Source organism: Equus przewalskii, chromosome 6 (assembly GCF_037783145.1).
Source record: "Equus przewalskii isolate Varuska chromosome 6, EquPr2, whole genome shotgun sequence".
NCBI lineage: Eukaryota > Metazoa > Chordata > Mammalia > Perissodactyla > Equidae > Equus > Equus przewalskii.
Genome location: NC_091836.1, coordinates 46973754 through 47034701, shown reverse-complemented (window position 1 = coordinate 47034701; position 60948 = coordinate 46973754). Strand labels below are relative to the sequence as shown.

Sequence of the window (60948 nt, the reverse complement as noted above, 5' to 3'; positions counted from 1 at the left end):
TACTGCTGCCAGGGGGAGAGGGAGTGTGAGGTGGGACCTGGGATTCCAGGCACCTCCACCTCATCTGGGGCTGTCAGGTTTGTAGGCACCTCAGCCATGGGTTGGGGGCTGGGCTCACAGGCCCACCCCTGCCACTGTACAATTCTCTGTGGCCCTGGGTGCCACGGCAGCCAGGGATTGAAGTCATATATGTAATCTCCATTGCTGCTATCAGGTTCCCTTGGGGTATGGATACCACCTTGGGGGGCCATGATCATGGGTGCTGCCTCTGCCACTACTAACAGGTTTGCTGGTGCTGTGGGCTCAACTGCTGTGCCCAGGGGACTGGGGTTGTGGGTACTGCCTCTGCTGTTACCCCATTTCTGCCTCCTCTGTGTGTTCCAATTGACTCACCTTCAAATGTACAGATGTGTGGATCTCTCCAGCATCCTGGTATGTTAAGCAGAGGAACCTCTGTTGAGTTATGAATGTCTTAGTAGGTATAGATTGAAAAGGAGAGACAAAAGAAGCATCTCACATTGCCATAATGCTGACATTACTTTTTTTTTTTTTAAGAATGTGGCTCATGTGGTTATAGAGATTGGGTAAATTAAAAATCTGCAATCTAGATAGGCAGGTTGGAAATCCCAGGAAAGAAGTGTAGTCTAAGTCAAAAGACAATCTAGTGGCAGAATCCTTCTTGTTCAGGGAAGGTCAGTTTTTGTTCTATAAAGAACTACAATTGATTGGATGAGGCACAACCACATTATAGAGGGTAATCTCATTTACTTAAACTCCACCCATTGAAATGGTAATCTCATGAGAAAAAGCCTGAACAGAAATATCCAGTGGAATGTTTGACTAAATATTTGGGCACTATGGCCAAGTCAAGATAAAACAGAGATATTGGCTTGCAGTTTTCTTTTCTTGCAATGCCTTTGTCTGGCTTTGGTATCAGGTAGATGCTGGACTCAAAAAATGAGTTTGGAAGTATTCCTTATAGTTTTGGGGAGAGTTTAAGAAGGTATAAATTCTTTGAATTTGTTGTTGGTCTGTTTGGCTTTCTACTTCTTAATTCTTCCTTGGTACGTTGTATGTTTCTAGGAATTTATCCATTTCTTCTGGGTTATCCAATTTGTTCACATAAGTGTTCATAATAGTCCCTTTTGATTCTTTTTAGTTTTGATGCTAAGCATCAAAATATGTCCTCTTTCACTTATGATTACATATACTTCATTCTTCTCTGTTCTCTTCATAGTCAGTTAAGGGTTTGTCAATTGTGTTTATTACTGCAAAAAATTGGTAGTTTTCATGTTTTTCTGTTTTCTTATATTCTATTTATTTCTGCCCTAATATTTATTATTTCCTAACTTTGCTAACTTAAAGTTAGGTTTGTTATTCTTTTACTAGTTCCTTGAAGTGTACTTTTTGGTTGTTATTTTGATATCTTTCTATCTTAACATAGGTGTTTATTGGTATGAACTTCTCTTTTATTACTCCTTATGCTGCATCCCACAAGTTTTCCTAAGTAGTTTTCATTTGTGTCTCAAGATACATTTTACATTTCTTATTAATTTCCTCTTTGGCTGAGTGGTTGTCCAAAAGTGTTTTATATAATTTCCATATAGTTTTGAATTTTCACAATAAGATTAAAGGTAATTAATCCTTTACTATGAGTTCTTAAATAGGCCTTAGACTGTTAATATTTGCTTTACCTGTTGGTGTCAGGAGCCTCAATATCCTCTACTGTTCTTGTATTTTTCTTCCCTAGTGTGTTTGGGTATCCCTAGATACTCAGTCTTACGTAGTGTCGGCATCTTATAACTCCATTTTAATCCACTGCTTTTATATTAAATCCCTGATGATATGGTTGGAAGTTATTAGGCTGGGAAAATACTCTCTTATGTTATGATTAAACCTGTAATGCTTTGGTGGGACAGAATCCCTGGACTGTGAACTTCAGAATGCATTCTTAGCATTTATTCTTCCCCTTGTGTCAGAGAGGAAGCCTGAAGAGCTTGGGAGTTGTCTGACTGCTCTTTCCACAATCATAGATAGTTTTGACAAATTAGTTTTCTTTGAGGGATGGCCTAAGTTACGGAGCACAGAATGCTTTTGTGTTTGCCCCCCAAAACATTTTCCCCTCATTTCCTGCATGGAGAATGAAACATTTTTATTTTCTAGTCTCCAGAGTGAGAACCTAGTTGCTTCTGTAGGAAAAATTCAGGAATTTGGGAGAGTTTCCTAAGAATGGAGCCCCAAAGTTTTTAACTCTCAAGCTAGTCCACACTTTGGCAAATTCATCTCTAACAGTTTATGTGTTCCTAGAGGTGGCTGGCTCAGTCTTTCCTTCTCCCAGAAAGCAATAATTCTCTATATTCACCTCTTGTTTGGGGGTATTGGTCCGCGAGGTAATTTCAAATCTCTCATGGATCTAAGAAGAAGTTTGCTTTTCAGCTTGTTCAGTTTTTTCTTGTTGTCAAGATGAGAATGAGCCATCCAACTCTGTACACATTGGAACAGAAAGCATTCATTCACGCCTGTTGCTCTGCATTTTTCCCTTGTGAGAGTATGCCACTTTCACTTATTGATTGTACTGCTAGAGCTCTTGTGGGTGGCTTCAAAATTTTTCTTTTCTGACCAACACATCTAAAAACATTATCAAACAGATATCTCTGCATTTGAATTTCTTATCCTCATCTTCTAAAAATTCACTACACTGATTCTGACCAAGATGGTGGCGTGAGTAGTCTTCTTTGTCTCTCCCACTTTGAATCTACAACTAATTGGACATTCATCGCTTAACAAAGGATATCCATATAGCATCTCAGGATGCTTGAGAGACCCATGCTGCTATACATCAGAAGGCGGACGGACTTCCCCCTGGGAGGAGGGGGAGATAGGTGAAAACTCTCCAACCCTGATCCCCAAACAGCCTAGTACCTGCAAGTGGCTTTCTTCCAGCAGACGCCCCCAGAGCATCGCCACACACCAAGGGCAGGAGGGTGCACACACCAGAGGAGCGACGGTGGAAACAGGTGACCACAGCCCTACCTAAGGCCCCCGCGATTACACCTAAGCCCAGGGGGAAACTCCAGAGTCCCACACCGGAGGTGGCAGGGAAAACCTCTACTCGCCATTAGCGGAGAGGCCCCACCCAGCATCCACAACGCCGGGAGGCTCCCAGAGAGGATCCCAAATGGGGCAGCAGCCCGCCAGATGCCACTGCTGGTCTCACGGACTGTGGCTGTCACCCGGTCAGGGCACGAGGCTACCAGAGATCTCCTGGGAGAGGACTGGGGCTGGGTGGAGTTCCAGCAGCCGGCTCTGTGGCCCAGGGGGAAACTCCAGGGTTCTGTCCTGGCAGCAGGTAAAGCCTCTACCTGCCATTAGCGGAGAGGCTCCACCCAGCATCCACAATGCCGGGAGGCTCCCAGAGAGAATCCCAAACGGGGCAACAGCCCACCAGCTGCCACCACTGGTCCCACAGACTGCAGCTGTTGCCCGGTCGGGGCATGGGGCTACCAGAGATCTCCTGGGAGAGGACTGGGGCTGGGTGGAGTTCCAGCAGCCGGCTCTGTGGCCCAGGGGGAAACTCCAGGGTTCCGTCCTGGCAGCAGGCAAAGCCTCTACCCGCCATTAGCAGAGAGGCTCCGCCCAGTATCCACAACGCTGGGAGACTCCTGGAGAGAATTCCAAACAGGGCAGCAGCCTGCCAGCTGATGCCACTGATCTCATGGACTGCAGCTGGTGCCCAGTCGGGGCACGGGGCTACCAGAGATCTCCTGGGAGAGGACTGGGGCTGGGTGGAGTTTCAGTGGCTGGCTTCCCTGCCCAGGGGGAAACTCCGGGGTCCCATTCTGGCAGCAGGGAAAGCCTCTACTCGCCATTAGTGGAGAGGCTCTTCCCAGCATTCAGAACACCAGGAGGGTCCTGAAGAGAATCCCAGGCAGGGCAGCAGCTGGCCAGCTGCCACTGAACTCACGGTCTCCAGCTGTCCCCCAGACAGGGAAAGGGGCTCCTCGAGATCCTGGGGAGAGGACTGGGGCTGGGTGGCAATCCAGTGGCCTGGCTCCGTGGCCCAGAGGGAAACTCTACAGTCTCACAGCAGCCTCAGTGAAAGCCTCTGCACAGTACTAGTAGAGAGCCCCTACCCAGCAACCACAAGGCTAGAAGACCCTGGGACAAAACTAGCATAGCTAGGTGAGCTAACCACAGGCTGCAGAAGATGCCCATAGCTCTGCTGTGACCTATAGTGGACAAGTGAGGTTTTGTGGGCACCGACAGTGACAGAGCTGCAAATATAGGTGATCCTGCCCCTGGCCGCTGGGAAAGCCCATAACACCACTGCAGACCCTAAGGAGGGAGCACGTCTAGGTGGTCTGCAACAGTAGGCACCAGCAGCCTGAAGCCCCCTTGTGACTGCCCCCACAGCTGAAGAGGGACCCCACAGGACCACTGTGACCACAAGGATGGGCCCAGGCCCAGTTAGCAACAGCTGATAGGGTTCCTGGTCAGTGCACTATAAACAGTATTCCCCCACCACACCAGTAGAAACAAGTGGAAGCAGTAACTAAACTCTATCTCTATGCGGAGGCACAAATCTACACCATCAAGCAACATGAAAAAATATATTAAATCTCCAGAACAGAAGGAAAATGACAATTACCCAGAAAACAATCCCAAAGACAATGAAATATATAACCTAAATGACGATGACTTCAAAACAGCCATCATTTAAAAACTCAATGAGTTAAAAGAGAATTCAGATAGACAACTCAACGAGTTCAGGAGCTATGTCACAAAAGAGTTTGATACTATAAAGAAGAACCAAACAGAAATACTGGAAATGAAGAACACAATAGAAGAGATTAAGAAAAATCTAGACGCACTGAACAGTAGGGCAGATAATATGGGGGACAGAATTAGCAATTTGGAAGATGGGATTATAGAAATGCTCCAGGCAGAGGAGGAGAGACAACTAAGACTAAAAAGAAATGAAGAAACTCTCCGAGAATTATCTGACTCAATTAGCAGATGCAACGTAAGGATTATAGGTATACCAGAGGGAGAAGAGAAGGAGAAGGGGACAGAAAGCCTGTTCAAAGAAATAATGGCTGAGAAATTCCCAAACCTGGGGAGAGAGAATGAACTTCATGTGACAGAAGCCAATAGATCTCCAAACTTTATCAATGCAAGAAGACCAACCCCAAGGCATATAGTAGTGAAGCTAGCAAAAGTCAACGACAAGGAGAAAATACTAAGGGCAGCCAGGCAGAAGAAAATAACCTAAAAAGGAACCCACATAAGGCTATCAGCAGATTTCTCAGCAGAAACTTTACAGGCTAGAAGAGAGTGGAATGATATATTCAAAACTCTGAAGGACAAAAGCCTGCAGCCAAGAATACTCTACCCAGCGAAAATATCCTTCAAATATGATGGGGAAATAAAAACTTTCCCAGATAAACAAAAATTAAGGGAGTTCATTGCCACAAAACCTCCGCTTCAAGAAATGCTCAGGAAAACCCTCATACCTGAAAAATAAAAAAAAGGAAAGGGGCTACAAAACCAAGAGCAAAGGAGATAAGTAGAAGGACAATAACAGAAAGTAGCAGCTCTCCATCAGAACAGGTTAGCAAAAGTTAAATAAAACATTAAAGATAAAAGGAAGGGAAACACCAAGAATAAATATAACCCTGTCATTTTAACCACAAACTCACAACACAAGAAAGAAGGGGGAAAAATCTGACAATAACAACCTGGAAGGGGAACAGAAAAGGGGTAGAAGGTTTTAATTTAAGGAAATAAGAGGCTATCAGAAAATGGACTATCTCATCTATGAGATGTTTTATACTAACCATATGGTAACCACTAAACAAATAACAAGAATAAAGACACAAATTACAAATAAGAAGACACCCGGGGCTGGCCCCGTGGCCGAGTGGTTAAGTGTGCGCGCTCCGCTGCAGGCGGCCCAGTGTTTCGTTGGTTCGAATCCTGGGCGCGGACATGGCACTGCTCATCGGACCGCGCTGGGGCGGCGTCCCACATGCCACAGCTGGAGGGACCCACAGCGAAGAATATACAACTATGTACTGGGGGGCTTTGGGGAGAAAAAGGAAAAAAATAAAATCTTTAAAAAAAAAAAACAAATAAGAAGACACCCAATACAGAAATTTACATACTTGAATTAGTAATCCAAAAACCATGGGATGAGAAACAAAGGAAATGCAAGAGAACCAGAAAACAAGAGATAAAATGGCAGCAGTAGGCCCCCACATTTCAATAATCACTCTAAATGTAAATGGATTGAACTCCCCAATCAAAAGACACAGAGTGGCAGGATGGATCAAAGAACAAGACCCAACAATATGCTGCCTCCAGGAAACACACCTCAGCCCCAAAGACAAACACAGACTCAGAGTGAAGGGATGGAGAACAATACTCCAAGCCAATAATGAACAAAAGAAAGCAGGTGTCGCTATACTAATATCAGACAAGGTAGATTTCAAAGCAAAACAGATAAAGAAAGACAAAGAGGGACAGTATATATGATAAGAGGGACACGAAGATGACAACACTTATAAATATATACGCACCCAACACAGGAGCACCAAAATTTGTAAAGCAACTCTTAACAGAACTAAAAGGAGATATCAACAACAATACAATAATAGTAGGGGACCTCAACACCCCATTAACATCAATGGATAGATCATCCAGACAGGAAATCAACAAGGAAATTATAGGATTAAATGAAAAATTAGACCAGATGGACTTAATAGATATATATAGAACACTTCATCCAAAAACAGCAGGTTACACATTCTTCTCCAGTGCGCATGGAACATTCTCAAGGATAGACCATATCTTGGGAAACAAAGCAAGCACCAATAAATACAAGAGAGTTGAAGTAATATCAAGCATCTTTTCTGATCATAATGCTATGAAACTAGAAATCAACTACAAGAATAAAGCAGGGAAAGGTGCAAAAATGTGGAGACTAAACAACACGCTACTGAACAATGGATTATTGAAGAAATTAAAGAAGAAATCAAATATTATCTGGAGACAAATGAAAATGAAAACACGCCATACCAACTCATTGGGGATGCAGCAAAAGCAGTCCTAAGAGGGAAATTCATTGCAATGCAGGCTCACCTCACTAAACAAGAAAAATCTCACGTAAGCAACCTCAAACGACACCTAACAGAACTAGAAAAAGAACAAACAAAGCCCAAAGTCAGTAGAAGGAGGGAAATAATAAAAATTAGAGCAGAAATAAACAATATTGAAACAAAAAAGACAGTAGAAAGGATCAATGAAACAAAGAGTTGGTTCTTCAAAGAAATTAACAAAATCGACAAACCCTTAGCCAGACTCACTAAGAAAAGAAGAGAGAAATCTCAAATAAATAAAATTAGGAATGAGAGAGGAGAAATCACAACGGATACCAAAGAAATACAAGGGATCATAAGAGAATACTATGAAAAACTATATGCCAACAAATTGAACAACCTAGAAGAAACGGACAAATTCCTAGACTCTTACAACCTCCCCAAACTGAATCAGGAAGAAATAGAGAATCTGAATAGACCAATCACAAGTAAAGAAATAGAAACAGTAATCCAAAACCTCCCCAAAAATAAGAGTCCAGGACCAGACGGCTTCTCTGGAGAACTCTACCAAACATTCAAAGAAGATTTAATACCTATCCTTCTCAAACTATTCCAGAAAACTGAGGAAGATGGAGCACTCCCTAATACATTCTATGAAGCCAACATCACTCTGATCCCCAAACCTGACAAGGACAACACAAAGAAGGAAAACTACAGGCCGATATCACTGATGAACATAGATGCAAAAATCCTCAACAAAATTCTGGCAAACCAAATACAGCAATACATCAAAAAAATTATACACCATGATCAAGTGGGATTTATACCAGAGACACAGGGATGGTTCAACATCTGCAAGTCAATCAACGTGATATACTACATTAACAAAATGAGAAACAAAAACCACATGATCATCTCAATAGATGCAGAGAAAGCATTCGACAAGATCCAACATCCATTTATGATAAAAAACCTCAATAAAATGGGTATAGAAGGAAAGTACCTCAACATAATAAAGGCCATATATGACAAACCCACAGCCAACATCATACTCAACGGACAAAAACTGAAAGCCATCCCTCTGAGAACAGGAACAAGACAAGGGTGCCCACTTTCACCACTCCTATTCAACATAGTACTGGAGGTGTTGGCCAGAGCAATTAGGCAGGAAAAAGAAATAAAAGGAATCCAAATAGGCAATGAAGAAGTAAAACTCTCGCTGTTTGCAGACGACATGATCTTAGAGAAAACTGCAAAGAATCCATAGGAAAACTATTAGAAACAATCAACAGCTACAGCACAGTTGCAGGGTATAAGATCAACATACATAAATCAGTAGCATTTCTATACACTAACAATGAACTAACAGAAAAAGAACTCAAGAACTCAATCCCATTCACAATCACCATGAAAAGAATAAAATACCTTGGGATAAATTTAACCAAGGAAGTGAAAGATTTATACAATGAAAACTACAAGACTTTCTTGAAAGAAATTGATGACGACATAAAGAGATGGAAAGACATTCCATGCACATGGATTGGAAGAATAAACATAGTTAAAATGTCCATACTACCTAAAGCAATCTACAGATTCAACACTATCCCAGTCAGAATCCCAATGACATTCTTTACAGAAATTGAACAAAGAATCCTAAAATTCATATGGGGCGACAAAAGACAGAAAATTGCTAAAGCAATCCTGAGTAAGAAAAACAAAGCTGGAGGCATCACAATCCCTGATTTCAAAACATACTACAAAGCTACAGTGATCAAAACAGCATGGTACTGGTACAAAAACAGGTGCACAGATCAATGGAACAGAATTGAAAGCCCAGAAATAAAACCACATATCTATGGACAGCTAATCTTCGACAAAGAAGCTGAGGGCCTACAATGGAGAAAAGAAAGTCTCTTTAAAGATTTTATTTTTTTTCCTTTTCCTCCCCAAAGCCCCCCAGCACATAGTTGTGTATTCTTCATTGTGGGTCCTTCTAGTTGTGGCATGTGGGACGCTGCCTCAGCGTGGCTTGACGAGCAGTGCCATGTCCGCGCCCAGGATCCAAACCAATGAAACACTGGGCCGCCTGCAGCGGAGCGCGCGAACTCAACCACTCGGCCACGGGGCCAGCCCCAAAGAAAGTCTCTTTAACAAATGGTGCTGGGAAAACTGGACAGCCACATGTAAAAGGTTGAAAATTGACCATTCTTTTTCATCATTCACAAAAATAAACTCAAAATGGATCAAAGACCTAAAGATTAGGCCTGAAACAATAAGTCTTCTAGAAGAGAATATAGGCAGTACACTCTTTGACATCAGTTTCAAAAGAATCTTTTAGGACACCATAACTCCTCAGATGAGGGAAACAATAGAAAGAATAAACAAATAGGACTTCATCAGACTAAAGAGCTTCTTCAAGGCAAGGGAAAACAGGATTGAAACAAAAATACAGCCCACTAATTGGGAAAAAATATTTACAAGCTACTCATCCGACAAAGGGTTAATCTCCATAATACATAAAGAACTCACACAGCTCAACAACAAAAAAACAAACAACCCGATCAAAAAATGGGCAGGGGACATGAACAGACATTTCTCCAAAGAAGATACAAGGATGGCCAATAGACACATGAAAAGATGCTCATCATCACTAATCATTAGGGAAATGCAAATCAAAACTACACTAAGATATCACCTTACACCCGTTAGATTGGCAAAAATATCCAAAACCAAGAGTGACAAATGTTGGAGAGGTTGTGGAGAAAAAGGAACCCTCATACACTGTTGGTGGGAATGCAAACTGGTGCAGCCACTATGGAAAACAGTATGGAGATTTCTCAAAAAGATAAAAATAGAAATACCTTATGACCCAGCCATCCCACTACTGGGTATCTATCCTAAGAACCTGAAATCAGCAATTCCAAGAGTCCCATGCACCCCTATGTTCATCGCAGCATTATTTACAATAGCCAAGACGTGGAACCAACCTAAGTGCCCAGCAACTGATGACTGGATAAAAAAGATATGGTATATATACACAATGGAATACTACTCAGCCATAAAAAAGGACAAAATCGTCCCATTCGCATCAACATGGATAGACCTTGAGGGTATTATGTTAAGCGAAAAAAGCCAGACAGAGAAAGACGAACTCTATATGACTCCACTCATAGGTGGAAGTTAACATATAGACAAGGAGAACTGATCGGTGGTTACCAGGGAAAAGGGGGGGGGGCGGGGGGAGGGCACAAAGGGTGAAGTGGTGTACCCACAACATGACTAACAATAATGTACAACTGAAATTTCACAAGGTTGTAATCTATCATAATCTTAATTAAAAAAAAAAGGAAAAAAAAACCTAAAAGAAAAAAATTTCACTACACTGAGTTCCTGTGCATCACCTGAAACACATTTTCCATGAGTTACCTTTTGTTTTAGGTAATAATCCTACTCCTGACTTTTAGGGCTAGGATTACTACCCTACCTTAACGACACGAGACATCAAGACCATGTTGCCACATACATCAAATTAATAGAAATGTTTATGACTCAAAGATATTTCCTAAGGAGAGTAGGGCAAGGGAAACCTGGTTCAGGTGACAAGTTCAAAAGGACAATGTATTGGCCTTTTAAGGTGTATAGAGAGAGAGGCTTTAGGTCTTAAAGGTCTGAGCCTCCCATCTGCAGACACAAAAAGCAAGGGGGCACGTGACAACCTTCATAACTTGTTTACCATTGTGGGCCTGACGGGGTGCGCAGGTGTCTACAGCTGATTCAGAGTCCAATATCGAAAACAAGGTCAGTGTCTTTATTAGTGTTCACTCCTGAGGTTAGTTGACTGAGTGATGCCACTATTTAAATAAATCTCATTTGAATGTTAATTTTTAAAAAGCCATGTGAAAACCACAGCAACATATTATATTTAAGATGCCAAAGCCTGAAAGAAAACATTTGAATCTAGTTATCCAAAAGTGTTGGAGAGATCCAGGAAAGTGTGTCAGAATGGTTCTGGAATTCTGTTCAAATATTTAAGTAATATTATTGTATATTTTAACTTATGTCATTTGTTGTGTCATTGGTGGCACCTTGCCAAAGTAGCCTACCCACACACAACAAGCAGCCCTTTCAGAGGAACAGAACTCTCCCTGGCTGGTCAACAAATAGTCCCCAGCCAACTAATCATCAGGTCCCCTGGCTGCCAGGGAGTTTTCTTTCATGGAAAACATCTCAAACATTAGCTGACTGCTTCATGTATTTTGTAGCTGTGTAATTGTGAGGCAAGATATTCCCAGAGTTCTTTATGCCATAGTGGGCAACCTTGGATAAGGAGTTGTTGCTACTGGTGGGACTACACAGCTAGATCATTGTCAATGGCCACAGGATCTGTAAAAATGTGCACATGTGTTTGATTCTTGGCCAGAAATTTTCTATTGCTAGCATGACTTCTGTTTGACTAATTGATCTGATGCTTGGGTCCATTTTTTGATCATAGGTGACCTGTTTGATCTAGGGACAGAAGGCAGCATCTCTGCAGTGGACTCCATCAGGTGTGGTGGTGCATGCTGTCAATAAAGTATATGAAGACCCTGATCACCCATGTGCTCCTAGGTGGCTGTCCAAGTGGCCAATGTGTCTAAAAAGAAATGGCCTCCTCCAGAATGGATTACATCAGAGAAGAGGGAAACACACTTCCTAGTGTTCATGAGATATTTCAGAGGCACCATTTTTGGCCCTATGCTGTAAGTACCCATCTCTTCAATGAAGAGGTCTTTGACTAGCAAGACTGAGGGGTCCTGCGTTCATGGCCTAAGGCAAAATGGGAAGCTGGTTGTGGAGGATAATCCACTCAGGCCCTGGGAGGACCTCCATTTTCATAAGGACTCTGTCAGTTACTAGCAGTGGCTTTTCTAATTGTGTGCTGTACCAACTGAAGAGAAGAGTTTCTGGTACAAGAATGCCTTGGGCAATTTATGTCGACCACGGGAGGTTTAGAGACTCTTGGATGCAAGATGGGAGACTGCTAAAGCCTCTATGATAAAGGAGTGAGGGGAGGGGGACACTAATGGTATTGAGTGTTTTTACAAAAAATTCTAGAGCTCTTTGTTTCCCAATTCAATGTAAGTCAATTTTGAAATGTTGTGTAAATAAGCAAGCAAACAGATCTGACAAATATGGGATGTTTGTGGTTGCTGTGGCTGACAGAACGTCCCCACGACATAGTTTCTAACACTTGCTTCTGTCACTCTTTTAACACACAGCCCCCTGGTATTGCCTCAGAGAAATTTTGCAGAGCAGGACATGCATGGATTTCTAAAGACATTTCCAAGTAAGCAGGCATGGAGTAGGCTTGAGTTGGGCAATGAACAGCTGGAAATGGTCTATGGATGGCAGTGAAAAGAACATGCTGATGCACATGAATGAGGATGACAAATAAAAATGGCAAGTAATAGGATATATTGGAGTACATGAGGAAGCCATTTTGTGTAAACCTAATTCAGCCTGACCTTGTCTTTCCAAAAGGGCCTGAACGAGGCCGTTGAGCATGCATTGTATATCTGCTTTAGAGATTCCCTATGGCAAGAACAAAGGCCCTTGAGATAAAGGTGCAACTTCTCTCCCCCTCCCAACGTTGGCATCTCCTTAAAGATTAAGCATCTTTCTTTAGGCTGGAAACCGATTGCAGCGCTCATCTGTGACCGCCCAGCTCGAGGCAACAGACCTGCCACCCTGCGGCGTTCACTGAGACAGCAGACCTATCTGCTGTTTCCATCAATTGCTGTGCTGACAGAGCAGCCTCGTGACTATTGTAAAAGGGACATTTCAATCATATGTGAAACATACTCTTTGAGGGTATATAACCACTCTGTGTAACCCCACTTCTTTGGAGTGCTCTGTTCCTTTGTGGAAAGACTCTCCCGGGTCATAATCCTAAGATTTAAGCTCAGAATAAACTCACCCAAATTTTCATTTATAGATTGGTTATGGATTATTTTCATCAACAAGGATATCCCCGGGCAGATCCTGCTTGGGATACACTTTCAAGTTTTAGAGCCACAGTACTTCCAAGGAACCTGATTTAAACTCAAAGACATATTCTGGGAGCTTCTCACTAAGGTCATAGTATGTGTTTGAGATGAGGGCAGGTGCAGCTCTAGAGCATGATTTTTAAATTAAGACAGAGTTGTAAGAAAGGACTGTAGAGGACTGAGTCCTTCTTCCCCAGTCCTCTAATTCTTCCTATGAAGGATCCCCCAGTGGTGGAAAGAAGAGTTGAACACATAAAAATCAATGTTCAGGAGAATTTAACATTCTCCTAGCATCTGAAAGCAAGCAATTATGTTATGTGGTTTCTAATTATTACACACATGGACATATATAACATATATAAATATATAGAAAATATTTTTAATGTACTCATGAGTTTTCATGAATGTGTAGTAATATTGCCATGAAGACATGGAAAATATATCATCCCAAAAGAACACTCTTTGGTGCCCATGCAAACAAAACCCCTCCAGTACGTAAGTTAACACCAAGAAAAGTGGAAAAGATTGAACTCCTTTGCTCCTTTAAACTCCAAGGTTGTTAATGTTCTTTCCCACTCTTCCACATGTGCTGGACATCTAAGCATACGGAAGAGAAATGTGAACAGCAATATGGACTATGGGGTTTTGTCCATCACTGAAACAAAAGACATCCAGCCACTCTTATGATGAAAAGATGTTGAAAATTTCCCATTTTGCTTTTTATACTCAATTAGGGTATTACTCCAAATGATACCCTCTCTCTCTGCAGCTCACCTCAATTGTTCCTTAGATGATTGTCTTTGAACTTTTATAGCTGTTTTTGGGGTTTCCACTGGGAGATCACAGTGGACTAGATATTAGTGGATAGATATTACTGTACTCACAGAATACACTCAGGATGAGCTGGAACAGCGCAGATGAATGTACCTGATTTTCTGAATAGAAGAAACCCGGTTCAATGGAATAAGGTGCATATTCTGTAAAGCAGCAAAAGGAAAATGCCAGACTATAACAATTAAAATTTTTAAAGGTAAATGAAAATCCTCTCCTATCATATTAAACACAAAAAGACCCCACAAATATCTGTGGCCTAAATCAATAGTAAGTCTCAAGTCCCAGCTAACAATAATAATGACATCCTTACTCACCCCCACCCTCATCGAAAAGATATGTATACAGACCTCAGCCTCCCTATTAGCTCATATTGTATTTTACTTTTCTTCTAAGACCTTATTTCCATCTTACAAACCAAAGCTTTAACATTTGTTAATCACCTCTTTTCCTGCAAACATATAAGCACCATGATTGTAAGAACTGGTTTGTTTCATGCCACTATATCCACATCCTACTGTGCCTTCCTTGTGCTAAATTGGGTACACTGACTCTATAGCACATGGCAGGTGAGGGATGTTGAAATATTAGCATCAAGAGCACAGTCTCTGAGAAAGAAAGGCTTGACTGGCACAGTGGTCCTGTCTCTCTCCCTTGCTAGGCTTGCATTGTCTCACAATTTGCCTAAACTCACAGGCCTCAGTTGAGTCATAAAGAAGATATTAAAAATATTACATACTAAGAAGTGAATTTATATTTTTAACACAGGTACTTTAGAGTAAAGAGTGTCTAAAACACCTTAGGAAATATATCAGTGATTTGATAAGTAGGAAAGGAAAAAGCTGCTCTAGAGGACTGGGAGCTGGCTGCCTTCACTGCAAGGCTGTCTTATCCTGTTGATGAGAAAAATGTCATGCACCTCATTCCTCTAAGGCAAATGGTAACCATAATGGACCAAGACATTTATCAGGGACCTTTGTAACTCTATCTCTAAAAATGGAAAAAGATAAAATTCCAAGTCAAAAAATGACCAATATTCCCCTCTTCTTACTAAAATGACTGACTGTAGCTTCTTAGAAATTAAGCTTAACTCCATTAAATTGTTACTGCCTTCTGGAAAAAAAAATGATTATGATTACCAGTGACAGAATAAAGTTTACCTCCACACAGCATTCAATACAGAAAAATGTCCTGCTTCCTTGAATAGCAATCAAATCATCTAACACAAGTTAATATCCTAAAAGAATTACTTCTGAACCCCCTGTTACTGATATACCTCAGTCCTCTAAGGTTTGTGGTCATTCTTATTAGAATGCATTACACCTCTCTCATTGGCTACAGGGGTGATCCTGTGGGCCACTGCCAAAGGACTGAGAAAACCATGATTTAAGTTTTTGATATTGAGAATGAATGAGAATTGTTTCATGAGAAAAATTATAACTGTAAAAGGATAAAAAATAAAATTTGGGGGCTGGCCCCGTGGCCGAGTGGTTAAGTCTGTGCGCTCCGCTGCAGGCGGCCCAGTGTTTCGTTGGTTTGAATCCTGGGCACGGACATGGCACTGCTCATCAAACCACACTGAGGCAGCGTCCCACATGCTACAACTAGAAGGACCCACAACGAAGAATATACAACTATGTACTGGGGGGCTTTGGGGAGAAAAAGGATAAAATAAAATCTTAAAAATAAATAAATAAATAAATGAAAAATAAAATTTGCCTGAGGAAAAAAATAACTGAATTTTATGCATATGATGAGCCTGACTCATAATGTAAAATGATTAAATAAAGAAAACTGCAAATTTTATCTGAAAATCCATAATTATAATGGAATATTTTAATATATCCTCTGAGAAAATAAAAAACAATAATATTTGTTAGCATATGAGGGCTTATAAGACACTTGATAAACTATTTCTATGAAACAACTACAGAAATTTCACAAAAAAATGCATGTACTTTTAAACACATACAATCAAACATAATTAAAAATATTTTGAGGAATCATGTTCATCTATAAGTAACAGTTAGTCTTCCTGACAGGGGGAAGGTAATTCTCACACGGAAGAACCAGGTCAAGGCAGCCGCTGCAGAATGCAGTAGAGAAACAAACTCCCATGTCCTTCTTTTTGAATACACCACTGTGGATGTCACGATGAATGAGCAAAACATATTGGCTAACAGCAGTAACAGCAGAAGTTGTTTCCTATATACCCTAGACCTTACATGGATATAATCTAGAAAAGATGGGAACCAGAGAATACTCCCAGTCACGCAAGTTTGAATTAGTTTCCTGGTGGATGCAAGAGGGCTTACAGAAAAACCCAAACTCTGATGGATTGTTGAGGTGGAACTTGTGAAGACATCAGCGGAAACCTACATCTCAAATAAACTGGAAATCAAACAGTTGGTGGTGGTTTTGAGGATACTCTTGACTGGAAGGGCAAAGAATCCAGGAAATTGGCTGGAAGATGGTGTCCTGGAAGCTCCTATGTATCTGCCTCTCTCCCTGGATGGTGGCTCCAAAATGTCACTAATGTCTTCTTCTCGTCTGCCTTCCAAATCTCATGCAAGTGAGGCTACTGGTGAATTCTAACTGGGAAGTATAAAACGGATGGATTCTGGAAGATGTGCTTCCTAACATTACTCACAGGAAGGATATCTCCAACTCTAGCTTTTTTTTCCTGTCACAGGTCTCTCTTATTAATCAGTCTGTTCACCAAAACCAGTCAGAAGGACAATGAGCAAAGGCCTAAATGTGAATAATTCACATGAAACTATATTCTTTGATAATCTTGTCATAAATAAAAATTTATTCCAACTGTTTAAAAGCATGAAAAATGATAAAAGTTTTCTATATCCTCCACTGCAAAAAAAGGAGCTTTTTCAATAAAAAAAAGAAGCACAATATATATAATTGAGTAGGGATATCCTGGAACTGCCACACAAGGCCATGAGGAAAATCCCAACAAATAAAACTGTCATTTTTCAATGGCCCCTTAACAAAGAAAAAATAAAACACTACAAAAAATAAACCTAATTGCATATGAGAAATACATGTCAATTCATGCTTGGATCCAAGAGGCTTCAAGAAGAAAAAATATTATTAACAGATTTAAGGAAAAATCACCATCTATTAATCTTATGTACTACTTGTAGAATTATCTCACTTCAATATTCATTTCTAGAAGTAATTAGTAGAAATCCACAGTCCAGTCGTGTACCTTAAGAAAGAGGCTTAAACACTATATATTTACAACTTTGATAACAACTCTTTCACAATGAAAAGTTTTCTGGAACATTATGCATGCATTAATTCCCATCAAGCTATCTCAAGCTGTCTCATGTTATTTACATTTATTTCTTTTTGGTGGGAGTTGTCACATTTTAGGAAGTGGGCCAATTGAAGACCTTCCCATGCTGAAGTGTTCTCTAGTGTGTCCTTTCATGCCTTTGGAAAGTACCGGGATCACAGAAGGCCTTCCCGCATTCCGCACATTTATATGGTTTCTCTCCAGTGTGCGTTCTCAAGTGTCTTTGAAAGTTTGTGTGACAAATGAAGGCTTTCCTGCGTTGCTTACATTCATAGGGTTTCTCTCCTGTGTGAGTCCTTTCGTGCATCTGTAAGGAGGTATAATATCTGCAGGCTCTCCCATATTCCTTACATTCATAGAGTTTCTTCCCAGTATGAGTTTTTTCACGTCTTTGAAGAGAACTGGGACAACTGAACGCTTTACTGCATTTTGCACATTCATACGGTTTCTCTCCAGTGTGTGTTCTTTCATGTACTTGAAGTGAACTAGAACAACTGAAGGGTTTCTCACATTCTTTACATTTATAAGGAGCATCTCCAGTGTGCATTCTCATATGTCTTCGTAGGGTTTTGAGCCACATAAAGGCTTTCCCACATTCCTGACACTTATAGGTTTTCTCTCCATTGTGATTTCTTCCATGTTTTTCTAAAATGTAGAGATAAACAGAGGCTTTCCCACATATCTTACATTTCTATGGTTTCTCTCCATATTTTTTTACTCAGATGGTTTGTGTTCATTGTGACACCTTATTGCCTATTAAGGGATGAATGATGCGTGAAGACTTTTCCACACGCACTGCATTCATGTGGTTTCACTCTAGGAGTTTTCTTGTTCAAAACGAGATTTAGAGTAAGGCTGAAGTTTTCTCCACAATCACTACCCTCTTCACTTTCACAGAGTCTCTACCTTATGGCTTCTGTGAAAAACAAAAATCACATTATTAATGATTTTATATTTATTATGATTTATATAAATAGTGTAGGTTTTTCTGCCTCTCTGAGTTGTTTGAAATTCAATATACTGAATGCACTGCAGGAGGACTTCACCTTGCTATTATTTAAACAGTGAAATTCATATAGTCGTATAGGGTTATTAATACTGTTTCCAAGCAAACTCTTTTGCAAACGCTAAACAACTATGTCACAATTCAGAAAGGATTTTTAGTGAAAAATTTCTAGGAATAAATAAACTTCAAGTAGGGATTATTTGTTTTGTTTGCTTCTTTAAAAAACTTTATAACATACTAAGATTCTCACCTGAGACACTGCTTTCCATAGCGAGTGTGACCCACCTTAGTTTTCTCCCCTGGTTTCTGTACAGATCTTTGGTGTCATGATCTTTCCTAAAATGCAGATCAAGAAAAATGATTCCAAAGTATTAGAAATTATAAAAAAATTGATTCTAGGTCCATGATGAGCTGTGACCATGCCTAGTTTATTTACCAACATCCCCCTTTCCACATTCCAAATATTGGAGCAACATCGATGGGCAAGAAACACTTGTTCTCTCATTGACTAAATGAAGGAATGTCCTCATCCTTACCAATTGAGGCCAGATTCCTGAAGATTTCCTGCATCACGTCTCTGTAGAGTTTCTTCTGTGAAGGATCCAGTAAAGCCCACTCCTCCAGGGTGAAGGTCACAGACACAAACTCAATGACCACCGAGTCCTAAAACATCCCGAATATGTGTACAGTAAGGTGCATGAGACTGACAGCACGAGACATCCATATGCCCATTGTAGGAAGTTTATGTACGATTCCAAACATTTGTTTATGTATTTATGTATAATCTCCAAACATTTATTCTATGACTTGATCATCAGAAACTTACTCTGTACAAACTTCCTCATCAATTTAACAGCATCATAAACACATAGAAATTACATACACACTTTTACTGTGATCACGTTACATCTTATTTCTCTCTAACGGCAGGGTACGGAGCATGTTGGGAAATGACAGAAATGCTATACAAATGACACAAATATCATTTTAAGACTGATGATTCCTTATGAGAAAAATTCCTTCATCTTATTACCCACCAGTTAGAGCACTCCAGGAAGCAGAGGGTGAAATCTGCATGAGCTTTCAAAGAGTAAAATCATAGCGAAGAACTGGAAGCTATTTTGTCTCATCCCATCACCAAGCATGAGAGTCAGGAGGCCTGTAAAAATCAAACTTTTAACAAAGCCAGCTGGTCACATTGTCCTAAAGTACTCCAGGCCATTATGAGTAATGAGATGCAGCTGGTTGAATGTAAATATTCTTGTGGGGGAAGCACTGCTTTTAATGTGTGTAATATTTATCAGACTCACTTCTCCCTTTCTCCATCCAATTTGATGGAGCTCAGAAGTTACTTGGAACTTAGAGTTCAGACATGAGGAAGAAGGCATGACAACTTACACCACAAAATCCCTCACTCCTGTGCCTCAGGGCTGCTTCCAGCCAATTTTAGAACAGATAGTGAGATAATAGTGTGCCAGAAGAGCCCTTTTTGGTCAATCCCAAAGAGAGTATCCTGGGCCTTGTTGCCCTTGAGGGACAGGTTAAGAGCTTCAGGTTGCAAGGGAGTTCATTGAAGTTCAAAATAGTGTGAAGTTGAATTTGCCCATGACTGTAAAACATATAAAGGATTCCACAGTGCTTCCCTCTAGTAGGACATAGAGTCTCCCTTCTCCAATTTTAAGACAAAGTGTTTCCCAAACAGCCACTCTAGATGATGCCCTGACAACTTCTGGTCTGGCATTTAGGGAATTTAGAAGCTGTCATTCTCTACCTCACAAGAGGAAAATGAACAAATGTGAAATGAACAACTCTTCTTAGATCCATGACAGCACTGAAGTCATAGTGCAAGCCAGAGTCTACAAATTTGGGACAAAGAAAAGAAAGAAGGCATATTTTGAAATATGCCCCAAATATTCTGTTCTTTTTATTAACTAATTTATTTATTTATTTATTTATTATTTTTTAATTGCAGTAACATTGGAATATACCATTATATAGCTTTCAGATGTACATCGTAATATATTTCAAATTCTGTGTACATTAGGTCATGTTCACCACCCAAAAACTAATTATAGTCCATCCCCTCACATGTGTGCCTAATCACCCCTTTTGCCCTCCCCCACTTCCCCTACGGCAACCACCAGTCCAATCTCCATTGCTATGCGTTTGTTGATCTCACTCATAAGTAGAAGATAAAAACAACACCAAATACTCTGTTCTCAGCAAGGCCTGTACTCAAAAAAATCTATTTCCCTGAGGTCTAATGCAAAGACAAAAAAGAACAAGAGACAGAAACCAATATCCACGAACCCGTTAGGACAACCTTTTTAAACAGAGGTTTAAAATACACATTATGGAAATACCTAAAGGAAAACAGAGACATAAAGAAACAGAAAGAATAAGTAATAACCACCAATTTCCTAAAATTAATCATAGATGGCAAAGTCTAGATCCAGAAAGTTCAGAGAACTCTAAGTATAAAGACACCAAAAATGCACCCCAAGTATATCATATCCACAACAGACAAAAATCAAAACAAAGAGAACATATTGAAAGAAACCAGAGGGGAAAACACACCTTAGGCATAGAAAAACAAAGATTTGAGTTAAACTGGACGTCTTTTCAGAAACGATGCAACGAAAAACAGAGTGGAGGGAAATATTTCATGTTTTGAAATTTAAAAAAATGCTCTCCTAGACTTCTGTGTTAAGCATAATTATCCTTCAAAAATAAATGAGAAATAAGGACTTTCTGAAACAAACTTTGAAGGAATATGTCATTAATACACCCACTTTGAATAAAACATGGTAAAATTCAGAAAGAATGTAAATAATGAAGGGGAATATTAGAAATGGAATAAGTGCAAATATCTTTTCTCCTTATCATAATTAATATAACAGATTACAATTTGTTTAAAATAATATTAGCAACAATGTATTTGTAATGAGAAGCCTCTGGACAAGTGAAATAAATGACAACAATGTGACAAGGGACAGGGAGGGGGAAATTGGAAATAGTGTGTTAAGGAACACCTGCACAAGAGTGAAGTGGTATAGTGTTACTTGACAGTGGCTTAGTTCTAAATGTGTACTGAAAACTCAAGGGCAACCACTAAAAGAGGGTTATAAAAAATGTGTAATTGATTTGCTAAGAGAGGAGGAAAAAGTCAGATAAAATGCTCAGTTAAACCCACAGAAGGTAGAAAAATGCGGAAGACAAAAAGAAACAAACAACGAGGGTAAAAATGGAAAACAGTAAAAAAGTTTGGTAAATATTAATCCGACTGTATCAATAACTACTTTAATCATCCATGGTCTCAATATAACTGAGAGATACAGTAATCTCAGATTTTTAAAATCACATTTAATTATATATGTATAAGAAAGCCACTTTAAATATAAAGCCACAGATAGATAAAAGGTGAAGGGATGAGAAAAACATACCATGCCAACACTAATCAAAGAAAGCTGCCATAGCTATATGAATTATCGACCATGCAGATTTCAAACCAAGGAAAACCCAGAGATAAAGACGGCCATTACATAATGATAAAGGGGCCCATTCTCCAAAAAGGCATAGCCATCCTTCATTTGTACGTGCATAACATGCATAAAATCCATATGGCAAGAGCTGATAGAATGCAAGGAGAAATAAGTGAATCCATTACTATAGTTGTAGACTTCAACATCTCCTTATTGTGAACTATAAATCTTGGCAGGCAAAAAATCAGGAAGGACAGAGTTGAACTGAACAGCACCATACAACCACTGGATTTCACTGTAATCTATGGAATGCTGCAGGCAACAACAGCAGAATACACATTCTTCTCAAGTTCACAAGGAACATTCAGCAAGACAATACATACTCTGGGACATAAAACACTCCTTAAGAAATTCAAAAGAACAGAAATCATACAAAATATGCTACTAGACCACACAGGTATTAATCTAGAAATCAATAATAGCAAGATAGTTGGAAAAGGCCCAAATATGTGGAGATTCAAAAATAGACTTCCATGGCATCAAAGAATAAGTCTCAAAGGAAATTAAAAGTTATTTTGAACTCAGTGAAAGCAAAATCGCTCAAAGAATGAAGGATTCAGCAAAAGCGGTACTTACAGGGAAATTTATGCCATTGAACAAATACTCTGGAAAAAAGAAAGATCTATAATCAACAAAGTAAGCATCTTCCTTAGGGAAAAAAAAGAAGAGCAAATTAAACCCAAAGTACGCACAATAAATGAAATTTAAAAAATTAGAAAAGAAATTAATGTAATTTTGATAAATTAAAGGAGAAATTTTTTTAAAAAGCTGATTCTTTGAAAAGACTATTAAAATTGATAAACTTCTAGGTCAGATAACTAAGAAAAAAGGAAATACAAAAATTACTAATATCAGAAATGAAAGGAGGGAAAATAAAAACAGAAAAGGATCTGATAAATCCAACATTCATTTATGATAATAAACGAGTAATAGAGGGGAACTTCCACTTTTCAAGAAAGAACATCTTCGCAAATCCTGTGGCTAAATTCATAAGGTTTGTTCCATATGATGTTTGCCTCTGTGAAACATCTGAAAGGATTCACAACAGAAATAACTCCTGGAATTAATAAGAAAGTATAGCAAGGTTGAAGGGTATAGAAGTCAATTACTTTCCTCTAGACCCACCCAAATAGACTCAGCTGATCTTTGACAAAGGAAGAAAGGTAACTCAAATGAAAAAAAAGTCTTTTAAACAAACAGTATTGTAAATAATGGATATCCACATACAAACACACACACACACGCAAAATGAATGTAGACACAGGCCTTACATATTTCACAAAAATGAACTGAAAACACGTCATAGATCTAATGTGAAATGCAAAAGGAATAGATTCCTACAAGATAAAATAAGAAAAACTCTAGATGACCTCGGTTTTGTGATGAATTTTTAGATACAACCGCAGAGCAAGATCCGGCAAAGAAAGAAATGATAATTTCCACTACATTCAAATGAAAAACTGCTCTGAGAAAGAGTGTTAAGAGCATGAAACGACAAGTCACAGAGTAAGAGAAAACTTTTGCAAAACATGTGTCTGATAAATGACCGGTATCCAAAATATCCAAAAAACTCTTAAGACTCAACAGTAAGAAGAAAACCCAATTAAAAACGGGCAAAAGATCTGAACAAACAGTTCACCAAAGAAGATGGATAACTGGGAATGAGGCAATATGAAAACATGCTCCATATCAAATGTCATTGGAAATTTGCAAATAAAACAATAATGAGGTATCATTAAACACTTATTAAATGGGTAAATCTCAAAACACACAGAACACCAAATGTTGGTGAAGATGTGAAGCTGCAGGTAGTTCTCATTCAGTGCTGGTGGAAATGGAATTTGATAGCACTGCAATGGAAGAGAAGGACTGACTTTTCAAAACAAAATATAGTCTTACTATGTACACTAAGATCCAGCAATCACATTCCTCGGTATTTTTCCAATTGAGTTAAAACCTTATGTTCAAAGAAAACCTGTACATGAACACTTGTTGGCACTTTATTCATAATTGGCAAGAGGTAGAGTTAAACAAGATGTCCTTCAAGATGCAAATAGGGGGGCCAGCCCTATGGCATAGTGGTGGGATTTGGCATGCTCCGCTTCAGCAGCATATGTTTGTGGGTTCAGTTCCTGGGCACAAACCTACACCACTCATCAGCCATGCTGTGGCAGTGTCCCCCACACAAAATTGAAGAAGATTGGCATAGATGTTAGCTCAGGGCTAATCTTCCTCAGCAAAAAAAAAAAAAAAAGACAATCAGTGGCATATCCATATAATGAAATACTATTCAGTGATAAAAAGGAATGAGGAATCAAGCCATGCAAACACATGGAGGAAACTAAAGCTTATATGGCTAAGTGAAAGAAGCCAATCTCACAAGGCTACACACTGTGTGATCACAAGTATATGACATTCTGGAAAAGACAAAAGTAGAAGCCAGTAAGAAGAGCTTTGGTTTTGACAGATTTGGGGACTGGAGAGAGGGATGAATCAATAGATGGAATGCATAGAAAATTCAGGAAGTGACATTACACTATATGACACAGACATAGTGGATCCATGTCATTACATCTTTGCCAAAGCACATATATTGTGTAAAACAAAGAGTCAATGCTAATGTGCACTGTGCACTTTATTCCATCAATATTGGCTCATCTATTGTAACAAATGTACCACCATCACATGGGATGTCAAAAATAATGCAAACTGTGTGGATGCAGAGGGATTATGTGGGAACTCCTTGTATTTTCTGGTCAATTTTTCTGTTAACCTTAAACTGCTGTAAACTAAGTGGTCTATTAAAAAGATGAAGACAAACTCATTACAATTCACCCCTGATGACTGACTGATGACTGAAAGACTTAAACAGGCCATCTTTCATTTAGCTGATTTGAACTCGCAGATCTTTCTTGACTTATGATGGGCTTTTGTCTGGAGAAACCCGTGGTAAATTGAAAATATCATAAGTTGAAAATGCACTTAATACACCTAACATGGCAAAAACCATAGCTTAGCCTCATCTACCTTAGACACTTGCATTAGCCTACAGTTGGGCAAACTCATCTAATATAAAGCCCATTTTATAATAAAGAGTTAAATATCTCATGTAATTTGTTGAATACTGTACTGAAAGTGAAAAATAGAGTGACTGTAAGGGGATCACGTGGCTGCCTGGAAGCTGTGGCTCACTGCTGCTGCCCAGCATCATGAGACAGTACTGTCCTGCTTGTGACTAGCCTGGGGAAGGACTGAAATTCAAAATTCAAAGCACAATTTCTACTGAATTTGTATCATTTTTACACCATTGTTAAGTGGAAAAAGTCATAAGTAGAACCACCATAAGTTGGAGACCGTCTGAATTTCAATAAGCCAGTGTGGTGCTCTATGAGCTGAGACCTGTAAAAAAGGCGAAATTTCCACTGAAGGCCTTGTTGGAAAGTGAGGCACTGTATACTCTGAGAAGTGCCTTGGTTACCATCAGTCGTGTCTGGAACTCCAACGTGGATAAGGAGTGTCCTGGTGAGCGCTCGTATTGCGGACTTAGTAATGTACAGACAAGTGTTACCTCGGTTTATCTTTTGGGTATCTCTGAGTCAAGAGATTCCCAGAGTCCTTTCACCACAAAGGGACAACTTTTGAACAATAATCCAAGAGTCTGAACATATGCAGATGGGGCCAGTTATGGGCCAGTAATAAAATGACTGATTGATATTAGGTTGGCTGTGGTGACTTGCAGGTTTGTTTTTTCATCAGGGACATCCCAATTAAGGGATGAAGAGCAGCAACTCTCCACTGAGCTCCATCATGTATGAATGTGTATTGTTGTTCTTAAAGACTATGCACTCCCCAGTGCTGTGCATTCAGTTAATCCCAAGGAACTACCCACGGAACCAACGTGTCTGGGAGAGGGGAGACCTCCTCCATCACCCTAGCATGTTTCAAGGAACTGAAGTAAAAAGGTCATCCCTCCTGCAGGTGGCATAAACTAGAGGGCCAAGATTTGTTCTGTCATTACAAATAAGTGTCGGTAGCCATGCTGAGCTGGCGGGGGTCTGTTTCCAGGGCCAAAGGAACAATATACACCTTAGAAGAGGATCACAGGCTCAGCACTTATGAGAGCTGCCATTTTCAAGAGCCCGGTAGGTGGTGAGAATAACAGCTCTGATGGCATACAGTGTGAGACGTGGGGCAGTGTCTTGCAGAAGCCTATGGACAACTTAAGACCCTCCTCCAGAGCGCCTCACATCACTGCCATCAGGGTCAGAGGCCTCCTCCATGGCAACCGGTTGCTTTACAGAGTGTAAGGAACCCAGGCTTAAGTTGGGTTTGAACTAATCCCTTTGCTGTGCCAAACTCAAACTGTGGGTGTGGTCCACTATAACCCAGTGGGCCAAGATCTTTGTAGCAATAGATGCAGGTGTGGCAGCAGCAGAGTGACTTAGGGATCCTGGTGAGCCCTCTGTGATCTTGCCGTCTACTGGCTGCCCTTCCCTGTCTCTTCTCTTTCTCTCTGCAACAACTGCTCTTTGAGTGACCGTCTGATGGCCTCACCTCACTCGCAGGGTATAATCACGCTTTCACCCCCACTCCCCACCCCCACCCCCACCACACTCCCCCTGCCCGCCACTATCTCCTCTAATGTCTGGGTAAACCCAGCCTTAGTCACATCTTCACTCTACACACAGATTCCAGCCAAGACACTGACCACAGACCACTGTAATGAGCGTCCATTCTCATACTCCTGCTCCCAAAGGACAAGGAGTTACCAAAACTGCCAACTCAGAGTCCTCTGTACATAGAACCCAGGCTTGGTGGGGTCAACAGGGCAGCACAGGGCAGCACAGCGCCCGGGAGGAGCTGCCCAGCAAGCAGCAGCCCACAGTGCAGGAGCCTCCAGGCTTTCTCATCAGCCTGTCCAGGTAAGAAGGCCCGGGGGAAAAGGGAGGGGAGGCTTAAGTGTTCAGTCGTCAAACAGCAAATATGTGGACCCTGGACACTCATTACAAGAACAAACAGGGAAGAAAATAGGCATTCACACTGGCTTGTTTTTACATAAAGAAACACTAACAGGAGGATGAAGCAGTGACCAAAACTGGTCATGCAGGGAGGCTGGAGTCAGGCAGAGGAGCGGGGCAGGACGAGCAGGCGGGGAGTCTACTTAAGGGAGTTTCCTCTCAGGAATCTTTTTAACCTTACCATGTTTTGTTTACTTAAAATAAGCAGAGAAATTTATATATACCGTATTTTCCTATGCTTGATCATTATTTTTTATTAACTTATGCTTTTTAAAATTAAATTTTAACATTTTATACATAGGAAAGCAAACCAAGATTTAATCCTTTAAACACTAATGGATATAAAACTGCAGACAATAAAAAATTTACAGATCCTTTTCTAACAAAAATGACAAGGAGCATGATAATTTGTCCTTCCACTATATTTCACACTGGGAATATTTTCAGGAAGGAATAGTATAACACATTAGAGATTTATAATTGAAGCCCTGCAATAAACTAGGAATTCCAAATATGCTAGCTCTCCACCCCTGGGTGTGATTTTGACTATTGCAATGGGGCAAATGTCACCTGCAGCCAACTCTCAGGTGCTAGGGCATATGCATAAGTCCAGGAAAGTCCAGAGGCTGAGGAACGTGGATTTGGTGGTCTCTATCTGATTCTTCTAGCTTGCAAATTTGTTAGGGGCCTTATCTTGTTAGGCCAGGGGCCTGTGGATGACCCTATCTCATTAGACTAGTTCCTGCCTGAGGTGTGAGCAGGCAGGACAGCTGCAGAGGGAGGCTCTCCAGGAACAACCAACTGGGCCTGCAAGGCCTTCCCTTTGCAGGTTCAAGGGGCCTTAGCTTGGGTCTCTGACTGCAGGCCTCTGCTCCCCACTGGAGATGCTCTGGAACATCACTGTTATTTTAAATCACACAAACCCAGTGTTTGAATAATCCAGTATAATCACTTAAACCCAGGCTTTCAGTGGAAAATAGGGAAGGGCTCACCACCTGATGTGCACAGAAACCAACACCGTGGCACACCAGTCTTTGAAAGAAGAAACAGCTGATTGTGCAATCAGTTGGCAAGGAGACAGAAGGACAGGCTCTCAACAATGTCTCCCTCATCCAAAGTTTGGGGTAAGTTTTAAAGAAGCAGAGGGTGCCGTCGGTATGCAGAAGCCCTGGCAGGAGGCGGTTTGATTGGCAGATCAAAACTTTCTCTTCGGCACAGGCTCCTGGCTGGTTCACCTCCCCTGAAAAATAGCTTTAATATCCTGTTGTTAAGATGGGGTTAGTGATGGGAGGTTACCAGGAAAAGCACAGTGAACAAGGGTCAAGTTGTCCTGCAGATTTAACTCACTGCCTTCTCCACTGATAAGAGTTTCTAGAGATCTAGAGTCATCCTGCCCTTCCTGGCACAGAGGGAGGCACCCTTACAAAGGGACCTTTCTCTTAGAATGTAAATTTCCCTTACAAAAGGGTAACTTCTTCTAGGTTTTCAGAGCTTTGCCTGTGTCTGCTGCTTTTAAATCATCAGCCGCTCAAAATAGCCCAGCCAAAAATGCATAATTTGGGCTGGAAAATTATGTTCCTGGTCCTGTGGTTACATTATTTTTATGGCAAGAAGTCACACTTGAACACTTGTGGTTTGCATGTCCAAGCCCTGGAATTTCATTTCAAAAATATCCAAAAGTAAACAGGCCTCAGAAACTTACTATACACGCTCAGGGAAAGAACAAGTAGAGTACATATTCTTAACAAACAGAATGTAATACAGGAATATTATATTTTTTTCTGAAATTCACATCTTTGTTGCCTGTTTAGAACTATTTTATGTTGTCTTCCAAGCTCTATTGATTAAATATATTTACCCTTATTGAAAAACAGACAAACAAGTGAATACATTTTTTTCTAGGTCACAAATATAGGGAGGGGTAGTGCCAATGAAACAGATCACCCAGGAATGTTTCTCAACAGGAACCCCCACCCAAAGGACTTCCCAGAGGATGTCTGTGCCCAGAAAGATCCTGGGAGAGAAGCACAAGAATTTCCTGCAATGTAGTTCCAGGTGGTTATTCCTTGCTTGCTTCTCATGTAAAATATCCACAAATATAATCTTTAAAAAAAGAGCCATCCATGGCCCTGGGGGATAATGATAAAGTTAAAATATTGAGTCTGTTTGAAATGCGCCATGAAGGATGAATAGTTAATGATGCTGTGGATCAGGCGGGGAAGCTGGCTTTGGGAATGAGGGGAAGGATCTGAAAATTTAGAGACTTATTGTCAGCCCTAAGAAGACTCAGGATGGAGGGACAGGGTCATGGATTTGAGACAATGCTCCCCAAACATTTGGAAAACTCAGGAGAAAACGGGTACCCCCAGAGGAGAAAGGAAGGACTGAGGACCCCACAAACCACAGCACATCCCATGCATGAACCCGAGAGACTGAGTCATGATAGTCTCTGCTGACCCTCCCTGTGGTCACCACACAATCTGGGGAGAAGCAGGAGTGGAGTCACAGAGCTGCCCAGAGAGGCTCTGAGGCATATGTCACTGCACACATTGATGGACAGGACGCCTGGGGACCTGGCTGCCACCCCAGCCCCTGTGCTTTGGGAGAGGGGGGACCAAGCACTGCCACCTGTGGACTCAGGTCTGCAGACTCTGGAGGTGACCACGGGGAGGCAAGGTCCCCCCACGGCCAGTTCTGACCAGCCCCTCCTCTCCAGGCTTCTCACCCTGGGACAGCACATTCACCATTTCTAGGTCTTTTAGGTCTCTCTGAACCCTTCTGACTCCCACGGCCAATGTGATCACAGCGTGACAGAGGCTGTGGCAGAGCCACCAAGGAACTGTTAAGTTAGGCGACAGTCCATCCAGAGCCTGGCAGGAGCTAGAAGGGACTCCCAAGTCAGCGCTGTGGTTATCCCCTCCACCTGCCCCAGCGGCTCCCCTGATTGGACAGCCCAAAAGGCCCCACCCCACATGCCTGAATGACAGTGAGTGAGTGGCTTCATGGCTCAGCGGAAGCAGCTTAGGCTGGTGGGCTGTGACCTGACTCCACTGGCATATTTGCATTGAAACAGAAAGTCTTCCTGGCCTGGGGCTGAGACTGTCATTTTCGCCCAGCTCTTTCTGAGCGCGTGGGCACCCTTGTGCACTGAGACCTCCTGATTGAGTTTCAAATGGGGCAAGTACAGACCAGGAGGGTGACCCAGGCCAGGCCACACTGGAACAAGAGGGTCTTATGTCCTCTAGGTGTCAAGGGCTTGTAATAAGGCTGCAAGGTCAAGCATGGAACTGTGACCCTTGTTTAGAAATGCTGACACTTAACTGTGACCTCACCATCTGTAATAAAGAGTCAGGCTCCATTTTAATCTTTGAATCTTGCCAGCAATTTTCATCCCTGGAATAAATCCCAGTTAGTCATGGTTTATAATTCTTTTATATATTGCTGGATTGGTTTTGCTGCTATTTGTCTTACTGGCCTCACAAAATGAGTGCAAAGTATTCTCCCAATTCTAATTTTTAAAAAAGCAAAGAATTGGTGTTAAATAATCTTTGAACATTTTGGAGATCTCTGTGTTGAAAATTTGGGTTAATATCTTAAAATCCATTTATGTAATAAAGGATATCAGTAGAATAAAAAGCAAAAATGGCAGATCATTTCAATAGGCTCAGGGAAAATAAGTGATGAAATCCAGTACCCTTTCATGATTAAAGCACTCAGATTACCAGGAATAGAAGGAAATTTCATAACATCATAATGAGTATCTATGGAAAACCCACAACCAATATTATATTTAATTTTAAAAAATACTGAATGCTTTCCCCTGAAGAGAAGAAACCAAAGAAGAATGTCTGCTCTTGCCACTTCTATTCTAGAATATACTGGAGATTTTAGCCAGAACTGTTATGCAAGAAAAGGAAATAACATGCATAAAGATTGGTTACAAAAATGTAAAACGATCTCTACTTTCAGCTGAGGTATCTTGCTTTTAGAGAACTCTAAGAAATCCACTAAAAGAAGAATTTAAAGAAGAATTTAGCAACATGACTTCATTTATTTTATTTTATTGTCAATACATTTCTTAATTTCATTATCAGATTGTTAATTGCAAGACTAAAATAATTAGGAATAAATTTAGCAACAGAAGTACAAAATGAATACTCAGAAAACTTCAAAATATGGTCCAAAGAAATTAGAAATGTATAAATAAATGGGAAAACATCCCAACTTAACATTGTTGAAATGGCACTACTCCCCAAATGATCTGAGATTCAGCACACACCTGTCATGATCCCAGATTATTCCTTATACAAACTGGCAAGCTCTTTCATACAATTACGTGGAATTGCAAGGGAACCAGAATAGCAAAAGCAATCTTTAAAAAGAAAAAACAAATGGTAGGACTAAAATTTCCTTATTTCAAACTTTGTAATATGGTAATGGTAAAAACGAGTGTGTGGTAAGGACACGAAGGCAGACATACAGATCTATGGAATAGATTGAGATTTGAGAAATCAACCCATACATCTATTGTCAACTGACATTTGAAAAAAGTGCCAAGTGTGGGGCAAGAATATTCTTTGCCCATATTGGTGGTGGGCAACTGGATAGCCATATGCAAAAGAAAGAGGTTTTATCCTTACATGACACCACATACAATAATTTATCCCAAAAGGTAAAGACCTAAACATAAGAGTAAACTGTAACAAACTTAGATAAAACATAGGGAAAAAAATCCTGACCTTGGATTTGGCAAAGAATCGTTAGATAAGGTACCAAGAGCAAAAATGGGAAAAAAATAGGTAATTTGGATTTCATCAAATTAACGACTTTTGTGCTTCAAAGAACACTACAAAGAGAGTGAAAACATCCTTTGGAACTCTTGTGCATTATTGCTGGGAATATAAAAATCATGTTGATGGTATGAAATACAACATGGTGATTCTTCCAAAAATTACAAGTTGAGTTATCATCTGAAATAGCAATTCTACTTCTGGGATTGAAGTAGAATTGAAAGCATGGAGTTAAACAGACATATGTCCACTAGTGCTTATATTAGCATTACTCACAAGAGACAAAAGGTGGAAGTAAACCAAGTGCCCATCAACAGATGAATGGATCAAAAGACTTTGGCACATACATACAGAGGCACGTTATCCAACTTTAAAAAGAAAGCAAACTCTGACATGTGCTGTAACTGAACTATACACTTCCAAAATGGTGAAAATGTAAATTTTATGGTATGTGTATATTCCCACAATTAAGAGTAATATTTTTAAGGCAAGAGAGTGAAAAAACAACCCACAGAATGGAAGAAAATTCTGCAAATCATATATCTGATACAGAAGCAACATTGAAAATATCTACAGACCTCTTAAAAGTTAATTTTAAATAATCAAATAACTCTATTTAAATATGGCAAAGGATCTGAATACACTGTTTTCCAAGGAAGATAGAGAAGTGATCAAAAGCATATGAAAAGATGCTGGACACCCTTGGGTGTCAAGGACATGCAAATCAGAACCCCAGTGAGATACCACTTCACAACCACTAGGATGGCTAGAGTCAAGAAGTGAGATAACAACAACTTTTGTTGAGGATATATTTAGAAATTTGAACTCTCTTAGATGGGTGGTGCGAATATAAAATGGTGTTGTCACTGTTCAAAAAGGTCTGGGAGTTCCTCAAATATGAAAACTAAAACTACCATATGACCCATCAGTTCCACTCCCGGGTACTTATGTACTTTGTGTTTGTGTGCGTGCACGTGTGTGTGCGCCCGTGCATGCATGTGTAGTGAGAAGGCTTAAGCCCCTGTCTTAGCAAATTTCAAGTATACAAATTATATACATATATCAAGTCATCACTTGTTATCTTTAAATACAGACAATTTTATTAGTCAATTATACCTTGATAAAGCTGGGGCACGGGGAGGAGTTTCCTGGTCATCTCACATTTACATAATGATTTATTGTTTTTCTTACATCAGTGAAAATTGGAATCAATTTCCTTAGATCTGGATATGATAGAGGCTAACATTTGAAAGGTTTCTAGGGACGTGGGCAAAAATTGATCTAAATTTCCTTCTAGTGTAATATGTACTCCTGAGACTTTAATGAGCACGTGTGACACCCTGTGGTCAGACTGAGAAGAGTCCTTGCTCCCAGGCTGGGGCTGTGGGACTCAAACTTCCCACCAGAGCCAAGAGCTCTGGGATTCTTTATGTCAAGTACCAAAGAAGTGGGGGTGGGGAGGGATGGGTGGAATATGAGGCATGCAAACATTGAGGAATGTGGGAACCATACAATGGGAAAAAAACCTAGCAACTGAAAATATTAGCCAACTCTTACAGAAACCCTAGTAAAATTAACAGGTCTTGTCTGAGCAGAGAGAGTGGAGGTAAGAAGGCAGAGGGATAACATATTCAAAGTACACAGAGAAAAAACTTAACCAAGAATCCTATATTCACCAAAACTGCTTTGCAAAATAGAAAGATGAAATAAAGACTTTCCCAGATAAACAAAAACTGAGAAAATATATTAATAGCCAACTGTCTTATGAGATTATCGAAGGAGTTCTTCAGGTTGAAAGCAGGTGGCCCACGATGGTAATTGATATCAACATAAAAAAACAAAAACACCAGTATAAGTAATTATGTAAATATGAAAGACAGAATAAATACCTATTTTCTCCTTTCTTCTCTTAGCTAATATCAAAGAACTCTATAAAATGCTATGTATTTAATGTGCTGTTGCTCTTATTTCATATAGAAATGTAATATATATGTAACTTGTTTCTCATTAAAAGCACAAAGGTCACGGATGAGAGCAAAGCTGTGTTGGGCTAAAGTGATTATAGATGGTAAGGAAATAAGTGTAACAAGATATTATTGGTTATATTATTAATAGATATAATCTGCATAACAATAAAACCACTAGAGGCTGGCCCCGTGGCCAAGTGGTTAAGTTCCCATGCTCCTCTTCAGCAGCCCAGGTTTTCGCCAGGTTCGGATCCTGGGTGCGGACGTAGCACTGCTCATCAAGCCATGCCTAGGTGGTGTCCCACACAGCACAGCTAGAAGGACCTACAACTACTACTGGTACTATACAACTAGGGACTGGGGGGCTTTTGGGAGAAGGAAAAAAAATATGGCATTCCAGTCAAAGCTTTGGTAATACAAACAATGTTTCCAATTGTGTCCTGTTATAAGGAAAACAGATTCTTATTGAACTTAGGCAAACAACTACATTACCATGAAAATAAGATTTACTCACTAAGAGTTTCCAAATTCTGGAGAGATCAGGTGGGGAGAAAAAGATAAACGTTTCAATTCCACTTACAAAGCTATAACTTACCACATTGGTATAAGTTATAGTTAGCTTAAGAGAAAAAGGGAAGTACACACATAAGCAGGGGTCATAAAACCTGAAGAGCAGGTGGATCTCCTGCTCTTTATGTATAGACACTGCATACCTAGATGGATTACTCAGTCAGAGGTCATCCACAGTTACAATATGGTTTCTTTTCTACAATATGACTTCCCTTATGTCAACCTTGAGTTGAGCCAGTTTAATTTTCACCAGTTTCATTGGAGAGTGGGTCAGTGGAGCTCCTGATATTATTATACCACCCTAGTACATTTACTACACTGCCTATATCAGAAAATGCTCTCCAGATTGATATAAAATGGCACTACAGGGGGGCCGGCCCCGTGGCCAAGTGGTTAAGTTCGCATGCTCTGCTCCGGTGGCCCAGGGTTTCGCCAGTTCAGATCCTCGGCGCAGACATGGCACCACTCATCAAGCCATGCTGAGGCGGCGTCCCACATGCCACAACTAGAAGGACTCACAACTAAAATATACAACTATGTACTTGGGGGATTTGGGGAGAAAAAGCAGAAAAAGGAAAAAAGAAGATTGACAACAGTTGTTAGCTCAGGTGCCAATCTTTAAAAAAAAAATGGCACTACAGACTGTAACATCACTTGCCATTTTATAGAGAAACAGAATTGAGAAAATCAATTTTTTATGGCTTTTAGAAATGTATTGCACATTTCAAAAATTTTTTAGAGGATTGTACAACTGTAATTTCACAAGGATGTTAACTTTTATAACCTTAATAAAAAAATTTTTTTAGAGGATTAATACGTAGAGATGTGGCTTCCCATCAAAAATGCGTTAGTCATTTGATTATTAGCTATTGTTAAAAACCAAACCACAGGCCCAAAATGGAGTCCTTTTGCTGGGCTCACATCACCAAACTGGGGCTTAATCACTAACCTAACTGCAACTTCAACTTTCCCAGGAATATAGTCTAGCCAGTGAGTCTGGGATTTTTTGTTCATTACCAATGAGGTAATCTGCCACATGGGCCTTCTCCATCCCCGAGAAGAAGATGAGATCATCCACCTAATAAGACCCTTGTGTCCCCAAATGGAGGTTAACAATGCCTAAAATAATCCTTCTTTCTGTTTATGACTTCCTTGCCCTGCCTTTAAAACCTTTCCCTTTCTGTAGCCCTTTGGAGCTCCTCTCTACTTGCTGAATAGGATCCCCCAATTTATAAATTGCTTAAAAAATCCAATTAGATCTTTAAAGTTTACTCTGTTGAATTTTTGATATTCAACACTATTAAAATAAAATTGGTTCATACACATTTTTTGGCTTATCATGTATTGTTTATTGTTAATATCAAGGTTCAAAAACTCAGCCTGAGATTTCAAAGTATGCCTAAAGGCTGCTCCTAGCATGTCTTCTAGCCTTGGCATCTAGATTCCCCATGCTCATGTAGATAACAATGTAATTCATTTCTTGCAAGTCTTTTCAGCATTTATGTAAAGAGAAGCCATTTAAAATACATATTTTTCTCCCCTTTGATACGCAAAGGCCAAGTGGCTGACATTGTGAAATATTCTTTGCTTTTTGTACATGTAAAAAGAAATCCTGCACCTATTTTCATATCAACAGTAGTCATATGACCATTATATGATGGTCCCTAACCAGGCCATCCCTGATCAAGGATGGGACCCAATGGTCAGCAGGATTAGTCAGACTCCAGGCAATCATGCTAGAAGACTCCCTGGCCAACACTCGACCTCATCTTCATAGTTTTACACACTCATAGTTTATTGCCAATCATCTAGCTGCCTGGAAAAAGAACAACATGAGCTCTGTATCCAAGGTCACCCTTTTGGGAGAAAGCACTCTGGGAGAATCTTGCTCATAATCACTCAAATACATAAGAAGGTCACACACGTCTCTGAATGTACTAAACACCAAACCGCAGAGCCTCACTTCAACCCTCAGGCTGATAAATTAATTACAATTTCTGAAACACACACGACCCTCAGTTTCACTCAGAAGCAGAGAAAACAAACAGGGTGTGGGGAGGCAGGCTTTGGGGTATCAGGACAGTGAGGTGCCCCTATGTTCCCATGGGAGGATGTGAATGGCTTATCTGAATAATTCTGTGGACAGACATAGTAATGATACCCACTATGCTACAGACTGATAAGAATGTGATAATATTCTGTAAAATCATAACACTATACTATACACTACAAAACTAATTGTACATATGTTAATTATATACTATATTCTACTTATATATAATATATACTAATTACATAAAATACTATACTATATGCTACCTATACTATATACAGGTAATATACTACATATACCACATAAAAATATATATATACTGTATTCTACATTATCTTTAATATATGCACACATACACACAGATACACACTATATGCAGCATGAGATAATGTCACACTATATACATTATACTACAGTATACAATACCTCTTTTTAATATAGATGAAAAAAGCCACCACAAAATACTAGTGCACTGAATCCAGCAATATATAAAATGACCTAAACACTATGACCACGTGGAATTTAACTCAGGAAGGAAATGTTGGTTTTATATCTGAAAATGAATTTTAAGAAACAATTAATAGAATCAACATCAAAAACTACAGCATCATCTCAATAGACACAAACAAGCATTAGACCAAGTTCAACACCCCTTCACAAGGAAAACGCAATAAACTAGCATAAACTCCCTCACCCTGAAATAAAGCATCAGCGAAGAACCCACAGCTGACGTCATTCTTGATGGTGAAGGACTGCAAACTTTCTCTCTCAGATCAGAGAGAAGACACAGATGTCTGCTCTCACCAGCTCCACCCAACGTGGTAAGAAAGGCGCTACCAGGGCAGTTAGGCAAGAACATGGGAAAACCGAACCATTCCAGATTTCAAAGGACACACACACCGCTCCACAGAAAGACATGCAAAATCACACAGACTTTGTCATGGCACATATAGGACACACAAACTCACAAACCCTCAGAGTTAACGGCTCAGAGACACAGATGTTCCCACAGACACACAGAGCCCAGGCCCTCCCCACTCTTCCCCACTCTTCTTTACTCTTTAGGGCCAATCATCAGACACATGGTATAATTTTACTAATATATCTTCCTTCTTCTCTCCTGAAATGTCAGCTTTAGAGCAAACAGGGATATTTGTTCTCTTTGTTCACCAAAGCACCTACCAGAAGGCCTGTCACACCAGTACTTCTTGTATTTTGGGGCTCACAGAGAGACAGACACACACACACGGAAGCTTTACACAAACCTCATCACAGGCCCAGGTCTTCACAAAGTCAATTGCTCTCACTCCCATCCCACCTGGTAGAGGGGTGTCTCCTGGCACCCAAACCAATACCCAAAGAGAGGGGTCTCAGCCCTTCCAGATGGGGAAGGGATTTCACCCTTCCTGCCAAAACACAGTACAACAGGACACTCTACAAAAAACACAAAATGGGAGACTGGATGGCAGTCAAGGCCCAAAATGGCTGCAGTCACAATGTTCCAGCCCCTCTCACTGCTATAAATGTGTCCAGAAACTCCCTCATCATGAACTGTCCCTTTGTCACTTTGCTTTTCTACTGTGAGCTCAGTGAGGGGACCAAAGATGAGTGTCTCCTCGCTCAGCCCCCATGTCCCCTGCTGCAGGCTCCTTGGGAAACATCAGCTCTGCTGTGGACTCACATTCCCACAGACCTCACTCCGTCCTCCCACGGTGGCTCCACCATCTTCACTAAACACTTTCTCTTCAGGATTAGTGTCCAATTTTTACCCTTGAGATTTTAATTTACAGAGGTGACTAAGTGACAACATGGACAGGCCAATGTCACTGAAACACTTTTGTTACTAACATTTCCCAAGATAAGGGCACACCAGGCCAGGTAAGGTCCCAGGGGCTGCCTCAAGGGTTGCTCAGGAGGCAGAATCAGGAGGGGGACACAAACCTAGGCCACAGCCTTCATTTGGGTCCACAGGAAATGTGAGTCAGGGCAGAGTAAGCAGCTCAGGACTGGCTGCTTTGAACAATCCCAGCAGCCTCTGGGGCACAGGGACGGCCCTCAGTCATCTGGTTCCTGGCCCTGGGTGGGTTTAGGGCAGGGAATACTGTCTGGCGTGTGAGAGGCAGATAAGGAGGTCTGTAGGGACAGGGCACTGGATCGGGCAGGATGCACGTGAGAGGCCTGCTCCAGATAAGCTGTCCACTGCCAACATGGAATGAGGTGCCCCTGGAAGGGGCAGGGTCTCCCTATGTCTGAGAGGCCACCCAAGATGTCAACACATCTTAAGAGACAGAAAATAAAACACACAATTAATAGAATCAGAAAGAAGACAAGGATTTGTCTGCTCACGTCAGTTCAATTCAACATGGTGAGGGAGGTGCTACCCAGGCAGTTAGACACCAAATGACATAACAGCATTCCAGATTTTAAGGACATAGACACACAGCCCCCCAGACAGGCAGACAAAATCACACAGGCTTTCTCACTGGACACATATGTGCACACACCCACACACAGACACCCAAAGTCACAAACCCTCAGAGATAACGGCCCAGAGACCCACCACCCAGGCCCTGAAGAGGGAGAGTCAGGGCCCGCGATGGCTGCAGTGATCACCGTGTTCCAGCCCCTCACGCTGCTATGATCATTTCCAGAAACGTGTCCTCACCATGTGACCCTTCCTCACTTTGCTTTCCCATTGGAAGCTGAGTACAGACAACAAAGGTCTGTGTGTCCTCACCGAGCCACTGTATCCTCCACTGGAGTCTCCACAGTCTGGGATCCATCACCCCCTGAGGTCTCACCTGTGTGCAGACCTCAGTTCATCCCTGCGGGCCATCCTCATGGAGGCCTTTATCACTGCCCTGCCCTGGAACGTTCACTGATGGGGGTCAAGCCAAGAGCATCTCAGATCCCAGGTCCACCAGCCACAGAGACATCACCTTGGGGACCCAGGAAAGCACTGGAAGTTGTTGCATTAGCACGTGGGGACCTGGCTTGGCTCATGTCTACCATTTCCCTTCAACAAACTGTGGGTGTGGCCTCCAGCAAAGGGGAGACACCACCTCCTGCACCTGTGTACTTCAGGAAAAGGAGAAAATCCTGCCTTTTCTCATCACTTCCTTTGGCGTGGTGACTTGCATTCTAGGAGCCATGTGAAGGGAGGGGGCCCTGTGACTGCGGAAGGTCTGGCTGAGATCACAATTCCCCACAGACCTTGGGGCTGGAACTCTGCAGGGTGAGTCCTGATCCAAAAACGTAAGCATAGGCCTTAGTGGGAGGGCTCCAAACTCACTCAGGAGGTGGATTCTGGGGTGAGGGAGCCGGGCATGGTCAGTACATGAACCACTGAAACCACAAGGTGGAATGTTCCAGAGATCTCAGGGAGAGTGATGTAGGTATAACTGGGCACCTAAGGGACTCCCAGAGCTCGGAGAAGTCAGGGCATCTCTTTGACATTATTGGTGGTATTGAGACTACTGTGAAACTGTGCTTGTTGGTGCAGAGGGGATGTCTATGTGACAGCGGGGAGTATTGCATTCAAGGGGCCTGTGCTGGGACTGGCCTGGTGGCACAGTGGTTAAGTTCACACGTTCCACTTCAGTGGCCTGGGGTTTACAGGTTCAGATCCCGGGTGCAGACCTACACACCAGTTGTCAAGCCAAGCTGTGGCAGGCGTCCCACGTATAAAGTAGAGGAAGATGGGCATGGATGTTAGCTCAGGGCCAGTCTTCCTCAGCAAAAAGAGGAGGATTGGTGGCAGATGTTAGCTCAGGGCTAACCTTCCTCAAAACAAAACAAAATAAAACAATACAACAACAACAACAACAACAGCAAAAGGGTCCTGTGCCTCATGTTATGTGTTCTGGGTTCTGCCACTGCCTCGCTTCACAGACGTGTGGGGTTGCAAATGTGAAAACAAATACAGGAAATCTCATTTAGAATGGAGTCAAGAAGCCCTGAAGGGGGAGCTCTCACACACTACTTCTGGCTGTACCTTGCAGACTCAAATAGGAAGTGTCCCTCCCATTCCCCAACAGGAAAAAGCTTGCTTTACAGACCCCAGCAGGAAGAGGGAAGAATTTCTCCATGACCAGCAACAGCCCAGCCAATGAGAAACCACTACTGTCACCAACTTGAACTCTCATTTTCATCCAATAGACTTCTGTTCCAAACAACCCATCACAGCTTCCTTCTTTCCTCTGTAAAAGCAAGCTCATCTGTTCTGTTCTCCCTACCTGCCTATGTGTCACCAATTTTCATGTCCTGAATTGTACTTCCTCTGATGGTCATGAATAAATTCATCTTACTGGTAAAATAACTAGCTCTTTGATTTTGATCTCAACACAGCAGAGAACATTTCCAGAGTGGACAGGTGTTGCATTTAAACACGTTTCCCAGCAAGGAGGCACAGAGTAGGCTTGAGATGGGAAACTCAAGAGCTGGAAATGGTCTCAAGACCTGTTCCAGGAAGACAGGATGTTGATGCCCAAGGGTTAGACGAGGATGCACCCAGGCAGATCCTATGTGTGGAGATGTGTCAGATGCACCTTTATGTTTCAGACCACTGCATTCCCAGGATACAAACTGAGAAACCTGGTGTCAACTCAAAGATGGAGGCTGGGAGCCCTATCACTTTCTCACCAGTTATGTGAAGGACACGAGGGCAGATGTAGCCCTAGAGGGAGCTTTCTAACTTCAGACTCAGTACCAGGCACAGTCTGCAGTGGCCGATGTCCTTCTTCCACAGTCCTGCCACTTCTTCCTAAGAAGGATCCCAAGGTGGTGGAAGGAAGTGTTGCACACGTAGCAATCAAAGTTCAGGAGAGTTCAAAATTATCCTAGCATGTGAAAACATTTTTGTTACTTTCTATTAACTGTTTTTATATATACAAATACTACTTTGAGTAGTTGTGAATTTTCACAAGCGTATAGTTACACCACCATCAGGATGGAGAACAGTCCATCACCCTAAAGGAACACTCTAGTGGTGCCCATTTGTAGTGAACCCTCCTGCCCTTAAGAATAGATCTGTTTTAGGTTCCTATACCTTTGCCTTTTCCAGAATGTCATATAGGTGGAACACCATGTTGACTTATGGGTCCTGTTTGGAAACTCTGATGCCACATTTGTAAACCGGCATAATTATGAAAACCTTGCAGTGTTTTTGTGAGCTTGAAGTTTCTGATATTGCCCAGGAGAGGGGCACAAATTATGCCTTCAAAACTAAGAGATTCCACTGTTATGAGCTATGTGAATTTGGGTAAAACCTCGAGCTTAACTTTCTTCATTTGCATCACAGGAGAGGATCAAATGAAATACTCATACTTATAAGATCATATAATCACTACAGTGCTAAGAAAATATTAATTAGCGCTGAATTAAAAAGGGAAAAGTTTGGATTTCTGTTGCTGTTAAATGAAACAAAAGCTGTCAAGTTTTACCCCATCTTCCGTAACATCTCCTGGAAATGTAAACATATGGAAATGATCCCTGAAAACAGCAAAAATGGGCTTTGGGGCTTTGTGCCTCATTGAAACAAAAACCTCCCAGCTACTCTTCTTACAAAAAGGCATCGAAAACTTCCCAGTTTGAGGATGACTAATTCACCTCCTTTGCCACCACACAGGATATTACTCAAAATGATACTGTGTGTCTGTCTACAGCTCACCTCAGTTATTGCTTGGATCAATACTGTTACTGCACTAAGGGCATGATTTGCTCGCCGCAAGACAAAAGCCAATCGTCAAGAGGCAAGATGGTCGCAGAGAATGGGCATTTTATTACAGCTTGCTAGCAAGAGGGAAGATGGCTGACCAATGTCCAAAAGAACCATCTTAAAGGGGGCACAGAATCTTGAAGCAGTTATATAGGCTGGTGGGTTATAGGGGAGAGGGTTAGGAATGTTGACCTACTGGTGTTACAGACTGGGAGTTGCCACACCAGATCTTTCAGTTTCCATTGACAATGGCAGTCAGCACAGATTCTCTGTTGGGGGGTCATCACATTCCAAAGGAACTCAAAGGAATAAAGTTATTGTCTTATTGCAGCTGGGAGGTATATATACTAGCAGGGGTCATAAAATCTACAGAGCAGGTGGATCTCCTGGAGGGTGCAAATCCAGCTGGGTTAGTTAGTCAGAGGTCATTCAAAGTTACAACATAGTCTCTTTTCTACAATATGGCTTCCCTTATGTCAACCTTGTGTCGAGCTGGTTTCTAAACATTCATAGCTCTTTTCAGTGTGTTAGCCAGGAAATCACATTGAACTTGCACAGATATCATTCTACTCATAGGAAAACCCATGGTGGGCTACAGCTGTGCAGATGACCAGATGCCCCCCGCCCCCCCCGCCTCCTCAAACTGGGAGAAACTCGAAGGTTTCATGGGGTACAAATTGTGTCACTCACACTGAAGAGCAGGGAAATGATATGCTGCATCAAAAGACAATTTCAAATCCTTTCAACTGATATTAAACAAAAACATTAATACCACAACTTCCCATTGCCCAAAGCAATGGAAGTCTCAAGTCTAGATACCCATATATTTGGATCATGGTCAAATAGCACATGCAGGAAAACATTTGACCATGGCTAAAATGAAGACAAACTCTGTCTATGCATTTATCTTTATGGGGACCTATTGCTCTTAATCCCAAGAATGCAGGACTTTCGGTGTCGCTGTCCACTGTTCACATCTACACTCAAGCAGTACCTCCAAGAGTGCTTAAGATGTACTAGATGGTGGGAAGACAATGATTGATGATGACATCCTCACTCACTGAGGCCCCTACCTACCATGAATAGATGAATGGACACAGAAGTTGTAGTGTATATATATATATACCATATATATATACACACACAATGGAGTATACATTGGCCTATTATTCAGCCATAAAAAAAAACAAGGAAATCTTGCCGTTTGTGAAAACATGGATGAAAGTTGAAGGCATTAGGCCAAGTGAAATAAGTCAGAGAAAGACAAGTGTTTTATGATCTCAATTATATGTGGAGTCTAAAAAAACCAAACTCATATAAAAAGAGATCAGGCTTGTGGTTAGCAGAGGTGTGGGGTGGGGGCAGGGAAAGTGGCAACTGGAGGAAGGTGGTCAAAAGGTACAAAGTTCCAGTTATAAATATATAACTCCTAGGCATGTAATGTACAACATGACAACTAGAGCTAACGCTGCTGTATGATATATAGGAAATCTATAAAGAGTGTAAATCCTAAGACTTTTCATCACAAGGAGAAAATTCATTTTCTTTATTCTTTTCTTTCCTTTTTACCTATATGAGAAGATGGATGTTAGCTGACCTATTGTGGTAATCATTTCATAACATGTGTAAATCAAACCATCATGTTGGACACCTTAAATATATACAGTCATGTATGTCCATTTTTTCTTAATAAAACTGGGAAAAAAGGGTCAGAGATTTCTGGTCTCAAGTGTGTCAGGCAAGGAACTCATAAGCCAGATTCCAGTTCTCAAAAGAAAAAAGGCAAAAAACTTGAAATCAACAACTCTTCCATCAGAGAATTGAGGTCACAGGGTAAACCACTGTCTCCACAATTAGAAAGAGAGAAAAAAAAGGTAGCAATTTAAAAAATTCCTGAAAGTATTTTGTTCTTAACAAGGCATGACCTAAAAACAATCTGTTTCACAAGAGTGTAACTGACTGGGATTTTCCCAGAGCCTAACTGACCAGAAGGCACTGAAATAGGCAACTTGAGCCTCTTCCAGCATTTTCTGATCTCAAAGGTGAGGCAATCATGAAGACGATAGGGTTTTATTCCCCTCCTGTCACCAAACATTTGGTGTGTGTTCCAATGTCACTTCTCCAACTCCACACCACCACAGAGGTGTCCCACAGTTCAATTCAATTCTAACACTAACCACCCAGACTTCACATCAGACTCCACGAATTAAGAGTGCAGATCTGCAAACTGCACCTTCCTTAGATGCCAACCACAAATGGGGTGCCCAGTCTCCCAAGATTTCTACACAACCATCTACAGGTTCACAGATTCTCTCAACACCTCATTACCTTTGGTAATTTACTGAAACAATTCTGAGAACTCAGCAAATGGCTTTACTTACTATTATTGGTTTACTACAAAGTACACAACTCAGGATCAGAAAAAAGGCAGAGATGCATATGGCAAAGTAGGGCAGTGGTATGGGTGAGGGGAGTGGAGGTGGAGGAGGCTGCAGAGATTCCACACCCTCTCTGGACACTCCACCCTCCCAGCACCTGCATGTGTTCACCAGCCCAGAAACCCTCTGAATCGTGTCTTTAAGCACCCTGATGGAGGTTTCATTACATGCACACAATTTATTAAATTATTGGCTATTGGCCATTTGTGAACTCAGGCTCCAGCCTCTGTCCTCTTCACAGATGCTGGGAGTTAGGGCAGTAATTTCCAACCTCTCATCAAGGCTTGCTATTTTTGGTGTGCAACCCCCATCCTGAAGCCATCTAGGAGCTGGCCCAGAGTTGCCTCGTTAAAACAAAAGACACTCTATCACCCTTATCACTCAAGTAATTCCAAGGGCTTCAAGAGGTTTTTGCTAGGAACTGAGGACAAAGGCTACATATCTTTCTTATTATACAGAAGGTCAAATCCAGGGGCACAGGCTCACTAAAAGATTGAGATCAAATCACTGGACTATAGAATGCTTCCCCTCTGCCCACACCTCCCTCTACATCAACTGGGCTCTTGTTCAATATTACTGGACTACAATGAAAGAACTAGATACTTTCAGATAAGGTCAGGAGGAAGGCAAGGATGTCCCCTCCCACCACTCCTAGACAACCTTGTACTGGAATTCATATCTAATGCACACAAATGAGACACAAAAAGATAATAAAAGGTACATAGATTTGGAAGCAGGAAATAAAACTATCCTTCTGACACAAGACTGTCTATGGAGAATATCTCAAAGAATCCCCAATAATGAAGAAAATCTCTTGAACTAAGAAGAGTGTAGAGAAAGGCTGAAAGATAAACTGTTAATATGCAAAAGCTGGGAGTGATGTCAGCATCATGGCAGAGTGAGTTTTTCCAGTAATCTTTCCCCTGCAATATACAATGAAAAGGACACTCATACTCCCACGGAGGACATCCAAACACAATACAAAAAATGTTGGAGAGACCCATGCAGCCATATCACAGAGGGCAGAGAGGCTGGAGAACCCCTCAGAGGCGGAATGGGGTAAGAGAAAACTTCACTCCCTCCCCTAAAGACTGCAATCTGAGACTGCGGGTGGCCTCCAAGAGGGACAGAGTTGGGGAGGGGAGGTTCATTCATAGGAACATCAAGGACTCCCAAGGGCCCTTGCAGCCTATAGGGAAGCCCTCTACTGGGGTGAAAGCTTTTGCAGGGGGTGACTTTATCAAACCAACACCCCAGGAGAGCAGATAGTGAGAGCAGAGGGAGAAAACCCTGAGAGCACACAGGAGAAAGTGCCCCTCCCGCCACCTGCTCAGCACAGCTCCAGCCCCTGGGATTTTGGCAGGAAGCAGAGGGCTCAGAATACATGGCTCTTGACGCCCAGCCAGTGGCAATAGGTGGTAACTGTGACTAAATAACACCAGGATGCAAAAAAACAGAGCCACTCCCTCTAGCAATATCAAACATTATTTTAGATCTCCACACCAGAGAGAAAACGACAAGTACCCAGAAATCAGTCCTGAGGATGCAGAAATATGTAATCTAAATGACAAAGAATTCAAAACAACTATCATCAAAAAACTTAATGAGGTAAAAGAGAATGTAGAGAAACAATTCAACGAGTTCAGGAGCTACTTCACAAAAGAGATTGAAACTATAAAGAAGAATCAATCAGAAATATTACAGATTAAAGACACCATGGAAGAAATAAAACAAAATATGGATTCCTGGAATGCTCAAGTAGACACCATAGAGGAACGTATCAGCATAATCGAAGATAGACATGTTGAAATGCTCCAGATAGAGGAGGAGAGAGAACTAAGACTAAAAAGAAATGAAGAAAGTCTCCAGGAAATATACAACTCAATTAGGAAATGCAATATAAGAATTATAGGTATTCAAGAAGAAGAAGAGAAGGAGTAGAAAGTTTGTTCAAAGAAATAATAGCAGAGAACTCCCCAAACCTAGGGAAGGAAATCCATGTGGAAGAGGCTACCAGATCTCCTAGATTTGTCAAGGTAAAAACACCTACTGCAAGGCATATAGTAGAGAAACTGGCAAAACTGAATGACAAAGAAAGAATACTAAGGGCAGCAAGGCAGAAGAAAATAACCTACAAAGGAACCCCATCAGACTTTCAGAGGCTTTCTCTGCAGAAACCTTACAGGATAGAAGAGACTGCAATGAATATTCAAATCTTTGAAGGACAAAAACTTTCAGCCAAGAATACTCTATCCAGAAAAAACATCCTTCAGATATGATGGAGAAATAAAAACTTTCCCAGACAAACATAAGCTAAAGGAGTTCGTAGCCACGAGACCGGCCCCTACAAGAAATCCTCAAGAAGGCCCTCATACCTAAAAAAAAAAAAGTGGCGGGGGTGGGGGGAGAGAAGGGTTACAAAGCACGGAATAAGGAGATAAATAGGTAGACAGAATCAGAGCAGGATAGCAAATACTCAAGTATAACATTAAAGACAAAGAGAAGGAAAACATCAAAAACAAAAATAATCTTGTCGTTTTAACCACAAACTCATAACACAAGATGGAATAAGATGTAAGAAAAACAACTTCGGAGGGGAAGAGAAAAGGGACTGAATCGGTTTAGTCTAAGGAAATGAGAGGCCATCAGAAAAGGGACTATCTTATTCACGACATTAGGAATACAAACCTCAGGGTAACCACTAAACAAAAAAGCAGAACAGAGACACAAATAATAAATAAGGAGAAAGCAAAGAAACACATCATAAAAAACTACATAACTCGATTGGTAGACCAAAATACACAGGACAAGAAACAATAGAAATGAAGGAGAACTTGAAAACGAGTGATAAAATGGCAGCATTAAGCCCTCATATATCGATAATCACCCTAAACATAAACGGATTGAGTTCTCCAATAAAAAGACACAGAGTGGCAAGATGGATTAAAGAACAAAACCCAACAATATGCTGCCTTCATGAAAAACATCTCAGCTCCATTGACAAACACAGACTCAGAGTAAAGGGATGGAAGACAATACTCCAAGCCAATGGCAAACAAAAGAAAGCAGGTGTTGCAATACTTATATCAGACAAAGTAGACTTCAAGATAAGGCAGGTAAAGAGAGACAAAGAGGGGCAGTATATAATGACCAAAGGGACATTCCATCAAGAAGAAATAACACTTATAAATATCTATGCACCAAACACAGGAGCACCAAAGTACATAAAGCAAGTATTAACAAACCTAAAAGAAGACATTAATAATAACGCGATAATACTAGGGGACCTTAACACTCCACTTACATCAATGGATAGATCATCCACCAGAAAATCAACAAGGAAACAATGGAGTTAAATGAAAAGCTGGAACAGTTGGACTTAATAGACATATATAGCACACTCCATCCCAAAACAGCAGAATACACATTCTTCTCAAGTGCACATGGAACATTCTCAAGAATAGACCATATGTTGGGAAACATGGCAAGCTTCAATAAATTTAAGAAGATGGAAATAATAACAAGCATCTTTTCTGATCACAATGCTATAAAGGTAGAAATTAATTACAAGGAAAAAACTGAGAAAAAGACAAAGATATGGAGACTAAACAACATGCTATTGAACAAGCAATGGATCACTGAAGAAATTAAAGAAATCAAAAAATATCTGGAGACAAAAGAAAATGAAAACATACCATACCAACTCATATGGGATGCAGCAAAAGCTGTATTAAGAGGGAAATTCATCACAATACAGGCACACCATAACAAACAAGAAAAATCCTAAATAAGCTATCTCAAACCACACTAATTGAATTAGAAAAAGAACAAACAAAGCCCAAAGTCAGCAGAAGGAGAGAAATAATAAAAATCAGAGCAGAAACAAATGCTATTGAAACAAAAACGGGAGTAGAAAGGATCAATGAAAGTGTTAATATGCAAAAGTCAATTGTTTTCCTATAGATCTACACAAAGTAAACTCATCTTTGACAAATGACCAAAGGCAATTCAATGGGAAAAGTCTTTTCAACAAATAATGCCAGAAAAACTAGCCATCCACATATATATAAAAGAATCTAGACACAGACTTTACATTTTTCACAAAAATTAATTCAAAATGAATCATGGATATTAGTGTAAAACATAAAAGTACCATGCTCCTAAAAGATAAAATAGGAGAAAATCTAGGTGACCCTGGGTTTGGTGATTAATTTTTATACACAACACCAAAAACAAGATCCAAGATAGAAAAAAAGAGGTTTGCCTTCTTTAAAATGAAAAACTTCTGCTCAATGAAACAGTGTGAAGAGAATGAAAACAGAAGCCACTAACTGGCAGAAAATCTTTGAGGACAATAACTGGAGTTTGGTCGAATGCCACTTTGTAGAGTTTCCAGACTTCTGTGCTGAGAGTGCCTATTCAAGGTGGCAAATTCGCAACTAACAGCACAAATGTGGTCAAGTAAAACTTGTAAACAAGGAATATATTGCCTCCCAAACATCAAAAGAACCTACCAGATGTAGTGGGTGCCGAGAGGAACAATAGCTACTTCTTCATGGTGTCAGAGAAGAAGCGGGTCTCAGATTATCAAATAATTTACAGAAATTTAACAAAGTTATCAGAGCCACACATTATATGTGTGGCAATGTCCCATCCACTTTTTGTGAGCTCCTTTGTATGTCCTGAATGTCCTCAGAGCATGTGTCGTTAATAGAACATCGTCCCTGTGTTCTTGGAGGAACCAGGATGCAGTTCAGACCCCGCCTGCAGTGACTGTGAGAGGGTGCAGCTGTGGAAGATCCATGAGGACAACCCAGTAAAGGGGCATCATGTCCCTTCAGAGGGAAGGCCAAGTGCAGCTGAGAGGCTGTGGACACAGGACTGCACAGAACAGACTTAGCCAAATCTGTGAGAGCAGGATATTTATCAATTGCTGATTGGCTGTGGCCAGTAATTTCCATTCTGTGGGAACGGGAACAGGGGTCTGTGTGGAGCAACCACAGCCTCGAGTTGAGGTAAATCACTCTGAGGTGTTAGTCATTCTTTCCAGTTTAATAACAGGACAAATTCGGACGTTAAAAGAAGCACTGGGAATAAACAACCCTTCACTAAGTAGGTTTCCTATACATTTTTCAATCCTTCAAGTCCTTGTGTAATTTACATTGGGCCATATTAACTACTTGATTTGTGGGGTAAGGTCCCAATTTGTCAAGCCAATTTGTAATTGGCAAAGACTCACTTAATTTTAATTCTGGATCACTGGATCACAGTAGGACAACAGGTTTTATGACCATGGAGAATTTAGGCAAGACCATAGTTCTGATGGCTAAAGATGAAACACTTGTTTGATTTGTCCTCTATATTGTTCATTAACACCCCTAAGATCATGAGGGACACCTTCCTTAAATTTAGTGGGATCCCAGGTAAAACTGTAGTTTGACACATAGTATTGATTAACTGCTTGAAGGTTTCTGAAATAGTGCATTATATCAGATAGGAAAACTAATTCAGACCCTATGTTTTACAGGTCAAAAAGCCAAGCAGTGTACCTTTACCTGTTTTGTTATGTAAATTCTTCAGTATATTTTGGATTTACAATGGGGCAAATTGCGGACCTTAGTTTCAGTATTTTATCTATTGTTTCCTTCCTCCTGATCTTTCCTGTTTATTTCCCCAAGTGATATAATCCAGGGGAGGGAGTGCCTCTCTACCCTGGTATTTATAAACTTTTTTTTAGCAAAGAGCCTCAACACAGTGCTATCAGGGTTAGGAGCCTCCTATGTGACAACTGCTTGCTTTATAGGGTTAATCCCTGGGCTTAAGTCAACTTTGAACAAATACCTTGTGCTACAGGGGTGCCATGGGTGTTGTCCTCTATAACCCTGAAGGTCAGGATCTTTGTGGCAGTAGAGGCAGCGGCAGCAGCAGAGGTACTGAAGGGGCCTGGGGAGCCCTCTGGTCTTAAGGAGTGTGGACTCAGCCTGCCACCTTCTGTCTGCCTTTCCCCTCATTTCTCCTTTTTCAAAATGAAACCTCTTTCAGGAGTGACCTTCTGATGGACTCACCTCTTGCAAAGGGTATAGTCCTGTCCACCCCCATCCATTTGGTATATAAAGCGAGGACAGCTTCTGTTTCATCTTCACTCTAACAGAGATAAATCTCAGCAAAGACACTCACCCAGGACCATTTAAGGAGGCCCCAATCCCACAGTCCTGCTCCCAAATGCCTATAAATTCTCAAAATTGCCCACTCTGGTCAGCTGATCCTAGAACTGATTCTTGGTAGGGTCAACAATGCCACAGGGAGCAGCACAGCTCCCAGCACGCGCTCCCCAGCAAGCAGCGGCCCACAGTGCATGCCACCACCAGGCAGCAGAGCAGGGGAGCAAGTCAGAGCAAGAGAAGACAGACCCACGGGTGGGGGTCATGTCTGGACATGCGGCTCAGGGCACCAACTGTTATGGTCCCTGCAGAGGGGTGGTTCCCTTGTTGAGTCACGCCAGGGTGGTACGCGCACACACACACACACACACACTGGGTAGGAAAAGGCTTAGGACTCACATAATAGAGGTCTGAGGGGAGGGCAGGGCCAGCCTCTCAAGCAGCTCTCACAGGGCTCAGAAAGCAAGGAATGGAGCCTGGCCTGGGGGTTCACTGGGCCTGGGGGTGGGGCCGGGGCAAGAGCTCTGCACACAGGCAGGGGCTGGTGTGGTGGGAATCTCCTGCCTGCTCTAGAGGAGAGAGCACCCAGGCTTCCTCCTCAGCTTGTCCAGGTTGGGGCACGAGGGGAAGAGGCTGGGTGAGGCTTAAGCTGTGAGCAGGCACCCAAAAATGTGGAGTCTGACTGCTCCTTACAAGGACAAAGTGGGTAACAAAAATATGCATTCTCGACTGACTTATATAAAGAAACACAAACAAGAGGCTGAAAAATGATCAAAACTGTGTATTAGGGGGTGACTTGAGTAACAGTGCCGGAGGGGACCAGGATGTGTTGGTAGTGAGTATTCTTAAGTTTAAATTTTCTGTCTTACAGATTTATTTCAAATAAAGAGAAATTTATGTTCTTTAATTTTAACTCTAGTACATGGGAAACCATTCTATGATTTACTTCCTCTAAACACAAATAGTTACAGAAATATAAACCACACAATATAAAATTCTCAAATCTCTTTCTAACTAAAAGCACATGCAGCATCCTAGTTTGTCCTTCCCCTATGTCTCACACTGGGGTATTTTCAGGAGTAAGCAGTGTATAATAATGCAATAGAGGTTTGAGTTTAGCCCCTTAAATGTATTGGATTTTTAAGGATTTACATAAAGCTCACATCAGTTAAAATAGAAATTCATTTGCTTTAGCATTTTTAATTTCTATGTTCTCTAAAGACATGCACATAGAAAAACCGGTCTAAAAATGAAAAACAGATTGTCTTCCTTTCCTCGCATCCTCTCTCTCAATCAACTTTCAGTTTCAGAGTCCAAATGTTAAGGGAAACTGGACCCAACTGTCTGCACTATTCCATTGATAAAGGAATCCAAAGGAAAGAAACACAAATACTGGAATCAGCTCAGATGAGCAGCCTGCTTCCCACAGGACAGAAGGAAAGCCACAGTCAGAAGGTCCCATGTTCCTGACTCTCCTGGTGGAGTCAGAGCCCTGGAGGGGGTCAGTTCCTGGAGAAGGAGGGGAGGGCACCTGAGCAGCCACAGGAAGGAGCTCTGGGAGCCCCACACACCCTCCTCTCCCCAGGGAACAGTGCACATGCTCCCTCTCTCAGGCTCCATTCTCACAGTGAGGAAACTCAGCTGGATCCAGTTTAAGGTTCTGACCCAAATGGACCCCCAGATTAATGGGCCCTAATCCAGGACACAGAGCTCCTGACTCTCACAGACTTTCTCAGTGTAAACAAATTACTCTCTGAGTGCACCTACACTGTGGATGCAAAACTCCAATTATGTCTAGAAACAGGCCCAAGGGAACCACAGTGACAACCTCAGAAAGGGCCTCACTCCCCACCCCATGAGCACGTGCACCCCCAGCTCTCCAGGGCTCTGCAGCTCCTCTCAGGATAAAGGCTCCTTCCATGGGGGTGTGAGCAGTAGGACACCTGCAGGGGGAGGCTCCCCAGGAAGGACAACTGGGCCTTCAAGGCCTTCCCTCTGCAGGCTCAAGGGGGCCTCAACTTAAATTGACTGCCCTCAGGCATCTGCCCAGACCAGGGGTTTTTTGGACCACCACTGATATTTTAAATACACAAATCTGGTGTTTGAACAATCCAGCTAAATCACTCAAACCAGTCTTTATGTGGAAATGAGGGAAAAACATTGTGTGGCACTTTGCTGCCTCAACAAGAAATCCCAGAAGAACGTATTGCTTTCTGGGGGAAAAAAAAAAGATGTTAATATAGTATTCTTATTCTTTCCATGACAGTAAATTTTTTTATAAACTATTAATCCTACTTGAACACTGCAGGTCTGCAAGTCTAAGCCCTGGAAATCCATTTGAACTCACCCAAAATAAAAGAACAGACCTCAGAATATTACTACCCACGATGGGAGGAAAATAAGGAGAGAAGAATTTAGCATGCATTGTAAAACTGGAATATTTTAATTTTTTCTGAAATGCACGTTTCTTGCCTCTTTGGAAATATTTTATATTGTGTTTCAATTTGTGTTGATTAAAAAAACTTTTATTCACTGAAAAATTGAGACTCAAATAAAGTGAATAAATCTTTTAAAGGTGACTAACTCAGGTAGGGACAGTGCTGACAGGACAGATCACCCAGGGAAGTATCTCAAGAGGAACCTGCACCCAGAGGATTTCCCACAGGATGTCTGTGCCCAGAAAGATCCTGGGAGAGAGTCACAGAATTTCATACAAGGTAGTTCCAGGTAGTTATAGGCTGCTTTTCACTCATGAAAATATCCACACACACAAAGTAAATCTCTTAATAACAGTCATCCATTGATTGTGAGAAAATGATAAACAATTATCACATTGGGTCTGTTTCAAATCAAACACGGAGGACAAAGAGTTCACAATAATGCTGTGCATCCGAGGCAGGAAGTTGGCATTTCGGAATTCAGGGAGAGACTGGAAATTTAGGCATTTATTGCAAACCCTGGGAAGGGCCAGGCTGGGGAGGCAGGGTCATGGATTGAGACTCTGCTGCAAATATATGTGGAAAATTCAGAAAAAACACGTGTCCTCTAGGAAGAAAGGAAGGACTGAGGACCCACAGACCACAGGTCCTCCGCGCACGGACCCCGGAGACCGAGGCCCGACTGTCCTGCGGGCCCTCCCGCGGGCCCCGCACCGTCTGGGACACGCGGGGCTGCGGGCACACAGCGGCCCAGAGACGCTCCGGCCCAAGTCGCCGCGCGCAGGGACCACAGAACGCCCCGGGCCCGGCTGCCGGCCCCGCCCCCACGCTGCGGCCGGAGGGGCCTGAGAGCCGAGCGGCGCCACCGCGGACTCGGGGCCGCAGACCCCGGAGGGGACCGCGGGAGGCCGGGCCCGCCCCGCCGCTTCCCACCAGCCCCTGCTCCCGCGTCCTGCCCCCGGGGCTGAACTCTCACCATTTCTAGGGCTCCTGGGTCCCCCTGAGTCCTTCTTATGACCCCCACGCCCAGTGCAGGTCACAGCGGCTGCGGCAGAGCCACCAGGACCGTTAAGTGTGGGCAACAATGGACCACAAACATGGAAGGAGCTGGGAGGGAAGTCCATGTTGGGCCAGACACGCGTCCCTCACATGCTGCCTCTGCCCAGAACCTCACCATTTCTAGGTTTCCTGGGTCCCCCTGTGTCCTTCCTACAACTCCTGAGGTTGGTACAGGTCACAACTGGACAGAACAGGTGACAGAGCCACGTAGAGCCCTCAATGGCGGGGAGACGCGGTCCCCAGCGCGGCCGGAGCAGCACCTGCCGGGGGGTTAGGGGAGCTTCGCACCACCCACCTGCCCCGGCGCCGCCTCTGATTGGACAGTTCGCGAGACTCGCCCCCTTGTGTCTGAGTGACAGCCCCCTGCAGTTTAGGTGTGCAGGCAGAAAGTCAGCCAGAAGTCCTCCGTCCTCTGCAGGGACATTTGCATTGAAAGGTAGCGTTGGCAGGAGATTCTTTGCAACTGTGATCGTTCTTTATAAACACACACAACTGAAACTCACCTCACCCTATGCAATAATTAGTCTCACTTCATTTTGATCTTTGTTGACAACTGGAGTCTGACGTAGTTTTGCCAGATAGGCACACAGGCACAGATACTGTGACCAGGGAACTAGGCAAAGAAAGGGTACAGAGGATCTGATAGAAACTAACGATCTGTTGAGTGTTTACAGATGGAAAGTTACAGGAAGAGCCTAACCGCAGAAGGTTCCCACAAGCAAGCTGGCTGAAGCCGTTTCTAGCCGCCTCAAACTGCTCTTCAGTGAACTGAAGTGAACTGTCCCCATTGTAATCTCAATAAGGTTTTAAATTCTCCTCCTCTGGGAGGGAGCAAGCAGCCATTTCTAGATCATGTGACGTGTGTAGTAGCATGTGTACATCTACCCACGAGACTTAAATGACCATGACCACTAGGCAGTAAACCCTGATCTCTTGCCTTTTCCTTAACTGAATATTCATGAACTGTACTATGATCTCACAATTAAAGGACCCCTCAAACCCTTGTTTGGGGAGACACAGCTTTGGGAGAGACCCGCAGTGTTGTCCATTGCTTGTGCAAGTAATAAACCTTTCTTCACCTACTTCTGCCTTGGGTGTGCTTTTTGGTGCTACACTCACCAAGAGGTGAAGCCATTGAGTTCAGTTACAGCACCAGCGATGCATTAGGTGTGCATCCTTCCAACACTTCAGTCAGAGTCAGAATAAGAGTATTGTGAGCAAAAACAAGTCATTATTTCAGAAGAAAAGTGCCTTCTGCGTATTCAGAATGGTTAACTTTAGAAAATATTTGTATTCTGTGGGAAGTACAAACAGGGCCTCTTTATCATTGGTGGTTAAATTACTCTCTATGGTCTTGATCTGGCCCTTACTTGTGCTTACACTATTTAATCAATCATAATAAGACATTGGAAAACTGGGTTTCATCTAAACAATCAGCTCACTGATTCATGAGTCTATGATACTAGAGTGTCATTCATTTTGACAATGTTGGAATCACTCCGGGACAGGCATCCTCTCAAAATAGTATGCACAGATACAATCTCTGATCATTTCCTCTCAGAATTCCCTGAGGAAATGCTCACCTTTTATATCACCCACCCAAGTCCACCTGAACTTCAGCAATAACTCCACCAGACCCAGGGACAGAAGTCCCTGGAGGCTATCTGACAGATGGAAACTGAGGGGCAGAGCCAAAGAACCATGAGGGATCTCAATGAAAAGAAGGTTGCAGTTTGCAACAAGATCTCATCAAACAAGGGGGAACACTGCTGGGCAGTAGCATCATCCAATGTAGGAAGAAAAGTTCGTGGATATTCAGCAGCAAGCCTTGAGAGGTAGAGAAGATATTTCCATTTCATTATCTGTTTTTCATTTATCCATTAAGCTCTCTGAAAAATAATAGTCCAGAAGCAGGTTTCCTGGAAATCACTCGAATTTCCTAAGTCAGGAATGCCTCTGGTTTTTTCGTTTTATCTCCTAACTCCTCATCTCCACATCAAATAAAGGGCACACTATACTAAGAATGTGCATTCACTGGGCAAGATGCATGAGTATGGCTCCACTCCCACACATTGTGAGAAGCACGGTGCTGAGGAAACTACATTTCAGCACTACCCTTCCCCATCCTACCTTCATTTGCACCTGTGGGAATTGTACAGTTCCAGTAGTGGCGCCATCTGGGCAGAATCTGGGGATGTACTTCCCACACTGATGAATTGATTAATTGTTCTGCTTCTCACAGGTAGCATTAGGGACAGTCTGGCTCTTTCCTGAGGTCACTTCATGGTGCTCTCAAAGGCCCTTTAATCACTTTGGTCAGCACAATAGACAAGATGTCTTAAGGTTGTCTTTGGTAAGAGCAGATGGATTTTGTTGATCTCCATCATGGCAAACATGAGGGCCAGGATACACTTAGAGTGCTGGTGCATCCACCTGCACTGAGGGACGCCCATGAGAACTCAAGACTATCCTACAAGGTGGTCTTCTAAGCCAAACAAAGGGCTCCACTTAAGCAGCACAGGGAGTTGTTTGTAGGTATGGAGAGAGACATTCTCCCTAAGACTTTGAAAAATGGCCCTAATAGAAGAGTTACCCAACATACATGAAGCAGCTCTCTTGGAGGAGGTCATTGAGAGGACATGACCACTGGGTGACCCTCCAGCTGGACTCCAGTAATCAGAGGCTCCTTACCCACTCCCTGTTCTGGGAATATACATCCTACTCATTGTTCCCAAAGTAAGAGCCATTTGAAGGATGCAGTTTGGAGAGAATAATGTGTTATTGAGACCATTTGTACTGTAGACATTACTGAACCCCATTACAGCCTCTATAAATTTTTAAGATTCTGGCTGGCAGGTGTGGAGTTTTACTCATCTTGTACCACCTAAGACAAGCCTCATATATAAGTTCCCCTTCTTATTAAAACTGCCACCAATGAACCTGGAGTGATCTGCCTCATTCTTTGGTCTTTCCTTGCCCTCCAGGTACATGAGCCAGTTTCAGATGGCACCTGGAGAACTCTTGAGGTTGGGAACCAACATGCTCTTAGATCTGAATGAAGATAAGAGAGCAACTGATCCTTCTTGTGCTGGGAAGCATGAAATACTTCTAAATGGCACAACATCAGGACATGTGTTTGCACTTTTAAAACTATTTTTTTCTTCATGGTCTGATCAAAATATGACATGATGTTTGAGGTAGTAGTGGGAAGAAGGATAAACCAAATTGTTCTATCTAGTGGGGAAACCATGATTTACCAAAAACTAATTATCACAGCATTTATTTAGTGAAGATTTCAATGCATTGGGAAAGTAAACACCCATAGAAGAACTCAAAAGAGTCACCACAGGACTTTATTAAAAGTATTAGTTCTCAGTAGGCTTACAGGCCAGTTGCAACCTTACATGTCAAGGAACCATTGGGTCATCTGCAGTGTAAAATGTTGTAGATTCCGCTTTCTACGTCGTTATAAAGCTGATGATGACAATGACAGTGAGATAGTAACAGGAACACTGACACTAATAATAAAGGCACTTTGGGGAGGCTTACTGAGTGTGAGACTCTGCACTCAGCACCTTAGGGGGACTGGCTCATTCCTTTTCATCTGCACAGACTTCTAACAGGGAAGCACTAGCATGATCCTATTTGATAAGAGAGGAAACTGAGACTTAGGGGAGCTGAGTGACTTGTGTGACTTTACACAGGCAGTCAGGAGGGCGCTTGGATTCATCACCAGGCTGCATGACACAGAAAAGCTTTGCCACTGAGCACACGTTACTTTTTATTATGAAATTAGGAATAATTGTTCATTAACTAGGACAGACCTTTAGTGAGAATCAGAAACAACTTTGACCTTCCCCATAGGCCTTAGTAAAATCCCCACTATGGACTTCATCAGACTAAAGAGCTTCTACAAGGCAAGGGAAAACAGGATTGAAATGAAAAGACAACCCACCAACTGAGAAAAATATTTGCAAATCATTTATCTGACAAAGGGTTAATCTCCATAATATATAAAGAATTCACATAACAACAAAAAATCAAACAACCTGATCAAAAGATGGGAGGGGGAGGGCAGCCTGGTGACACAGTGGTTAAGTTCTCACGTTCTGCTTTGGTGGCCCAGGGTTTGCCAGTTCGGATCCCAGGTGTAGACCTATGCACCTCTTGTCAGGCCATGCTGTGGCAGGCCTCCCACATAAAATAGAAGATGGGCACCGATGTTAGCTCAGGGCCAGTGTTCCTCAGCAAAAAGGGGAGAATGGGTGGCAGATATTAGCTCAGGGCTAATCTTCCTGAAAAAAAAAAGGGCAGGGGATACAAACAGACATTTCTCCAAAGAAGGTATACAGATGGCCAATAGGCACATGAAAAGATGCTCATCATCATTGATCATCAGGGAAATGCAAATCAAAACTACACTAAGATATCACCTTACACCTATTAGAAGGGCTATAATAATGAAGACAAAAACTAACAAATGTCAGAGAGGTTGTGGAGAAAAAGGAACCCTCATACACTGCTGGTGGGAATGCAAACTGGCAGCCACTATGGAAAACAGTACGGAGATTTCTCAAAAAGTTAAAAATTGAACTACCATACAATCCAGCCATCCCACTACTGGGTATCTATCCAAAGAGCTTGAAATCAGCAATTCAAAGAGACTCATGCACCCTTAGATCCACTGTAGCATTATTCACAGTAGCCAAGACATGGAAGCAACCTAAGGTCTAATCGACTGATGACTGGATAAAGAAGATATGGTATATATACAAAATGGAATACTACTCAGCCATAAAAATGGATAAAATCGTCCCATTCACAACAACATGGATGGACCTTGAGGGTACTATGTTAAGCAAAATAAGCCAAATAGAGAAAGACAAACTCTGTATGATTTCACTCATATGTGGAAAATAAACAAACAAGTGGACAGAGCAGACTAGTGGTTACCAGGGGTAAGGGGAGCAGTGGGCACCTAGGGTGCAGTGATGCACCTATAATATGACTGACAATAATGTACAACCGAAATTTCACAATGCTGTAAACTATCATAACTTCAATAAAAAAACTTCAAAAAATCCCTACTATGTAATAGATCGCCCTTGCCCTTGGGTGAAATCTGAAGAGGGTGCCACAGTAATTTTAGTCTTTTTGGTGCTAAAATCCCATGGTCATGCTCGGCACAATGACTGCCAGGCCAGCCTAGTACTCACAGAAGATGTTTGGGAGCAGAGCATGGAGAGGAACCGCTGTGTGAGAGGCAGCCCATCGAAAGGAGGAGCCAATCCAAATGACAACCAAAGATGTTTCTTCTCACTCCAAGTATTTATCATTGCTTTCATCTACAGCTTCACGTTAGAAAACACAATGATCGATCTGATGAATAAGATGGAAGAAGCAAATATTGTTATTGGAGATGAGAGCATTGTTTATTTGAGAAGCTAAAGATAAAATAACTGGAAAATTACTACAAATGACAAAGGAGCCAATTTTCTGAACATTGATTAAGAACATACATTTTACATGACAACACATACTAGTGAATTAAAATCACATGTCCTGCAAAATATATATGAAATTTGGAGGTTTAAGGCTAATGCCATGTTGAGATCTGTGTGCCAAGTCTGAGTATTCCTTGATGAGGTGACAGAGGGCTCACCTCCATCGAAATATAATCACCTTCAATGTATGGAAGACTCCTGAAGTCGAAGACGTAGATCTCTCTATGCACAGTCACATTTTTAAAGACATTTCCACTCAAATTTGCATCAGGATATTTGTTTCTGCCTCATAATACAGTAATTCTAAAGTATACCTCTGAAAATAAGTCCAAAGGGTATTCAGGAAAGTATTGCAAAGAAAGAACATCAGATGCACCAGTTACTAAAATTAACGAGGAGTGATAATTTAATGGTCTGTTGCCACCACAAGAACTGACTAGATGTTTGTCATATGGGTGATTTTGCCTCTCAGGGAACATTTGGCAACATCTGGAGGCATTTCTGGCTGTCATGACTGCGGGAGGTGGGGAGCACGGCTACAGACATCTAGGGATCCTGTGATGCACGGAATAGTCCCCTTGAGAAAGAGTATTATCATGTCAAAAATGTCAGTAGTGTCAATGCTGAGAAACTGTGGACTAGTCAGATGACGCCTTAAGGGTCTATAAACAGACAGAAGGATGTAACAAAATAGATGATGAATTGTGGCAATCTACAACTTTCCTACTCTGTCTACTATATCCAAATAAATTCTACATGGAGTAAGGAGTTAAATATTTTAAAAGATAAAATGAAAATACTGAAAGTAAACATCAGAAAGTGTTTCTGTAGACCTAGGAAGTACGAGTCATGATAACCCAAGAAAAATATAAATAAAAGTTAAATAGATTTGGTAAATTTAAAAATGTGAATATATCATTCATAATAACAAATGCTATGGAAACACCACCTGGGAAAATGCTTTTTTTATTTTTTTTTTATTTTTTGAGGAAGATTAGCCCTGAGCTAACGGCTGCTGCAAATCCTCCTCTTTTTGCTGAGGAAGACTGGCCCTGAGCTCACATCCGTGCCCATCTTCCTCTACTTTATACGTGGGACGCCTAACACAGCATGGCGTGCCAACCGGTGCCATGTCCGCACTCAGGATCCAAACTGGCGAACCCCGGGCCACCGAGAAGCAGAACGTGAGAACTTAACCGCTGTGCCACTGGGCCGGCCCCTGGGAAAATGGCTTTAATAAGAATACAGAGAAAAAGATAATATCATTAGCAGTTCAAATAACTCTTAATAAAGAAAAACAAAATATGAATATTCCAATAAAGATGTTCAAATGCCATGCACAAGCCTTACAAAATTATAAAGGCTTAACAAAATTATAAAAACAGATTAACTTCTTAGGCTGAAGATATATAATAAAAA

The 60948-nt window shown here is 41.6% G+C and overlaps 1 long non-coding RNA gene across 5 annotated transcripts; it reads right to left on the bottom strand.

The window, feature by feature from the left end:
* Positions 1 to 15755: 15755 nt before the first annotated feature.
* On the bottom strand, positions 15756 to 54343 carry LOC103564662 (uncharacterized). Of its 5 annotated transcripts, none has more exons than XR_011541473.1 (6): positions 54141 to 54343; positions 22392 to 22420; positions 19311 to 19432; positions 18810 to 18936; positions 18524 to 18609; positions 15756 to 18183 (listed from the first exon to the last, which is right to left on the bottom strand). It is a non-coding gene; the product is annotated as an uncharacterized lncRNA (long non-coding RNA). The 5 variants fall into 5 exon arrangements; XR_011541474.1 differs by lacking the exon at positions 22392 to 22420 and adding an exon at positions 40855 to 41051 and having other exon boundaries at positions 54141 to 54322; XR_011541475.1 differs by lacking the exons at positions 19311 to 19432; positions 22392 to 22420 and adding an exon at positions 40855 to 41051 and having other exon boundaries at positions 54141 to 54290.
* Between the last annotated feature and the right edge of the window lie 6605 nt (positions 54344 to 60948).